This window comes from Argiope bruennichi, chromosome X2 (assembly GCF_947563725.1).
Source record: "Argiope bruennichi chromosome X2, qqArgBrue1.1, whole genome shotgun sequence".
Classification (NCBI taxonomy): Eukaryota; Metazoa; Arthropoda; class Arachnida; order Araneae; family Araneidae; genus Argiope; species Argiope bruennichi.
This window is the reverse complement of record NC_079163.1, coordinates 111,382,974-111,446,237: the sequence shown is the minus strand read 5'-3', so window position 1 is coordinate 111,446,237 and position 63,264 is coordinate 111,382,974. Positions and strand designations below refer to the sequence as shown.

The 63,264-nt window shown below is 31.2% G+C and overlaps 1 protein-coding gene across 1 annotated transcript; it reads right to left on the bottom strand.

Annotated features, from left to right (window-relative positions):
- Positions 1–12,380: 12,380 nt before the first annotated feature.
- LOC129959846 (T-box transcription factor TBX22-like) lies at positions 12,381–58,537 on the bottom strand. The gene is made up of 8 exons (XM_056072740.1): positions 58,432–58,537; positions 47,271–47,409; positions 44,927–45,043; positions 42,431–42,590; positions 38,871–39,032; positions 36,501–36,562; positions 15,276–15,385; positions 12,381–12,926 (listed from the first exon to the last, which is right to left on the bottom strand). The coding sequence occupies exons 1-8, from the start codon at positions 58,535–58,537 to the stop codon at positions 12,517–12,519; spliced, it is 1,266 nt and encodes a 421-aa protein (XP_055928715.1). The 3' UTR covers positions 12,381–12,516.
- Between the last annotated feature and the right edge of the window lie 4,727 nt (positions 58,538–63,264).

The following is a 63,264-nucleotide window of genomic DNA, read 5'->3' as shown; positions in this document are numbered from 1 at the left end:
TTCTGAAAAATTTGAATTAAATATATATATCATTTCTTTAAATTGTTTACTTTAGTTCTATATTTTACCAATAGATGGCACCAGAAATAAACGGAATATATCCAAAGTCAAGCCACAAGCAATTAAAAAGGATTTGTATGGAATTTGTATGGAAAGGATTTGTATGGAAGTCACGGTTACTCCCATGAAGTGGAACGGCGATTTCACACTTTCCAGTGAAGTCACGGCTTCGATAAATTTCGGTGATATGCAATTCAATGATATGATAATTCCAATAACCGGTCAGTTCACTTTTCAATCCATTCACAGATTTCTCCTTTTCTGTTTTGTTCGAGAGCTTCCATTGGACAGATCGTATCGATTGTTACTTTCCAGTGAAGTCATCACTTCGGTAAATGTAAATGATATTGTATCGATTGTTACTTTCTATCGTGATCCAAAACCTGTAATCGAAATATCACCAGTAAGATCGTATCAAGGGTTTGAATCACACCCCTCTTTAAAAAGTATTGATCACTGGTATTTGTGACTTTATGATATTGGCTACGTAATAACCGCTCTTAAATATTCGTCATCCCTAATGAGAACCTTCGTTTCTTGGAATTGTCGTGGCACTCAGTTCAAACGTCCTGACAGCAAGACAACTTTCAACAAATTTCATTCAGTCTGTTCTTGTGTTCAAGAATTTTTCTTGACACCAAACACCAATCTTAAATTACCCTGTTGTAATTGCATTCGGAAAAATGCAGACACAGGATCTCACAGTTCAGGAGGAGTCAGTATCTTCACTCCAAACCTTTATCCGAGGACACCTCTTACTTTACATATATCTCTTCAGCAGCGTTTCTCAACCTTTCAGTATTTGCGGCCCAGTTTTCAATCATAATTTTCATCGCGCCCCCGCTTATAATAAAATGTATACAACAATAATGTATACTGAGTATTTTGGATTCTGTTTTAAAATTATTTTTAACTAACTGCCAAAACAAGACTAAAAGCGAAACAACGTTGGCGAGAAACCACATCTTGCATTTTGGACAAGCGGGGGGTGAACAGATGAAGTGAGTGAAAGCGGGAAAATTTTAAATATTATATTTGAAATGAAAGCCAAGCAGAGATATAACGTTAAAAGAATATGAAAGTAGAAAATTACAATAGTTAATGAAAGTTAACCTAGACGGGGTGAGCTAAATTTAGAAACTGGGAATACATTTTTTTGAATAATAAAAGAAATAAAACAAAAGCATAACTAAACAAAAGAAAAAAAATTATGTTTGTGGAAGGGAATCCACACAACCAAGCATGCGCAGAGTAAATGTTTTCTCATAGAAAGAAGGATATTGTTCGATAACGCAAGTTTCAATTTCAGCCAGTCTCATTCGATTCGATCCTTTTATCGCTAGCGAATCTATAATGAATGTGTATGTTATATATGTTTTCGTATTAATTGCAATTCACCATATTAAATATTCACGGCAGTAGATTTATGCAGACTCATTGATAAATTTTTAAGTGGAATTTAGCAAGCATCGGACAATAGTCAAGCATCAACAAGTACACTGACGAGCGTAGTTCCGAAAGTAAAATCAAGAAAACATTCTCAAGAATACTTAAATTTTGGGTTTACCAGTACTGAAGTAAATGAAGAAGAAGGGCCCCTGCTTATCATTTGCTCAAAAATGTTGACCGCAGACAGCATGAAACCTAATAAACGAAAACGACATTTGGAAACACTTCATAGTGAGTACGTCAACAAACCCACAGAATTCTTCGAATAAAAATTAAAATCATATAAAAAGCAAAAATTATTTTTAAAGAAACTTTGTGAATAAAAAAGCTTTAATTGCATCTTACAAAGTTCATATAAAATTACCAGATGTAAAAAACCTCACACCATTGGTGAAGAGCTTATTTTGTCAGCAGCAATTGAGATTGTAGAAACTATGTTTGGAGATAATTTTTCAAAACAATTGCAGTCCATACCTCTTTCAAATGATACTGTTGCTCGTCGAATTGGCGATATAGCCGAAGATGTACAGCACCAGCTTATCACGAAGTTGCGTGACAAATTGTTTTCAGTACAGCTTGACTAAGCAACAGATAGTAATAAAGATGTTCATTTAATTGCTTATGTTCGAATTTATGATAATATGTCAGTAGTAGAAGAACTACTTTTCTGCAAACCAATAGAACTCAAAACAACAGCGCTCACATTATTTGCTATTTCAAATGATTTTATGAACGAGGCAAACATAGAATGGAAGAATTGCGTCGGAATATGCCCCGATGGTGCTTCTTCAATGTCCGGAAGATTCCAAGGTATGCAAGCACTTGTAAAACAAAACTCGCCTCAGTGCACACATTGCATGATCCACAGAGAAGCTTTGGCTTCGAAAGCAATGAGTCCTGGTCTGAATATTGTGTTAACTACAGTTGTAACCGTAGTAAATTATATGAAAAGGAGACCCCTGAAATCGAGAATCTTTTCCGCACTTTGTAAAGACATGGGTTCAGTACATTAAGCGTTACTATTTTATTGCAAGGCAAGATAGTCATCACGTGGGAAATTTTTGCAACGTGTTTATGAATAAAGAGAAGAAATCGCCATTTCATAGAAGAAGAAAACAGACCGGGGGCCGAGAATTTTCGCGATGGTTTATTTGTGATGAAATTGAGGTACTTGGTCGACATATTCGAGAAATTAAATAACTTGAATCTTCAACTCCAAGGAGCAAATACACATATGTTGGATACGAGTGATAAAGTTAATGCTTTTTGTAGAAAATAAGAATTGTGGAGCAAAAATTTAAAGCAAAAAACCTAACAATGTTTGCAAATGTGGATGATTGTACTAAAACTTACAAGGCTGAAGCAGAAAATGTAAAAGTTGTTTTTGTAACCATTGAAAATCTTTTAGCCATGCTGGAAAAGAATTTAAAAAAGCATTTCCTTGCTGACGTCAAACTGAGAGCAAGTTACGAGTGGGTTAGGGATCCATTTCATAAGACTCCTGAAGGACTCGCAATTGATGAGGAAGAAAAAATCATAGACTTAATGACAAGTGGCGACACTAAAAGAGAATTTGGTAATAAATCACTATTTGAATTTTGGGCAGGAGGAAGGATGATTTTTTTGCACTAAAAACAAGGGCATTTCATATTCTATTATCATTTTCAACATCCTACCTTTGTGAAACTGGATTTTCTGCTGTGGCTTCTTTGAAGACAAAATATAGAAACAGGACTGAGAGTGGCTATTTCTAATATCAAGCCTTCCTTCGAAAAACTTTGCTCTGCAAGACAGGCCCAAGAAAGTTACTAATAATTATTAAATTTGTTTTTAATTTAGTATGTTTTGATTAAGTAAGTTGTTTTACTTTAACCTTCTGACTCCCAATGCGGCCGAGACGGCTGCATTGGGAGTCAGAAGGTAGAAAGAGATCCACAGAACGGCCGAGTGGCCGAAATGCCACCTGTTATTTTCTTCCCCCTTTCTCAGCAGGGTCGTAAAATGGTGAGGGGCGATTTTGTCTTTTTAACAGGGGTTGCTTCCGTTCCCGCTGTCACTGCTGATTGTTGTCTCCAGAAAGTGTTTGAGGGTAGATGCTTAATTTACAGTACGCTTTCTGCTCGCCAGCAACTAAAATCTCTTGCTAAAATGCCGGGATATCGGAAAGTTGTAACTCAAGAAGAAATTAATAAAATACTGTTTGAAGATACGGATGAATCTGATTTAGATATAAGTGATGAGGAAGATGCTGGATTTGACACTTCAAACTCTTTTCAAGAAGAAAATATTTCTGCTTTGTTAGAAAATGATTCTGATTAGACGATATTGAAGTTTCTGAAAATGATAGCTCGAGACAGATAATTGAATGGAACTCAAATCTGATTGAAAATAAAAATATTTCCATTCCGAAATTTGACCAGCTCTCAGGCCCAATCCATAATTTACCGACGGGTTCATCAGCTTTACAATATTTAAAATTGTATTTGACTGATGAAATCTGTGAAAAAATGCGATTGAATACAAATAAGTATGCGGAATTCTGTGCAAAGCAGCGAGGATATGAAGACAAATCTTGGTATCCAATCGCAAGCATAAAAGAAATTTGGGCATTTTTTACAGTCTTGTTCGTAATGAGTTTAGTGAAGATGCCGAGATTAACGGATTACTGGTCGAAAACAGCTACCCTTGGAAATGAGAGGGTGAAAAGTATGATGGGGAAGCACAGGTTTCTAAAAATTAAACACTATTTTCATATATCGGATAGGGAATCAGAAGTAAAGAAGAATGAAAGTAGTTTCACTTTTTCTCAGACAGTAGAGCCACTGCAAAAGTATCTCCAGGAAAAGTTTACGGAACTTTTTAAGCCAACAGCAGAAGTTTCAATAGATGAAGCGCTTGTGAAATTTAAAGTTCGTTTAGGAATCATTCAATACATGCCTCTGAAACCAGCAAAACGAGGAATAAAAAGATGGATGCTGTGCACTTCACACTTCGGATATACCTTGAATTTTGAAATGTATTGCGGAAAATCCGACAACACTCCGAGAACAAAGAATGGTTTGGGATACGACATAGTTATGCACCTTACAAAAGGGTTAGAGAATAAAAACCATACCATATATTTCGACTGCTTTTTCTTAAGTGTAAATTTATTGCTGGATTTACATAAAATTGGAATTTTCGCTTGTGGAACTGTAATGCCTAATAGAAAAAATTTACCCTCAGAAATGAAAAAATTAAAATTAAAAGAAATCCATACAATTTCCACATTTCAATGCAAAGATACTCCAAATTTGCTGTGTACCAGTTGGTTAGATAAAAAACAAATTTCTATCATTTCAACCAATTCGAAAAATGAAATTTTCTAGGTGTATAGGAGAAAAGGAGCAGAAAAATTGTCAGTTCAATGCCCAGTTGTTTTCGCACAATATAACAGAAACATGGGAAGTGTGGATTTAGCCGATCAACGCAAAAAATATTTTTCTGTTGCGAGAAAATCATCGAAATGGTGGTGGTACATATTTTCGTTTCTCCTCGATACAACTGTTAACAACGCTTTTATTTCAATGAAGGCAACGAATTCTCCTCCAACAAAACGAATTTATCAACTTTATGATTTCAAGTTAGAACTCATTGAAGAACTTGGAAAGGAAGGATGCCGCAAAAGGGCTCATTCTGATTTTAATTGCACGGAAGAACACAGCCACAAGAAAAGAAAAATTGATAACCGTAAGAGAACTTGTGTACGTTGCAGAAAGTTAGGTTTGAAAACTGTTGCAGGACGTTCAATTGAAAGTTCGTGGGAATGTACAATCTGTAAGATCTGCTTATGTCAGAACTGTTTTGTTGATAATTAGTATCATTTTTATAATATATAAAATATAACTAATCAAAAATTTTTGTGAAAAGTTTCAACTAATTTTCATTTTATAAATGTAAAAAAATAATATGTAACAATTTAGTACCTTAATAAAAATCATATTGAAAATGCAACGTATTTTAAAAATGATTTTCGAACACTTTTCTCAGGAAGGTTAATTACAACAGCCAATTAGAGCTTTCTAAAATATAAATACAATAATGTACTCCGTTCTATATAGTGTTCATATTAGATATCTGTCTTTATTTGTCGGGCCAATAGCTGCCGTTCTCTTTTTTTAGTATTAAGTGATAAACGTTCAAATTAAGCAACAGTCCTATTCAGCAGTAGAAATGAATTTTTCATGAAATAAAATTAATCACAGCAAAATGACCCATGCTACACTTCACGGTTTTATTTGTTAGAAACAGGATCTTATGATTGGAATAGGTCTTATTCTCGTACAAAGTAAGGGGATAACTGGTGATAGCGTAACAAATATAATCCATTATAGTCCTTGATTATTTGGATTTAAACATATGTTTACGATTTTGTAGTTTCTTCAGGGGATTAAGGACTTCAGCCATTTGAACAAAAAAAAGTATTTAAAAAATGGAATGCATGCACTATGTCTTGTAATTATACAAAGTAAAACTCCAAGCTTGTAATTTTTTTTTTCATTTTTGAAATCCTGTGAGTGTAACACAAAAACTAGAAAAAACTTAATTTTTAAAAAATAATTAATAAATACCAAATTTTTTAAATTACAACTTTTAGCATTGTGGCAAAAATTATTTACTTTAAAGCAAAATATTGGAAAGTATGCAAAAATAATAAATTAAAAAAATAAGTGAATTAAAATGCTTATTATTTCAGAAAACTGTGTTTAAAATAGTATTAATTATTTTTCGAGGCTCAATCTTCTCCCTACCAGTTCTTGAAGCAGTTTTCATTATAAAATAACAAATTAAATTTTCCTTCCTTAAACAATTTTGCAGATCGTTTGGAAATTGGCTGATATTATATCTTTTGTGTAGTGCTTAAATCAAAGATCATAATTAAAAAAAATGATAGCAAACGTTCTCTTTGGTTAGAAATTCGGAGTTTGATTGCTGTATTCATAAAATAGGACATTTTTTCTGTAGTATACATATTTTGGTATTTAACAGCTATTGTGGGTAGGCAGAGTCGTTTCCAAGGAAAAGGAGAGGTTTTGATTTGGGATAGCCTTGGCATTATACCTGCAAAATTTTAAATGGTATAAATAAACCAGAAAAATATTTTTTTCCATAAAATATTATTTGCCCTGTGTTACTTACTATTCTATCTTTTTAAATCATTACATTTTATTCAATTTTGAAAATTTCTTTGTTAATGAAGTTATTTCTTAGATATGGATCTACATATATCTTAATAAATTTTCAACACTAGAACATTATTCTCTTTATATTTTAATAAATAAATGCAATCAATTGCTGTGTAAATTTACTAATTTAAAATTTTGCAAATTTATAAATTTTTTTTTTAAATTTATAAGAATTTTTAAATATTTACATTGAGTTATTTATATCAATAACTCTTAAAATGAAAAGAAAGTGGGAGAGGGAACTCCTGAATGATTAAATTTTCTGTTTCAGCAATGATTTTAATGAATGTGCAAATATACTATTTCAACATTATGCTTCAACATCAAATGCGTCTTTCCGTGATTAGTAAATTGTAATCAAACACAGCGGTAAAAAAAGAAAACGGAACGTCTTGAAAATCTTTAAGTGAAATTATAAAGTATTATTAAATTTTGTATACAACCCCTTATTCTTTAGCAGTAATTTGACTACAGGAATAGGGCGATGCGAGTACTCTCCCCACGCTGCAAATGAACTCTTGACCGCAAGAAGGGGGAGGGAAAAGCTCGACTTCTATCTTGTATACTTTCGGCCGGTTTGGATTTTAGAAGAACTGCGTTTCAAAGAGCAAAGGAATTCAGAGGGTTAATAAGTTATTAAATATGTCGAAATGTATTTTGTTTTCTATGTGTATGTGTGCTTTCCTTTCAGTCAGTTAATCAATTTTTTAAAATAATATTTTTACTTGGATATTCTCGCGCCCCCCTCTAGTGTGTTCGTGTCCCCCTAGAGGGGCGCGCCCCACAGGTTGAGAATCGCTGCTCTACAGGATGTTGCAGTGCAAGTTCACAGACGAACATTGGTCAGTCTGTAGTGCATAATTACCGCCTCATGATTTCATTAATCAACAACAACTTGACAACTTAGTGGACCAGCTTTCTAAACCATTTATTATACTAGGCGATTTCAGCGGACATAGTACCTGGTGGGGTTCGGGAAGTACAAAGTCTAGTGGGTGACAGATCGAGCAATTTATTTCAAATAACTATCTCTGCCTTCTCAATGATGACGAGAAGACTTACATCCATGAACCCGCACGCAGCTTCCATAGTATTGATTTGGTCATATATTCTCCTGAACTGTTGTTCACTTTTGCAGTAATTAAAAATCTATATAATGGTGATCACTACTCTATTATGATATCACGTGCTGATAGTGGCCGTGCACTCCTTGTCCTCCACGTTTTCTATTCCAGTGGGCAGACTGGGATGCTTTCATGCAATTGGCAGAGATCATCGAGACCATGGTCAATACTTACGACATCACGAAAGCAGTTTAACATGTCGTTAAGTATAATAAGCGCCGCAAATGCCATCATTCCAAAGAGTTCCCCACGTCTGAGAAAATTTCACAGACCGTTGTGGAATGAAGATTGTCTCAATAGTTATAAGAACCAGAAAAAACACTGGAACATTTTTAGGAGGTACCCAACGACAGAAAATCTTGTCGCTTTTAAGAAAACCAAAGCCTTAACTCGACGTATTTGCTATCGTAGTCAGAGGGAATCTTGGATCAATTTTGTATCCTCAATCGCATACACTAAACTTTTGTGGAAAAATATAAAAGTCTCAGATGGGATTTATTGCGAATCTTCCATTCCTCTTTAAAAAACAGGAAACTTGGTCCATTCTTCCCCATTAGATGTAGCTAATTTTATAGGTCATGCATTCGCACAAGTTTCCGCAATTGATTCTTATAGTCCTGAGTTTCTGGCAATTAAGAATCCCTCGGAACGGTTGCCTTTGCATTTTAATGACCGTAGTGCATTTGCATACAACTGTTAATTTAGGATGTTTGAATTAGAAACGGTACTGTCTCAAGCTCACGATTCAAGCCCTGGACCGGATGGAATAACTTATAGCACGCTTCGTGCAACTTCCCTATCCATTTTGTTGCTGCTATTTAACAGGATCTGGACTGAACAGAAGTATCCTAACCAATGGAGTGAAGCCACTGTAATTCCATTCCTAAAACACTGGAAAGATTCATCCAGCCCTATGCGCTACAGACCATTTGCTCTTACCAACTGTCTTTGCAAGACCTTTGAATGCATGGTTAATGCTCGTCTAATCTACGAATTGGAGAAACGAGGTTGCATCTCCCAGTTGCAAAGTGGTTTCCTCAAAAGATGATCGACTTTTGATAATCTCATTTTGCTGGAAACCCAAATTCGCAACGCATTTATTAGGAGGAACAATCTTATTTCCATATTCTTCGATATTGAGAAAGCATATGACCGTTCATGACTTTACAGCGTACTTTCAATACTTTTTAAATTGGATTTTAAGGGAAACCTGTTCATGTTTTTAACTAACTTTTTATCCTATCGAACATTTCAAATTCGCGTTGATAATTTTTATTCAAATTCTTTTACGAAATATGCCAATTCCAATTGTGACTGAAGTACGATTTTTAAACTCACTTTCCTACCACATATCTTAAAGTTGCGGAAGAAGTGAGAGAAAAATTTGAATATCTTAAAAGTACTCTCCAAAATATCTTGGGATGTCGATCGAATCACTCTTCTTCATATTTACCAAGCGATCATTCTTTCACGCATAGTTTATGGCTGTGTCGTGTATGGGTCTGCCCGCCCTTCAGTTTTGCGGCACCTTGATAGTGTTCACCACTCTGCTCTCAGGATCTGCTGTGGTGCTTTTCAAACTTTTCTAGTTGAAAGTTTACATATTATTAGTCATCAGTTACCACTTTGTTTGCGGCGTCAAAAATTATCTACTTTGTTTTATTTTCATGCACAATCTGTCCCAAACCATTCCATTTATTGCATTGTTTTTCCTGTAAACCTTCGAAGAATCTACGACGCCCGACTTTATCATTCTATTTCTTTTTGTGAGATAGTCAAAAATTCCTTGCGTGACTCAGACCTTTATAATGTTACCATTACATCTCTTGATTTCTTTCCCTTCTCCCCCTGCGATACCCCACAGTTTTCCTTTCTGGATCCCTTCACAGATTTCAATAAATATGTAAGTGCTCCTGCTGTTTTCCTACTGCTTTTTCATCATCATCGCTGTCAATATTCTTCCTTTAAGCCAGCTTTTACAGATGGCTCGAAATCATATAGACATGTTGGCTGTGTCATAGTTACCCCATCTGATATACTAAGCTATTGTTAGAATAATTTCTGTTCTGTTTTTATTGCTGAGTTAGTGTCAAATTTCTATGCTGCTCAAGCAATATCGCCTTCTACTCAGCGTAATTTTATCATTTACACTGACAGTATGAGTACTTTCGAAACTCTTGCTCCTTTCTACAATCGGATGCACCATTCGCTATCCAAATTTTGTTTACCTTGCAACTATTGCGAAATAGGGGCTTTAGTATTCATTTCTGATGGGTTCCGAGTCATGTGGATATTTTGGGCAACGGAAGGCCAGATTTTGCAGCTAAATCTGCATCATCTTTCCTGTCACAATCATCCCCATATTGTGACGCCAAGAGATCATTTGTTTGTCGACTCTTTACTACTTGACAGGAATCATGGAATCTGCATATCAACAATAAATTATATCCAATTAAGCTCACAACTGGTTTGTGCCCTGTTCACCCTACACGAGAGGTTGATGTCAGATTGACTCACCTCCGCATAGGTCACACTCATTTCACTCACCGTCATCTATTTTCTGGTGATAGAGCCCCAATTTGTCCCACATACCTCGTGAATTTTAGTGTGAACCATATTTTTGATGAATGTCCTTCTTTTAGTTCTCATCGTCATCATTTCATTTTAATTCAACATCTCTTAACTTGAAAGATTTGACTGGTGAGAAACACCATCTAAATATTTTTAACTTTTTAAAGTCAATTGGTTTTTTTTATGAATATCTAACACCTGTTATCATTATTCTTGGTTCATATTTGTCTCTTTTTAAAATTAACAGTTCCATGTGTACTCTAGTGTATTAAAATATCAGCCTTATCGTTTTTAATTTAAACTTTTTCCCTAACATTTTATTTGAATTCAACGAACGTCATCTGACCTCGGTTCAAAATTACGAGGTACGTCCCAAAATAGCCCTAGTGTTGCTTTAAAATGGGACGTTAATATAAATAAACCAAAAAACTCTAATTCAACAAAAGCTTGGTGTAGTTTAGCCAAGAATGGCTCTTTCTCCAGTAAAACACACAAAACCAACCAACTGGACAATAAAAGTCAATTCGAATAATCCCGATAATTTTCAAAATTCTGCATTTATATTAATTAATTTGTTATGAAGTATTTCCTTAATTGTTTATACAAAAGTTATTCAAAATAAACAGACATTTTTTTTGGACATTCTGTTTAAAAACATTTGAAAAATAAATATTAAATGGCACGATGCAAAAATATATTCTTATGCAAATAATATTTGCCACTGATCTTGAGTTTTATTTACAAAATTCTTAGACATACGCTTCCTGAAAAACATCGTATATAGTTTAATAAGATAGGTCAAGTAGTCAACATCGTCTGGATTTCTGTAATTGTCCTCTAAATTAAGAAGATGAAAAGCTATATTTCTTTAATATTTCCTAAAATGGTATAAGCTAGACTGACCAATACTGTTTCTAGCTGAACAAATACATTAATGACCATATTCCATCAACAGAGCACTAGTAAAACAAAAATTTCGATTCGCCCTATTTGACTCAAAGTGAATCATGCAGAGAATCTACTGTCATATAACGCATGAAGGGGATCCTCTTTTGAAGCCACTTATTCGGTCTCTTATTGAATGGCAATAAGCTGAAAGCCGACAAATTTCTTAATCATATTCTGAACATAATTATTGAAGATTTTTTAAATGAGGGCCATTGGTAATACTTTCATGTGTATAATTTGAAATAGATGAATCTCTAGATCATTACTGCAGCAATGAAATATTGGTTAAAGCAGGAATTTCTGAAAAAGAGAAGTCGAATACATTCCTAGATCACATATTGGGCCTCTATGAAACTTTAATTATTGGGTGATGCAAAATTTAAAAAAGCAAAATTATTTGTATCACGTCTTTTTATCGCAAAACAGATTCGTGCCGCAGCGTTAAAAACACTTATTATGATATCACAAAACCTGAACTTGATTGAATGCAAATAACTGCTCTCAAATATCTTTTTACATGGGCAAAACTGGAAAATATTTTCATCAAGCATTCCATCTAAAGGTGCTATTTCTGACAGAATTTGCATTCTTTTTCTGTAAATCTCTGTTGCTCTGGTGAATGCTTTTAAAAAAATATAATCGACAGACACCGATTTTCCTTGAGAGCTAGTGATAAGTGATTTAAGTCAGTACTTTTGTCTTTCTGTATCTCTAAGATTTAGACAATGTTGAAATTTTGTAAATCACCTTTTGCAATGGAAAACCTATTTTATTAACTAGAGGTTTTAATAAAAGGGCACACATTCTGCGCAACTTTGCAATGGAACGTATTGATCTAAGATCAATATTTAAGGAATTGAAGGCAAAATGAACGATATTCTAGTATTATGTATATCCTCATTTTATTTGGAATTCTATTCTGTAATTTTTTGCAAATGCAAACTAAGCAGTTACTTATTTTTCACTGTGAAATTATTTTTAAAAATAAATAAAAGAGACAGTATAAATTGAACTTTTTATTCATATAAATGCAAAAAAACAAAAACCCATCATTTTTAAAATGCGATAGATATATAAACATTTTTAACTGTACAAGGCTGCTTTTTTAAAATAAATGGTTGATAGAATCGTCAAGAAAATTAATTTTGATGATTATTTTGTGCCGATACATTTCTGACTATGTCAACAGATAGAGGCAGAAAGTTTTTATTTGTAATTGGCATTTCGACAGATGATCTGTATTGATTGACAATAGAATCTGCCCAAAACGATAAGGAAGGTCTTAGCCAAGAACTTTTTTCTTTCCATGGCACCATGTATAAATTCTTGAAATATGAATCTGTTCCCAATTCTTGGTAAACATTTCTAGAATCTGTGCATACAATATAAGGAACATTGAAAAAATCCTTTTCAGGACATGCTTTTGAATATCCTTCAGTCCAGCCGTACGTTCCGAATGCTTGTTCTAAATAAGATGAATAGACAGATGAAAAACTGTGCAGTTTTTTATTTGTTAATGCATTCATATCGCTGTTTAAAGCATTATTACCTAAAAACAAAACAAAAAAATTAGCTATTATTACTTATGAGCTGAAATGCTTTTGTTCAGTTTTAGAAACTAAAATGATTGACCATTTGTATTTGACTAATTTCTCTATGGTATCTAATTAGTACTCATTTTATGTGAAATGTAATTAAAAGCCCCGTAATCGATATCCAGTTACTAGCAACAAAGTATTATTAGTATTTAATTATTTAAAACAATGTATGTGAGAAGGTTTACATCAGATATTCTGATATTCATAGGGAAATTCATAGGATTCTGCAAAATTATATATAAGACATAATTCTTGAATACACATGATGAATAACTAAACTCATTCAAATAAATTACACTATACAATTCAGCAGTTGAGAGAGGTTCGAATGATGATAAGATTACTTAAGGCAATATTTAAATCGTTTTTTTATGATATGATGCAAGTCATTTGAAGCTATGTTTAAATTTCATCAGTGTATTCCTTTCTTCGTGTATAGAAACTGAATTGCTTTCAATTATTTTATACAGTTTGACGGGCAATGTATTACAGTCTTGCATATAGAAAGCAATTGAGAGAACAAATAGATTTCATAAAAAAAGGAAAATTATTCGAAGTTTGAGCAAAACAGAAACAAAATCATTTTTTTTCTTCTGATTTCTAAGGAGAAAATAACAGTTAGAATTTTTAAAAACATCAGTTTAATTTATTTATTACAGGTGTAATCTAACATAAGTTGTCTGAGAAAGGCCTTGAGAGAAGCAGAGATCCCTGATCGTTTCGTTTCCGAAATTTTATATACAAATCATTGAACCCCCCGTGGGGCACCTCGTAATTGAGGATGAGAAGCTTTCGGTATGGTCGTTGGTTCTCGCCACCCTGGAGAGTACACTAAAAGGTGGGGGGGGGGGGCTCCTCCCTTCGAAGACAGAACGTACTTCCTTAGAGAAGGGTTGTACCGTGGCCGGTTATTGCCCTTAGGACTCAACCATAGTTCCCGCCAGTGTTGCTATAGCGGCGGTCCGGTCATTCAGTTTTTTATCCGTGTGCTTTCGAGGCGGTTTGGAGAGTCAGTGATATGATATGACTATACAAATCATCGGAGGAAAATATATTTCTTAAAAGTATTTATATAAAGAAAAACGTACAATTCAAAGAATTTTGAATAAACTGACTACCAATTTCAAGAATAAAGTTTAACTATTGTTAATGAGGTTTCCCCATTTTAATATACTATAATAATGAGTTTTTAATTATCACTATATATATACATTAAATATTGCCCATTGGCATTATACAGTTAAATTTCAAGTGCAATATCTTATTTTAGATATAATTCGTATCTTTGCGCAGGATTTAACGGAATTCTTTTTTTATAAACATCCTTTCCCCATTAAATGAGGGTAGACTTTTTATCACGGCATTTCTTTTGTTGATTCTATTCGATTGTCTTGAGAGGGAAGTATCTCAGATATGAGGATTAGAAATGGCTTGACTCGGCCGATGATGGGATATATATCCTTCCAATGGTTCTGTGCATATCCAATGTTATAATGGAGGCTATTTTTCGCAGATTACCCTACCCTCATCATTATTTGCGCTGACCGGTCTTTCAATAGACATTTTCACAGCAACTACATAAGCATCCATAGGACAGGGACTACTTTATGTAATGCAGATAAAATATTGTAGACAGAAAAGCGAAAGAGAGAGGAAACAATTGCTATGGACAGAATCAAAAATTTCAATACGATGATTGATACATTTTATGGCAGTTAAAGTATAGCAATCTTGAGACATGCTTGGCAAAATATTGTAGACAGATATGCAAACTGGGTAGAAAAAGTTACTATGGACTGGTTGCCAATTATTCGTTTGTATAATAAATTTTAAAATTTGCAGATATATTTTTATTACAATATTAGGTGCTAGTATATTTATAACGAAAAAGGTGAATTCACATTATCGAGTTAAAATAAATTTATTTGTATTTGTGTGCTTGCGTGTTTCGAAATTTTTTAAAAATAATTTCATTAATATTCTTTTAAATTTTTGTATAACTATAATTTATTGAAATAGATGAATAGTTTTTGAAACAATTTCATGTGCAGGGTATGTTTGTGGGGATTTTTTAATTTAAAAAATTCAACTTTTTATTTAAAAATCGAACACTACACAAAAACAAGTGCAAATTTCTAAAATAAAAATGTCAGGTAAATTTTCTTAATGATACGATAAATATCCAAAGAAGAGATTTCTCAGTATATCCTGTTTTCAATTTTCAGTGGTATTACAATATTTTTACACTTCAAACATATTAAATTGATTATTTCGGAAGAAAAAGAAAAATATTTGGTTACCTGATATGTACTTTCTTTTCTGACAGTTTGTGTATTCTGCTTCATTCTGAGACTGGATGCTATCTAATATATTCTGATTATTGAGAAAACTGGGTCCTAATTTTCTTTGACTGAAAAAGAAAAAAAGATTTTTTTTTTAATTCAGTGGTAAAAAAATATATAATCACAAAATATTTCGCATTGTCTGTTTTCTATAAAAAAAATACAAGTATAGATTTACAGTACGCAGTGCGAAGATTTTTATAAACGCGTCATAACAATTTTATAACTATTCATCCTACAGGATGTCTACAAAGTACAAACTTTAAATGATGGTTTGTCAAACCATGAAAAAGCGTTACAGAAGTTACACCCGAAAATCCGACGGGCATCTGCCACAGATCGTTTTTCGATAACTCGTTGAAAGTTTTGGATAGGGTAAATTCAGAGAAAGATATTGTTGAGAAAGAATACTTCGTTATAATAATACAGAACTGGTGGACATACAGGGTGGCTGAAAGGAAAACTTCCGAACCAAATGTTATCAAACTTAATAATAATTTAAAGGAGGTCAAGGGAATTTCTTTTCTGCTAAAAAAGGTTCAAAAACTCACCACCAGGGGTGAAATGGCGTTGTATGTAATATTGTTAAACAAAATAAGACATGAAGACACCGGTTTAAAATGTGTTTAATCGTTTCTGAAACGTGTTACAAAGCATGTTCAGTGTGTGTTATCTCAAAAGCACTGTTTGTGGAGATAATCTAAACAATTTGGCGGAACTAAAAGATGCGATACATCGACATGTGCGTAACATTCCTCCTGATACGCTAAGAGCTACTAGTGAGAATGCAGTAATGGATTTAACCCTTTCTAGGGCCGTGAGAAGTATGCTTCCCACCAAATTTATCAATCTTTGTATGAAATTATGCAGGTTGGCGTAAGTTCTGACAAACTTTTTTAGAAAGACAGAAACTTAAATGCTTCAGTTCTTTATCTCACACAAAATGATGTGTCTTGATTTGTTACTGAATTATTAATTAACCAAATTAATTAATTAATCAAATTAAATTTATCTAATAAGCTAAATGGATCCCTTTTCTTATTCTAATTTTAAGTCTAAAAATATTTTAGCATAATATGACTGGAAAAAAATGGCCCTTTAAAGGGTTAACTTGCTGTCAGAAAATGGATGTGTTGCTTGTTCAATGTGGATGCCACATTGTACAAACTTTGTAACACATTTCAGAAACGATTAAACACAATTTTAAACCGATGTCTTCCTGTCCTATTTTGTTTAACAATATTTCATACAGCGCCATTTCTTCCCTGGTGGTGAGTGTTTGAACTTTTTTTTTTTTGGTGGAAAAGAAATTCCCATGACTCCCTTAAACTATTTCTAAGTTTGATAACATTTGGTTCAATAGTTTTCCTTTTATGACCATTTCAAACTGGAACTTTAATTATAACCACCCTGTACTTTATAAGAATGATAATGAATCATCATATTTGAAGCTCTTATACATGCGATACATTTAGATTTCGAAAAATCGCATTTATAATTCAAGAACCAAAAGTAAATATTTCTTGGCATTCATGCCAAATTCGATGGAATTTGAGAATACATGTACCGACGTTGCAAAGCCTACATTACTGCAGATGTATAAAAAAAAAAAATTGCGAGTGTATCTCGTCAAATAATTGTGGTTTTCCTCACGTCACTGAAATGATTGCGCTCAAATACATTGTCATGTTTAAGGATACTAACTACTTCCTTTGTTTGTGTATCTTTCATGTTGATGTGGTTGATCTGGTACTACGTTTCCAGATTCCATGTAAAACGTACAGAATCCAGAAAATTCCATGCAATTTCTATGCAAAAACTGAGCTTCAGGCTTTAATAGGCCACCATTCAAAGTTAGTACAAGTTGTTTTGAAACAATTTGTGCAAAACAACTTAGTTATTTCTGCAAGAGAGAGCAAAACGATCGGATGATGCGATATATGTTTTTTCGTTGCAGTCAATGAGAAAGGAAGGGAAACGAAATAAGCAATAGCAAATAAAGGTTATTCTCTTCAAAAATGCTTGCGCCTTTAATTGATAAATATGATCCTCATTTTTATATTACGTGATGCTTATCAAAACATTTTATTGATGTAAATCACTAGTATAGGTAAGCAACATGTGTTTTCAAATTGTTACATGCGATATGTGATTGTTGTTTGTCACAAAATGCTGGGTCGCTGCAATTGTTCCAGCTCCTAAACTAAAAATCCATATTTTTAATGCGTGTGGTTTATGGCATAAAACGTTTAGATATTAGAGAAAGTCTATTTCTTGCCAAAACTAAATATTAAACAATTTCTTAATATATGTATACAGGATGATCAAGAAATAACAGGAGGTGTTCGGAGCCCTGTAGCGTGTTATGTACTAAACGAAATATAACAAAATTTGGTCACCATACACATTAAGGTAAGCGGTTTCGATTTATCAAAAAAAAAAAAAAAACCGCCGGTAATAAAAATTCTGGCTCTGCGATCGAAAACTTAATTATGTAATTTGCATGTACAGGCACTTTGTGACACGATATAGAGGATAAAATGAAGGGTTGCTGGAATTAAAGACATTGTGCAAGAATTCGTCCGTAGATGACGTTGTCACTACGTGAAAGTGCCTTATTAATCAAGCTGTTTTATCAGCGGGATGAAAATGCCAGTGCTGCTTTTCATGAATACCGGTGGTTAAAACAGTTACGTAGAGGACCGATGACCATAACTAACTTACGAAGAATGGTAGAAAGATTTGAAATAACAGGAATTCTTGGTGTGCAACCAGGCCGAGGACTATTTCTGGTTATGGAGCTGCTTGAAAGCTTGAAAGGTATTGTGTATCAAGGGCATGTCCCTGACACTCCTACTTTAAAGGAACAAATAACGTTACATGTCAGACGAATAAATGCCCATATTCTGCGAGCCACCGTCGAAAACCTCGTGTACCACATGCAGTTAATTACTGGAACATCAGGCTAGGGATCACCTTGAGTCAAATTTGTAAGTTGCTATAATAAACGTTTTTCATTGGTGTTTGGTGTGTTGTTATTTATTGTTTCCATTGGTAATTATGTATTCTTTTTTCTCACATTATGCGCTTGCAGTGCCAGGATTTCCCCTATCGGCGTTTTTTGGTACTAATTTTTTTCTTCTTGATAAATGGAAACCGCATATTTTAATATGTATGGTGGCCAAATTTTGTTATATTTCGTCCAGTACATAACACATTACAGGATTCCAAACACCTCCTGTTATTTCTTGATCACCCTGTATAAGAAAGGAAAGAAAGAAAAATAAAATGGGAGTGGTCTCCCCGAAACTTTCTTTCATACTCTGAAATAAAATTGCTTTCTCCCTCTCGCCGCATAGAAATTGTGGATTCTGGACAAAGCTGTGAAAGACAAGAGTGTTTAGCTTTTTATTTTTAGAGTTCCATGAGCGTTTTGTGCTTCGTTGCATATTGAAGGAAACCAAGTATGCATTTCAGACGCCTTTTTTCAATCAATTGGAATCAAATAATTGACACAGAAATACAGTTCTAGTAAGAAGACCACATATTAAATTTTGCTTATCTAAGTTTTTGTGTTTTTGAGTTATTGCAATTACATGCGCGCTAATATCGAGAAAGACAGGCTGCCAGCTCTATGACAGATTTGTTTCAAACTTTGATATAGATCTAAACTTTATATGTTAAAATGTTAAACGAATTTTATAAACTTAGCATTTTAAGCTTTGTATTTATGGAATTCATTTGCGCTCAGACAGGCAGACAGATAAACTTAATGTGAATGGATTTCATTCAAAATTTGCAGAAATCTAAAATTATGGTGTAAAATTCGCACACCAAGTTGCATGCATCTATGTCAAAGCGTTTTTGAGCTATCGTGATCATAAATATACATAATTCCAAAAATGTATTTCTCGGACTCAAGGTGGTTTGAAACGTAGAGATTCATTGAAATCTTAAGGTCAAATTCTTTGAAAATTACAATATTTTATTTTTTTTTTCATTTACGGAAAGTGAAAAAGAAACTAATAATAACTAATAGTAAATTCTTCTTACTAGTATTTAGTTTATAAAAATATTGATAAAATAGAGTTGGAACATGCTTTAAAATAATTTGCATGACCTCGTATTATGAAGGGAACACTTTAAAAAAATTAGTATTTTATACGTATCGAATTCTAATGGTTAATGGTAAAATCATTTTAAACAAGTCATTTAATTAAATTATCCAACTGATCCAAAATCTATTATCTTTTAATCTAAAATTAATATTATTAATTATTTATGAAATATTTTTTATTTCATATTGAGGATAATGCTTGCATTCTATATTTATCCTTTCTAGGTTATTTAATTATATGCATTTAAAAACAATTCTACGGGGCTTCAAATGCTTTAAAAGCAAATCAATTGAAATTACGTGACCAATGGTACAGAGAGGCATAAAATTATCTAATTATTAATATAATAATTAATTATATATTAATTTCTATTTTTATGTAAAAACTTGGGGAATTTACCAAGAAAATTTGTATTAGTTTATAAGGAAAAAAAGAAAAGCTTCGTTTCTAAATTAATTTTAGCGAAAGTTCTTTTTGTATCTGGTTTCATTAAGAATTCCTCTCTCAATCAGCGTTTACATCGTTCAAGCGTCACTAAGCTAATCAATCAATTCAATTAATTTTCAAAACATTGCTTTAATGTACTGACAGCAACTACTTGTCGTATAAAATGAAATTAACTGCAGGTTTTTATAAAAACCTGCAGTGGCTTTGAGAGGGAGCAATAAGGGACCTCTAGCTGTCTTACAGGTACTTCAAAGGCATATATATATATATATATATATATATATATATATATATATATATAGTGACGAACGCCTGATGACGAGCGCCATCTGCTGGCCAACAGGTGTTCATGCTTGTTAGACGGAGCCAGACGAGACGGGTCTCTGAACGAAAGACGCGACGTATTCGACGAAATCTATTTAATGTTCAATTCTTTTATGTTAACGTAATTGTCCCTAAATGTAATTAAATTTTGCGTTCTAAAATAGTAGTGATCCTCCTTGAGTCATAAGTGTTTACCTTTCGTTATTTGAGAAACAAATAATTAGGGCTAACATTGCAAAAGAAAACTGGATTTCTTATTTACTCGGGTTATTACCATTGGATATAGTCAATTTAATTGCTCGCGAACCTGATCCATCAGCTAATGACTATGATTTCATAAAAAAACTGTTGCTTAAAAGATTTAAATTAACTTCCGAACAACTCAGGCAGAAGTTCTTTACTCACAAACGAGATTCTTCTTCTTCATGGCGGGATTTTGGTTTTGAACTGAATAACTTTTTTGAGGAATGGATAAATTGTTTAGAAATAACCGATTTTGAAGATTTAAAGCAGCTAATGGTCGTTGACCAGTTAAAGAGTAAAATACTAAATGACGTACGCGACCATTTTCTCGACGATTTGCCCAAAATAAAGAAAGTAGAAGATTTGGTTAATAAACTGGACGAATATGAAGCTGCACGAAGTCACCTTAAAAAGGAAACAAACAGAAATTGGTGTGTTTCCGAAAACAAAAGTAAATTTGACATCGCGAAAGAAGCTAAAAATTCCCCATTGCCGTTCGTTCGTGCTCAAAAGAATTATGCTGATGATAATTACTATAACAAGAGTAATAATAAATGTTTTAATTGCAATGAGGCTGGCCATAAATCAATTAATTGCAAGTTTAAAAACAAAGGATTGAAATGTCTTCAATGTGGTAGCTTTGGTCACAAAGCCAGTATCTGCCCGCAAAGAGATTTTAAAGTGCCTCTCTGTAATAAAGTGCATATTCGTAATTCTCCAAAAACTGTAAATAAGCTTAGTAAAAATGTTGAAATAAATGGTGTAAATTGTGATGCACTAATTGATACTGGAAGTGATATTACTATGATTAATTATGATTTTTATTTGAAAATTGGTAAACCTAATTTAACGACTGATAATGTGAAATTAGCTGGTATAAGTGGAGATAGCATTACTCCTCTACGTTTTTTTTATTGTGATCTATTAATTGATGAATATGTAATATCAACTAATGTGTATGTGTTAGAAATAATGCCGAACGAAATAATCATCGGCATGGATGTATTAAATAATATAAGCTTTTCATTCCAAGAAAAACAAATTATCATTCATGGAAAAAAAGTCCAAATAAATTACACCCGGCTGGTGAGAAACGAGGTCAAGGCCGCATCACTACGTTCCTCGGAGCTGAAAAGAGACAGTCAGGCATCTATTTTTGCTGAGACTTGCAATAAAATAAATGCACATCCTCTCCCATACTTCATTCATTTAGCGGATTCGATAAACTATGATGAAATCGACATGAGTCATGTAAAAAAACCCTTGAGACAGGAAATAAATCGTCTATTAAATAAGTATTCGCCAAACAAAACAAAAAGTACGGAGTTGCAAATGAAAATAATAGTGAGCAATGATATTCCGATTAGTCATAACCCTCGAAGGCTACCTTTTAAAGAACAAAAATTCGTTGAAACTCAGATTGATAAATGGTTACAGGAAGGGATAATAAAACCCAGTTGTTCAAATTATTCTTCACCTGTGGTTTTATGCAAGAAGAAGGATAATAGTTATAGGTTATGCATTGATTATCGTAAGCTAAATAAAAAGATGATTAAAGATCGGTACCCTTTACCCCTCATAGAAGATTTGCTCGACAAACTTGAGCAATCAAAAATATTTACTACTTTGGACTTGAAAAACGGATTTTTTCATGTAGACGTAGAGAAAGATAGCACAAAATTTACGTCTTTTGTAACACATCATGGCCAGTGGGAATTTCTTAAAGTACCATTTGGACTTTCCAATAGTCCGAGTGTATTTCAGCGTTATATTTATGTGATATTCAGGAATTTGATGCTAGACGGAACTGTATTGATTTATATGGATGACATTATTATACCATCCAAAACCGAGGAAGAAGGGCTAGAAAAATTACAACGTGTTCTACAGGTTGCATCAGAGTACGGTTTGGAGTTTAATTTTAAGAAGTGTCAGTTTTTAAAACCACAAATAGAATTTTTAGGCTATAGAATCCAAAACGGAACTATACAGCCCTCTGTATCTAAAACGGTAGCTGTACAAAAATTTCCACAACCACAAACTGTTAAACAAGTTCAAAGCTTTTTAGGCCTTACTAGTTATTTTCGGAAATTCATACCCCACTATTCAAAAATCGCAAAACCGCTTAGTGATCTACTAAGAAAAGACATTGCATTTAAGTTTGAATCTGAACAAAAGGAAGCTTTTCAAAAACTTAAAGATATTTTAACTCGGGAGCAAATTTTGCATCTCTATCACAACAAGAAAAATCTCCACAACTCCACAACAAGACAAATATAGTAGCTATGAGTTAGAAGTTTTGGCTGTAATCGGAGCGTCGAAAAAATTTAGACATTATTTACTGGGTTCTAAATTTAAAATTGTGACTGATTGTTCCGCTTTTCAACAAACTATGAGTAAAAGAGATCTTACACCAAAAGTTGCAAGATGGGCTTTACAGTTAGAGGAATTTGATTACCAAATTGTTCACAGACCAGGAAAACAAATGGCACACGTAGATTCTCTTAGTCGAAATGCAGTACTTGTTGTTACTCGTTCATATAGTGAAGTGACCACTAAAATAGCCAATGCTCAAAATCAGGACAAATTCCTTAAAAAATTAAAAGCTTTGATAGATAAGCAAGAAGACGGTGAACACATTGTGAGAAATGGAGTTTTATACAAATACGATAATGGTAGTCCCAGAAGCATTACAAAGAGAAATTATTCGAGAAATTCACAATAAAGGACATTACGCTGTGGCTAAGACGGAAGAAATTTTAAAGCAAGAATTTTACATACCAAAGTTGAGGTCAAAAATAGAAAGTGTGGTTGCCAATTGCATGGTATTCTTTGTAATAAGAAACGTGGGAAAGGTGAAGGTTTCCTTACCCTCCCCCAAATAGAAAATTTGCCTTTAAGTACATATCACATCGATTTCATTGGCCCTATGCCTTCTACAAATAAGAACTATCAGCATATTTTTTCAATAGTCGACGCTTTTACAAAATTTGTCTGGTTGTATCCGGTTAAATCAACATCTACTCAGGATGCAATAACTAAACTTAAGCTTCAACAATCTACTTTTGGAAATCCGACAAGAATAATAACAGACAGGGGTTCAGCTTTTACCTCAAAAGAATTTGAAACATACTGTCAGGATGAAAATATTGAACATTTCAAAATTGGCACTGGAATTCCTCGCGGAAATGGGCAAACTGAAATAATGCATAAAATGTTAATACCCATTTTATCAAAACTCTCGATAACAGACCCTACCAAATGGTATAAACATGTTGCATCAGTGCAGAAAATAATCAATAGTACTGTTTCGAGGAGTACAAAGTTTACCCCGTTTGAGCTTTTAACTGGAGTAAAATTAAAAGATACAACTGATTTACATTTAAAGGAAATATTGGAAGAAGAATACACAAAAGCAATGATGGAAGATCGAAATAATCTGAGAGAAGAAGCAAGGGAAAACATTTTGAAGATGCAAGAAAAGAATCGCAAAAGTTTCAACAAACGAAGAAAAGTGGCGCGCATCTACAAACTTGGTGAATTAGTGTCCGTACAACGGACGCAGTTTGGAACTGGACTCAAACTAAGACCAAAGTTTCATGGACCGTATTAGATTGTCAATGTTAAACCTAAGGATCGGTATGACGTTAAAAAAGTTGGATGTCATGACGGACCAAATACAACTTCCACAGCAGCTGATTTCATGAAAGCATGGTCTTCAGACTTAAAAAAAAATGTTTATTTTTTTTATCCAGATACTGTTTTCTTTTTTTTTTATTCTTTCAGATTTTTCTACTTTGATTTAACTTTCGAGGACGAAAGAGACGTCAGGATCGCCGAACGTAGTGACGAACGCCTGATGACGAGCGCCATCTGCTGGCCAACAGGTGTTCATGCTTGTTAGACGGAGCCAGACGAGACGGGTCTGAACGAAAGTCTAGACGTGTGAGACGAGACGGGTCTCTGAACGAAAGACGCGACTTATTCGACGAAATCTATTTAATGTTCAATTCTTTTTTGTTAATGTAATTGTCCCTAAATGGAATTAAATGTGCGTTCTAAAATAGTAGTGATCCTTGAGTCCTACATATTACATATATATATATATATATATATATATATATATATATATATAAGTAACCAATCTAAAGTAAGAAATATAAATAAAATAAAAATAGAACTATCCTTGCATATTAGATCACTCAATAGATGGCGCTGGGAGACGACAATCATTATTTACCTTTAATACGTTAGCTTTGTGTTTTTAAAAAGCGGGAAGCACAATAGATAGCTTAAAATTTCCTTGCCTGCTGTTGGTATGTACTTTCCTTTTTGTTTTCTTTAGTGGTTCAGGTGCTTTAGTGTTTATTGTTATTTTGTTATTGTATTTTTACTTATTACTGCTTATTTTCTTGTAATTTGTTGTTTTGTATTGTCCTTTCTGTTAAAATGGTATATCTCTTAGGCCTAATTTCAGGGGATTTTCGGGTCACGAGGAATCCTTATTAGACTTTTTGTCTGCACTCCCTCACAGAAAAAATCCATTTTTTTGAAACCCTGCCTGAGGGTGACCCTTGAAAAAGTCTTCAGGCCGGATACTTTTTTTATTTGGTTTATTTGATTTTCCTATTAACTTGATTTTAATATTTTTGTATATTATATATATATACATATATATATAATGCTTTTATTTCACTGGAATTTTCAAATGTTAATTGTATAGATTCTTCACTACAAGTCTAAAAGAAGAGAACATATCACTATTGTTCTACTCTCATTGTCGTATATAGAAGGGAATCACATAAGCTGTTCAGATTTCTTCCCACTGACCGAACAGACTAAAAATTAAAAACTAAAATTGTGGTGTATAAACCACATAACGAATTTCATTTACTTATCTGGTGGAATTTTTATTTTTACTTTGTCGTATATGAAGTATAGAGAAAGTATTGTAATCGTCAACAAATTCGAACTCGAGATTTTGATGAATCTCCGTGTTTCGGATCGCTTTAAGTTCAAAAACACATTTTTGGAATTATGTCTGTTTTTGTTTTTTTTGTTTTTTTTTGTAAACAAAATAACTAGAAAATTATTTCAGCTAGATGGATGAAAATTGGTATATTGACTTTGGACCAAATCTGTAGATTTTTATCAAATTTTGAAAGAAATCCAATCTCAAGAAATCAGTTTGTCTGACTTCAAGTTCTGGCAATACAAATGAACTCGATAACTACAAAACGTAAAGAACTAGATCAGCGTTTCTCAACCTTTCAGTATTCGCGGCCCAGTTTTCAATCATAATTTTCATCGCTCCCCCCACACCCGCTTACAATAAAATGTATACAACAATAATGTATATTGAGTATTTTGGATTCTGTTTTTAAATTATTTTTAACTAACTGCCAAAACAAGAGTAAAAGTGAGCCAACGTTGGCGAGAAACCACATTTGCATTTTGCCATGCGGGCGGTGCCATGAAAGCGTAGAAAATTTAAATATTATATTTGAAATGAAAGCCAAACAGGGGAGTAACGTTAAAAGAATATGAAAGTAGAAAAATTCGTTAATGAAAGTTAACTTAGACGGGGTGAGCTAAATTTAGAAACTGGGAATACATTTTTTTCGAATAATAAATAATAAAAGAAAAGAAAAAAAAAAACAGAAGCATGACTAAACAAAAGAGAAAAAAAAGTAATGTTTGTGTAAGGGAATCCACACGACCGACGCCGCCTCGAGCATGCGCAGTGCAAATACTTTCTCATATGAATAAAGAAAATGTTCGATAACGCAAGTTTCAATTCCAGCCAGTCTCATTCGAGTCGATCCTTCAACTGCTATCGAATCTATCGTGAATGTGTATGTTATATATGCTTTCGTGTTAATTGCAATTCACAATATTAAATATTCACGGCAGCAGATTTATGCCAAATCATGGATAAATTTTTTAGCGGAAGTAAGCTAACATTAGACGACAATCAAGCATCAACAAGTACACTTAATACTTAAATTTGGGATATACCAGTACTGAAGTAAATGAAGAAGAAAGGCCCCTGTGCATCATTTGCTCAAAAATGTTGGCAGCAGACAGCATGAAACCTAATAAACTTAAACGACATTTGGAAACGTTTCATAGTGAGTACGTCAACAAACCCAGAGAATTCTTCGAATTAAAATTAAAATCATATAAAAAGCAAAAATCATTTTTTAAAGAAATGATTTTCAATCTTTCGAAAAACACACACACGTCCAAAATACAATATTCAAACAACATATTCTCGCTAAAGATATATATTTAGTAACTATTGTTTGTTAATGCCATGTAAGGTCATTGTAACCTTACCCAAGGTCCACAATTTTATGCGGGGAAAGGTAGATAAGACCTTTATTGGAGAGAATATTAGAAAGTTTCAGACAAACCAGTCTCCTAGGTTTAATTATTGCATTCACAGATATAGAAATGGACAGAACGACAGACAGTCTACCAGTTAATAGTTGGTTCAAAATTAAATACTGATCAACTATTTTCTTGATAAAATCAGATGCCGAGTTGCACCAATCTAGCTCATTGCGTTTTTTAGCTATCATGTCGATGAACAGATGGACCTCCCGTGGACGTATTTCATTCAAAACTTGATGAGATAGGTGTTAAGCTCACAACTGAATTCGTTCATCGCTTTTGGAGTATGTTCGCAGACAGACAGATATAATTCCAAAGATGTTTTGTGAACTCAAAGATGTCAAAATTATGAAAATTCATAAAATTTTTGAAGTCGTATCTTTTTTTATTTATTCTTTTCAAAACTTTCTTTTTTTTATAACCTGGAAAAACATATAGAAATTGTCACTTCAGAAATAAATTAAAACGTTATCTACAATAGCCTTCAAATGTTAAGGTACAGCACGTTTTTCTAAACTTACCATTAAAAATACGGAAGTAACGTTAAAATTCACGGTTTATATGCATAATGCATAAAGAATTTCAAGAAAACTTGTACAAAAATAATATCTACCACTTTTATTTTAAAGATTTGAATATTTATATAGCAATAGGAGATAATATGCAAAAATCTAACCTTTGTGATTTCGTGTGTAAGTTTTGTGCATGATTGTTGATTTTAAATTGTTATGGCAGTTTCGTTGATAATATCCAGGTGAGTCTAGCAATGTCTAGGAGAAGTCGTTTGTCCAATTCATAAAGGTAGAGGTTGGTCGGATGGATAGAAATGGGGTTGTCACAGTCTGATCATCTCAATGTGTCTTGTAGTGTGATCAAACGACTATGCCGTCAGTTTTAGTCCGAGGATTCAGAGGCTAGAATACATGTTTTAAGCCGACCACGAGTTACGACATCTGCTGGAGACCGTTATTTAGCTCTTACGGCCCGAAGCTGGAGAAAAACTACAATGTCTCAGCTCATGGCAGATCATTTTATGGCAACAGAGACAAGAATCTCCACTACTACAGTGCGAAGAGGCCTTCACAATATAAGCTTGTATGCATGAGGAGCAGTTGTGTGTCTTCCCTTGAAGCCAGGTCACAGAGTTAGCTGCCCGTTTAAATGAACAAGAGTGGACCACTCAGCAATGGGCTTCAGTACTCTTCATAGACGAATCTAGGTTCACACGGGATAGAGATTCAGGTCGTCAGATGACTTGGAGGAGCAATGCACTAAAGAAAACAATCCAATATTATTGAAAGCCACATTACAGAGATGATGGAAGAATGATTTGGGCAGATATTTCTCTCGGTGGTCACACTGGCCTGCATGTATTCCATGGAGGAACATTGAACGATGTGAGATATCGAGTCGAATTCCTTGATCCATATGCCCGCCTTATACCGCTGTTAATGGTAATGATTTTAATCTGATGGATGACAATGCAAGACAGCATCGAGCTCGGCTTATAGAGGACTTTTTTGAAGGTCACAGTATGGAGCAAATGGAGTAGCCGTCTCTTTCCTCAGATCTGAATCCGGTAGAGCATATTTGAGACTACTTTGGGAGACAGGTTGCTGTTTTAAGTCATTCTCTAAGGTCGTTATATGAGATAGAACAAGTATTACTCCATGCTTGTCTTCGTTTCCTTTTTCGGTTTTCGACAACTTAATTCTCAACACGGAAAGTTAATACCGCCAATGCATTGAAGCTAAAGGTGGCCATATTCCTTATTAGAACCCATTTTTGTAATGTTTTCGCGACATTTTTCACATAAAAGTGTAATGTACTGTTTCCTTTAAAAATGGAGTTCTGTGGCAATCGTTCATTTCTTTCTTTCTTTTTTTTTTTTTTTTTGTAAATCATGCCTGTGTTATACTTAAAAAAATTTCTATGCTGCATTCATTAAAGAACTATATAGTGCACATTTCCTCTAAAGTTCTTGTTTCCATGTTCATTTATGCATACTCAAATTAGACATAACAGATAGATTATATCTTAACTTTTAAAGGCCAGGGAATATATGCTCAAAAGGATTTGGAAGACCAAAGAATTATTTCGCAACCATAGCGGCTCACACAATTAGGCCATTTTTTTTTTTTTTTTTCATTTAAAAGTTCATGACGTTTAAATACGTTGTCAATGGTTGTTTGCCTTATTCATCCTCCATTTTCAAAAGAAACCTCAAAAACACTACTTCAATGAACATTATTTATGAGAAAAAACCTTGATAGACCTCCCCATCCCCAGCCACTGTACCGATTTCGTCAATTTTTATTTCATTCGAAGCTTATTACGTCATTAATTGTGGCCTGTCCCCACCATACTTCATTTTCTAGAAATCGCAAAATAAAACTTTGTCAAACACTCTCCCACTAACACCAAAAGCTAGAACGATTTCGTAGAGGTATTGCGACAAGGGGGCAAGGGGATATAGATATTCCGGGTGTCAGTCTTAGGCAGCGCCATGGGGACATAACATTAGCGCGTTTCTACCAGTTTCTAAATATCACGGAAGGACAAAAAACAAAAACAAACAAACAAAAAAAAAACTATTTTCCGGGCGTCATTTACCCTCGACTAGCCACTGCAATTTCGTCACTTTTATGTGCATAAATAACCAATTAGAATGCTCCATGTTCATTGATAATGTATAATTTAAAATAAAACTCTTTTTTTGTGATAAGATTAATTCCTCAAAGTTGTGATAGACTTGCCTAATATGATGGACAAACTGCTGATAATAGGAAGAGGCTAATTAGTGTTTCGAAATTATAAGATAACTTTGTGCCACCCTGTATTATCACAATTAAAGTTCAAAATCGCTTACTAAGTGATATATATTGTAAATTATGCATATCTAATGACTTTCTTTCGGTCGAAGTCTTGAAAGAAAATGAATCGAAAGTATTCAGATACGATGTAAAGGAATAATATAATTTAGAGATAACAAAGCGATTCCGATTGTGCCCCCTCAAGAAAAAAATGAGATGTGCTTTGGCAATTTCATTTCATAGTAGCAGGTGTGGTGATAAAATACACATTAACTCAAGTGCTTTTCTTTTGAAATCGATGCAAGTGATGTCATTTTCACTGCGGCGTTTATTTATCAGTTGATAAAAAAAAAAAAAAAAAAGATGAAAAAGGAGGGTTTCCAAACTTTTTGAGAAAGAAAATATCCGATTTCGAAACAAATACCATATCTTCACACTTTTTCCTCTATCAATTTCTCTCTATCTATCTAAATACTACGATTACAACGACACATCTTAAAATGCTATGTTACTTATACCAATGCATTATAAATGGGAATGTTATGTTATTCGCTTAATCAAAGAATTCCTTTAGGAACTCCTTATTAATTAACACTTATTTATTATATATTCACTGATTGTTTTTTATTAATATATTACTCTGAAGCAACACAAGGGTTACCATGAAAGAATCGTATAAGTACTTCCTTCAAATAAACATCTATAATCGTCGTTAAAGAATTCGACTTCGAAATTTTAATAATTTTTCCCTTTCAGACCTCTCTAAATAATAATAATAAAAAATATTTTTGTGGTTACCTCTATCTATATGCGAGCACATTAATTACAAAAAAAAAAAAAACCGAGATGGGTGAATTAAACTTGGTATGCTACTACAACCACTCCTACATTGTGAATGAAATTTGATAAAATCGGTCGCATGAAACTTGGTTATTTGTCCGTCTATGAAAATGTGAAACAAGATAACTAAAAACTCATTGAGGCAAATGGGATGAAATTCGATATATGATTTTAATCACTAGAATAAATTTTATACAAGTATCAAATTATTTATCAACTTCTTCCGTGAATTTTGTTGTTACTAATCATATTCATCCAGAATGCGTTTTTGTATTTATATAAATAGTATGGTCAGGATTACTGAATTCTGCTCATTATCCACCATCTGTCTAGTAGAATCATAAATATATCCAATGCAAGGGTGTAGAACTGTTATCTGCCAAACAATATAAAAGTTAAACTAAAATCTAGTTCAGATAGATTGTTGTTATAATTCAGAAGTGATACTGGAGGAATGTCATTAAAAGAGTATCGAAAAAAATGAAAAATAGTTTAACATCTTTGATTAATTTGTTTACACAAATGTAATTTTAAGTACCACTCTCATTTTTTATTTCTTTCATTCTGATTTAGAATTTATTCATTGAAAAACTGCGGTTCGAGAGTACCTTTTATATCAAGCCTTAATTCAACAAATAAAATAAAATATGACTGTATAAATATCTCACATCCTTCTAAACAATCAAATACGTGGCGTCATGATTATAAATTTTTACAACTATTTTACTAAACTCTCTTTAATTTCTAGTTATGTTTCATAAATTTTACGTACCATTCTCGGGCATTTTTCTATGTTATGCCGCCTAATCCATCACATTTGTTTGAATACGACATTGCTCAAATTACATTTTCTTGTAATTCGAATATCATGTCTTTTTTTACAAGTTTTAGGAATCTGCTTAAACTGAAATAATAAAAAAATACATGCAAAGAAACAAGACTTTCTATTTTTTATTTACTGTTTAAGAATAAATCAAAGAATTTACTCTTTTCGTTCAGCCGAATATTGGATAATTAAGCCTTCAGGAAATAGGAATTTTCATAATATAACAACATAATCAATGGCAAGTCGAACTGACAATACAGAAAAGCAGCCATATTATGGGTAAGTGACTTAATATGTTTTCCTTCGTATCTTAATTCTACAGCAAAAATTCAATGAAACTGAACATCATACATTTTAAATACATGATTTCTCTATAGCAATTATTTATGCTTCAGACTTCATTCTATTCAAGCGTAACAATCCCTTTTAATTACATTAGAATGGCGACACTTCAAGACGTACTCCAATATATTTTATATTTTTAATTTACTTTATCTACACCAAAAGGCAACTTTTCCACGCTGTTAAAAATTAAAAATCAAAAGTTTATTTTTTCATTCCACTTTACTGCTTAAGCAGTTCATTAGTTTCGGTTCTAACTGGAAATCGCCTTTCTAAGCCATTAAAACTTCACGAACTTGCTTTTTCGTCCTCTTTTTGCTTCATGTTCTTAGCGGCGAAGCTGCGCTGCATTTCTCTTCAATGGTTATAGTTCGGGCTCGATGACAATAATATTGAAAATCATAGTAAAATTTAATCACTAATTTATATATAATCAGTATTGAAAATTCCATAATGAAGACTCATTATTCGTACAACTGAAGAATTAAAAAAATATTTTTATTTTTTTTATTTTGAATTTTCTTTTTGGATTTGAACCGAGGATTCCGGGTTGTTGAGGCAAAAGAGTTTTTTTTTTTTCTTTCAGGTACTAATCAAAGAAAACTATGCAAAAGTCAATCTCCAAAACCTGAATTTCTTGGAATTTTCGGGTCACGAGAGGTCAATATTTTTGGACGAAAGTCAGACCCCTCACAGAAAAAATCCCTGGTTTGAATCCCTGCCTGAGGGTGACCTTTGAGAAAGTCTTCAGACCCGATTCATCATTTCTTTCTTTTTTATTCTTTTTGCTTTAACCTTAATATTTATTTCTAATTTGGTAAAGTTCATCTGTGGTTTAGTTGTAGCAGCATTAGCGCTCTCTAAATACAAAGTATATTTTATTAGTTTGGTTCAGGAAAAAATCAATGTTTAATTAAATTTCATAATGATTGCTTTTTTTATTGATAATTTCTTATAGCTGACTGTGTAACAGTGGTGTAAAGATCGGCATAAAGATGGGTATCGAGCCTCGGGCACCAGTCTGAAAGAGCACCGGGGGAACAAAAAGTTTGTGCCCCATTTAAAAAACATGCCGCATTTTAAAAAGAGATATCATGAAGGGGCGAAAAAGTAATGCCATGTCCTAAAGGCCACTTACCCATTTTACGCCGCTGCGGTGTGATGAACTGATATGCCAGGTTTGAAGAGCACCAATTTGACAAAATCAAAATTCGTATTCGTTTCGTGGCTTATGACCGCCGGTTCCAAAAAACAAAACAAACAAACAAAAAAACTTTGCTATTTTTTTCAGACTTTTACTTTTGAAGTAGATTTCTTCCAGGTATTTAAATTGCTTTACCGGGTAGTGTAAATGTTAAAGAAAAATGAGTGAATAATAGATTGAATGTTCTACGTGAAGTGGAAGTTCCATTCCTGACAACTAAAATGAAGTAATAGTTTCAAATAATTTTAATGTATGTTTCCGAGTTTTTGGTATTTCATTTTTTTATTCAGTCGTTTCTGTTTTTCTGAAGGTTAATATCCAGATTTTACTCAACAAATTTAGAGATAGAATGATTATAAATTATTTCAAACTAAAAGCATTAAATAGTTTAAATGCAATATTATATGGAAGAGATTTTTTTTTTTTTTTTTTTGAAAACAGACGAAAGAGTGAACTTTTCGGATAAATAGGCAGTAAAATATTTTTCATATTTTCAAATATATTCAAGTAATATCAATTCGTTCACATGAACAGAAATCAAGACGCCATAGTCTCTATGGCAATTCGGTACACGCCGAATAATTAGGAATGTTCGTGTAAATGAAGCTAGATAATTAATAAAGAAATGTGGAAATAAAATTGTTTAAAGATCCCTGCAGAACACGATTATGCACTCACAAAATCATAACTACATTTCATATGCACATTTTAAATTGAAAAAAAATGCACACTTTTACAAAATTCGTTCCGAATTATTCCAGCCGAACCCTACTTATATCCTTTTCTCCTAAAAATAATAATGTTGCTGCTTAAAGCAAAATGTTAGAATTATCGTTATGATTTAAATTTAAATAACATCGCAAGAAGGTTACGTAAAGTTCTATAAATTCACTTAATAATATTCAGGATGAACTGTATATTTCCAAATTAATCTTTTATAATTCAGATGTCTCAGATTCAAATTTTTAACAGACATTATTAATCCAAAATTAAATCAGTAAATACATTGTGCTGAGATATTCACTATATTTAAATTTATTCGCATTTTGATAAATTTGAACATAGTGAACTCAGCGCGGAGTCATCCTTCAGCTGCTATTAATCTGCTATTAAAAGATAGTAAGATATAGATAATTTTAAAAAATTTGATTCTTTCAACAAAATTATTATTCTTCAAAAATTAAACTATCTAGTTTGGACACAGAATATTTAATATTCACCCGCTACAATCGAATAAATGCAAGAGAAAAAAAATACTCAATAAAAAGTAAATAAACATTCATTTTGAGCAGTTATTTGGAAAATTTAATAATTCAATAGTTTAAAAAGTAAAACAACTTTTTGCCTTCATTTTTTCTAATCTTAGAGAGATTTACAGAAACACTTGCAATGCACTTGAAACGAAAAATTGAGAGCATTAGATTGAAAAAAAGAGCATTAAGATTTTATCCATGATCAGAGCATTTTAACACAGCCGTAACTAATATATTGCATTTTATGCAAAAATCCAAAGAACGAAAAAGAAAGAAAAATTTCAAGAAAACTTGTGAAATCTATCTATACATGAAATGTAAGAATTCCGAAGAATTTTGGGAAATTCCAAGTACTCGAAATAGCAAAAAAGTAAGAAATACGGGAAAATTCAGAACATTTATCTAAAATTTTTATTTTATTTATCTAAAATTTTAACTTCAGAAATGTTCATCTTGAAATGCCTTTTTCTTATAATTTTGTCTGATTTGAGAAATATCAGCAGGTACTTTTGAACTCTCTTCAGATTATTGTGTAAATGGCCGTGTTATTGACATACATATTACACTCATATTTTCAAGACGATAAATTCTCTTCCTCCGCCAAAGGAATCATACAATGAGTGAACAAATACATTATCATATTCCTTTCAATCTGTTCACTTCACTTTATTCTTAACAGCATCTTGTCTTCGTAGGGTCGAACCACAAACTTAACTTGCATTTCTCCTGTACATTTCTCTATCACACTGCGTCTGTTAAACCTAATAAAACGAAAACACTTTTCCTATTTCCTCAAAAGTTGGGTACAATATAAAGATAAGTGGTACAAGAAATTCAAATCAGTGACGTAGTATAAAGTGCGAAAAAATGGTATAGCTGCCTTGGACGTCAATTTTGAAGAACCATCACAAAGACAAATTAAAACGTGTTTTTTCTCCTTTTAAAATCAAATATGACTAGAGAGTGTGAATAGTATATTATGTCTTTCAAACCATATAACCCTGATACGTCTCTGCCCCCGACATTATTTTGTAGTATCGGAAATAACTACGTCTTAACCTTGATACGCCGCATTCACTTCGTTGTCTAACAACTGCTTTTTATCCCTGAAATGCAAATGTCCAAACTGTCGTTTTGGAAACAACTTCGATTCTTAAAACCCCGAGTTACAAATACGCTTACAATAAACGGTAAAACACTTGGATATAGCATTTCATCGTCTCCCGGGGGTGATATGTTGATCTTAAAGTAGCACTTTTTTTAGAAATGGAAATAAAATATTATTGTTTTAAAATAGTGTTTGTGAATCCTTAACTGCTATATAGTGAAGGAGGCTACCATTAAGTTACCCATTAAATGTCTTTCTGATTTTTCAAAGTAAAGACATTTTAATTATTAATCTACTAATGTGAAGTTAACTGTTTTAATATGTTTGATAAAAGATGATTGATCGAACGCAATTTGGATATACCCGAAAGCTTAAAAGAATTGTTTTTGCATTCGGACTTGAGTTTTGGCTCAAAAAAACTTTCTCAAGCCCATGCTTGGATGAAAATTTAAATCAGATTTTAAAAACTAATTAATCAGATTTTAAGAGCTAATTAAGTCAAAAAAGTTTAGAGGGTAATTAAAATGATCTTTATAATTTCATTACTTATACTGAAGAATCTGACAAAAAGCTTCATGCAAAAATTTTCTTGACCCCTTAGATTACACTATGGAGCCCCATTTCTGAGATTTGATTCTATATTTGACAACACATTGGTATAAGACGGAATTGGAAGAAAAAAAGAAAGAAAATTTTTATCATCAGTGTTCATTCACATTAAGTAAGTGCTAGAAAGAAATATGTAAATGGTCGGTGATCAACCTTTAAACAGAGAGGGGTTATCTGGATTGGCAAGAAGACTTCACGCATCCATCTGATGTTTCCGTAGCTATAAATTTGTGTATCACCCGTGAAATTGCGACTGAGATAAAAAAGAGGCTGGCGCCAGACCTATCTTAAGAAGTGCAACAAGCCTATCCATGTATTTATCAGACATTTGGCACCTTCGAGTGTTGCTCTTGTTCGCTGATTAATCGTTTGTTTGTTTTCTTACCTATTTTCCCAGATGGCGCCGACTTTCTCTCAAGATGCGGGAGTCTGGCATGCAAACGCATCTTAACGTTTCATAAAGCCGATTTTGACTGATGTTAATCTATTCTATTTGATAAATAATTCTTAGAGAAACACTTGATTGCACTTTTTTGTAGTGAATATCACGGTTTAACTGAATAAAGTTAGCAAATCAATTTAACTTAGAATGATTTCAGTAAAAAACAGGTTGAATGAAATAAAATATTGAAAAATGTCAAAATTTCAGTAATTACTTACCTACTAGTCACTTCACGGAATCCTTTTGCAAATGGATTGCAGGCTATTTTCAAGTATGTGATCTATAAAATGAATAGAAATCGAAAGAAAAAAAATCAAGAAATTAATTCAAAAAGGAGAATACTTTGAATAAAAATCATTTCAAAAGAGACAAATTTACGTGTTAAGAGCTCTAAATTATTTCTAGCTTTTAAGCAAGATATAAAAAATTGGGGGGGAAAAGGGAACATGAAAATAGTTTCTAAATATATCTTTCAGGAAAACAGAAAAGAGTATAATTATTTCTTTTTACCACTAGGTTAGTGTTGATGCCAGTTTGCTGGGATACGATGCGAGTTTACCATGTTTAACTTTACAATACTGTAAAGCAGAGTAACTTAAAGTATTCATGTTTGTAATGCTTTTAAAATCCAAAAAATCTTATCGATCCTATTTTCGGAATCACATTTTTTTCCCACTCTCCTTTATTTACATTATATAGTAAATATAGGAATAGGATACTCACTTATGAAGCTTTGATTAATAATAAATGAAATAATTTAATTTAAAACAGCTGCTAATATGCTTGAATGAAAGATGTTTATCATTTTATTATTTTTATTTTATTTATTAATTTTTGCTGATTCCTCAGAATCATAAAAGAACACATTTTTATAATGAGCGTGATCTCAACAATAGACTATGCCCCCCCCCAATCGGGGTCTGGGCCACTAGGTAAAAAATTCCTGTTCTTAAATGCTTTTCTGGAGGACTACGTTAGCGGAACACGAGGAGGAAGAACACGGAGACCTCACTATATTCATGTCATTCTCAGCAAAACAATTCTTTTGGACATCTTTAATTTTCTAAAAGGCGCTTGTTAAAAAAAATTAAATTCGCAAGCATTAATACTTTCCATCAATTAATCTAAACAATTTAAGCTTTGGAATAGATCTTTTGATATCTCTATCGTAAACGAGGGTGGCTGGGGACCTAGCTGAAATTCGGTGCAAGTTACTGACAAGCGTGACCTCCGCTCTTTGGAAGAACTTACCATAGTCTATTTGTTTGACAATGTTAAAAATCTTTTGCTCGAAAATAAAGAGCAAATTATTTTTCCTTATCCCTAAGGAAAATACTGGGTCGGGTCCCTGGGATTTTGTGCCTCCTGCTCTTCTTTTTCGAATCTGTTTTCAGTTTTAAGTTATATAATTTCCAACATTCTTATTCCTTTCAATACCTCATTTTCATATAATTTCTTAAATACAAAGTGAAAATGTGGAGCTATGGTAGTTTGGAGGAAAGATTTCAGTTTCACTACAAAAGGGTTATGGTATGAAACTTGATTACACCAGATATGCATCTACATATGTGAATCTGAGGCCTGTTAAATCTGATCATAGATTAACATACTTCCATTGCATAGACTGGAGAGAATTGTCCTCTTTGTCTGGAGAGAGGTGTACTGGCTCAGAATCGGCCTCGTTGTTTGACTATGGTTCAAAATTACAAGACCAGTCTCAAAATCAACCTCCTGTTTCTTGAAAAATGAATGTTAATATGACTAAAACTGAACTAAATAGTACAAGTGCTTATGAAAAAGGTAGGGTTTCCAAGGCAAATTCTCTCAATTGGGTTTTAATTGCTATGGGTTCATAATAAGTCTCATGAAAGGTTCACACTATTAATATACTTGTCGGAAAATTATTTCAAGATATTAATATTTTTGACTGAAAAATTTTGCGTAAGAGTTTGAAGAAACATATCAAATTAAGTTTTTCTTGGAAATATGGGCAGAATATCTGCAGTTTTCTGTGATTATGGCTGTAAGAATCAACACCGAAGTTGTAAAAATTTTTCTTTGGTGCTTTCATATTTTTGATTACTATTTTTTAATTGAAAGAATCGCTCTGGATTTCATTTTTAGCATTCTTGTTTTCTTTTAAAATGAAATAATGGCATATTTTTGGGAATATTTATCAAAATTTTTCAAAACAATATTCAAGATAAAATTATAGTATTTACGAGCTTGTTACCTAAATTTATACTTGTTTGTTTGTTTCCTCATGGCACTTGCCACTGACAAGCCCGCTGTTACGAAGACAGCGATTTAAGCCTGAGGGAAACGTCTCTTATTTTTTATAGCAGCGCCAACTAGGGCCAAGAGTACGACTTCGCTACTCACGCATCACTCATTCGCTTGCACAACCCCTTTTTACAGGAGGGCACATTCACACATCTCACAGATACAACAACAGAAGAACAACCATGCCCAAACCGGGACTCGAACCCGGGACGCCCAGATCACGGGAAAGACGCGCTACCCTTATGCCAGGACGCCGGCTAAATTTATACTAAAATAGAAGTGATATAATCTAAAAATTACTATACCTGTTGATTTTGATACGCTGTCACCGTGAAAAACTGTGTTTCTGGAAAAGTAAATGTCAAAGAATCAGAAAGACTAATTTTTGGATAGGGATCTGTGTTCCCTTCAGTCATTTTTTGGATATGAATTCTTGGCTGATATTTATGCATCGATAAGAGAGAAATCTGCAAAGGAATATTTTTTCGGTGTCAAAGGATTAATTCAAATGTTTCGTTGAAAGACATTCTGATATATTTCATCATAGTAGAAAAATTCTTTTGAATTAGTGGAAATACTCGTCTCAAAATAATCAAATTACTCTACAAGTAATATTAGTAAAATAATTTAATTATATTCAATAATTTTGCCGAGTTATTTTAATGTTAATACCAATCAAGTAGCAAGGATTTATAATCTCGAAGTCACTGAGAAGTTTCCAAGTAAACTAAAATTATAGAATGGCAAAAAATTTTTAACAATACATTTAAAAATTATAATTCAAAATTGTTAAAAATTACTCGGAACATTTTCAAACATGAAAAGGTCTTTCTCTGCCAGAAAGTAATTTGATATTGATTATTTGAAAATAAACAATTAATAATTTGCTCTTTATTAATGCTGTCTAATTTTCTCTTTAATGATGCTCATTTTTTGCCACTGTACTTCTATATAAACCAGAATTATTACCCTTCATTAATGAGCGCTTAGGGAACTAATTGCTCTGTGGGTAAACGAATCATAGTTTCTTCACTCGGATAATATTCTGTCCGAGAATTCTGTGACTGTCAAGGCGTTTTGATCAAACAAGGGATCCTCGTCTGAGAACACTCATCCCCTGTCACCATATCTCTCCTTTCAAGGAATCAACCTGAAGCGTTTTGTTCAGTGAAATAAGATGTAACGTTAGAAAAGTAGGATTTATTGAAGGCTATTATCAAAATAGTATTAAAACTTAAAAATAAAAATATTTAAAACATCACTTCAGGCATTAACTCACAATTTGATGCATGTAATTATGCAATGCTATTATAGAAGAGCAAATAAATAGCAATTCACTTTATTGAAAAGGTATTTAAATACGTAGTATTATTTACAGATAATGACTAAAAATTACTGAGTTTTTACGCAATAAAAGAAAAACCACCCTCGGTTTCAGATTTAAATGGTTATTAATTTTCTTGCCTCGGTTAACGCAAAATTCTCGTCTCAAATATTCGATGCAAATTAGTACCGACATTATTATAGTGTCGCATGTAAATAGTAATACGTTTTATTGCAAATGTATTTCAATTAATTTACATGCATTGTAATTAAACAACATAATAACAGCAAGGGAATAAAAAAAGCAATTTTAAAAGCAAAATGTAAAAAAAAAAATCATCAGGTTAGAAAGCTGATTCCTTAGCACAAATGTTAACATTTTAAAAGGAGCTAACAAAATGAGAATAGTTCTAACCTCTTCAAATCAAATTGAAAATAATTTAAAGTTCCAAATCTGGAACACCCGACCATTAGATCTATATAAACGGCTCAATCCATGCAAAATATCTGCAAGTAGGCTCTGAAATACTGGAAATGCATTGATAATGTTCATAATAATTTTCAGTCATCCATTACTGCTTTTGGCCCTGTTTTCTTTAAACTGCTCTAATCTTGGCACAGTAAGCTAATTTTTAAGCCATTAGTGAAGAGCATATATTACAAATTGGAAAAATATTTTAAATGACAAAAAAAAAAAAAAAAAATTCATACTTTATACGGTTGGGTAAATAAAGATATTTCTGAAGAAAATGCATGATTAAATTTTTATATAATACTGTTATCCGATTCTATTAGTCAGATTTAATGAGATATTCTTATCACACTAAAATTTTGAACAAAAAGAAATCCATTCTTGTTTGTCTACAAATAATTAAGCGACTTGGGAATATTTGAACATCACTATTATAGACCATTTCAATGGTCACCTTGACAAAGATATGCCAACCAATTCCTGGCGGATTCTCAAAGTATCTGTGAATGATCTAAAATAATGCAATTCAAATCTTTATAACTGTGTTAGTTTTCGAAACAAAAAAGCAGATTTTTATTTTTTTATTTAAACTATGATGTTCCAAGATTATCGCTAATAGGACCAGAGAACTGCATAAAAAAATTAGACTTCGTTGGTTTTTAAGCACTACATTTATTGACTTAAACAACATAAAATAACAATTCTTTGCGTCATTTGAAGCAATTTTCCAATAGGAAGCATATGACTATCTTAAAAGGTTTAGAAATTAACTGCCGGACCGCGATTAGAGCAGACGTGTATCTAATCATTGCTGTTAAAAAAGCTGTCTCGTTCTTTGAAAAAGTATTAAATCTCAGGAGACTTATTAAAGATTACAAAATTTAGCTGAAATAAAAAAAAAATCACAATTCTCTTAGCTATCATAAGTATTTTTCCTAATTGGTACTCATCCTCATCAGACATTGTTCAAAATAATGAAACCTGTCCAAAACAGTGCTTATCTTTAACTGATTGGGTTAATTACTTCCAGTTGGGAATAATTAGCACTTCTAAGGGAATGCAGCCTATTTCTGGCTCAGGTCAGTGGTGTGAGTAGAATGGGGCAGGCAATACACGAGCACGAGCATTATTATAAGAGATTCGAAACCGTTAAAAAAAAAAATTTATCCTTTTTTTTTTCCCTTTACTTAGCTGAAATCTTGTTTTTCTTCTTACCCGAGTTTAAAAGATTTTATTATCTTTTTTTTTTTTAAAAGAAATAAATGATTTTTTTATATATATATTGTGACCTAGGGTTCTGGTAAGATTTTTTTTCTAGAGCATTTTTTTTTTTTCGATTCAGTTCTGTGCAGATAGATTATACAAAAGTTAAGACAATAAAAACTCTGGTTTCATTTTTAAAAAATTATAAAAATGAATGTATGAAATAAACTTGCAGTCATGTGAAATAAATTATCTGTTATTTTAAATTTTATATTTGAAATAAATTTGCACATGAGTAATATTTTTTTTTAATTCTATATAAATTTGAAAATGCGAAAAGAAGGGAAAAAAATATCTTGCGGGGCAAGTTTATTGAAAAGCAGTTAGAGTAACTAATATTTTTTCAAAATGGGTCCCGAGCCACTTAAGGTCGGTTCTGGTCCGAAATTATCCCGCGAATTCTTTCAGAACTGGTCATCTATATAAATAAACCAAACCTTAATTTATACGATAAGTATTAAAAATAATATTTTATTTTTACTTAAAACCTTAAAGCATCAAATATACTTCTATCTTATTTCAACTTTAAAATTATAGCGTGAGATCTTCTTCATTATTAGTACAGAAAAATTAACTATTAAAGATATATTTAGTAAGATGAAATAATATTTATGATGACCTTTTTACACTAAATATTAAAAAAAAAAAAAGAACCGCAAGTTTTCATACATATTCTTGTTAAAAGGTATTTCTTGTTTTAATTTTAATTTAAAAATGATCAGTCATCATATAAAAATAAATGTCTTTCTAGTCTTCAACAGTCAAAGTAAACTTTCAAGGTAGTAATTTAACGAAAAAAAAATGTACCTGTCCTTTCGATTTCGGCTCCTTTGCATTGGTAAGTTTCAGTTTATCAAACGTAACTGCATGGGACATCCAGTATTTACCTGATGAAGGGCTATCCGGATGTATATAAGTTGAGTTAGGGTGAGAGCTGTCGCCAGAACCAGCTACAATCCACCTAGAACTGATATATGCCTTATATGTATCTCAACATAATCAATATAATTGAAGCAAACAATATAAACTCTGCTCTTTAATGCCTTAAACTATGTGACTACGTTCGGAATGAATTTTCTGAAAAACGTTATGAAATATTTAGATTTGTGAATTTTTGAAAATATAGATTGACCTATGAAAATAATATATCAGCTAAAAGTCAAAAATGTTTTAAAAGTTGAAAGATTTATTTTTTGCTAAAATGTAAAAGACTTTAATAAGTAGAAAGACATAAATCAAAATCCAAAGTTTGTGAAATAAGTAGCTAAATATTTTGTGTGTAATTTTTAAGAAATTTTAATTTTTTAACTAAGAAATAAGCTATATTTTTAACTGAGGTTGAGATGAGAAATAACATGAAACTTTCTTTTACATTATGAAACCTTAAAACAATTGTAAAGTCTTTCTGAATTAGCAGATTGATTATTCTATAATTTAGAAACTATATTACAAAAACTATATTACCATATATTGTTATATTACATTCGAGCAAAAAGTTCAAATAAAAAAAACATATTTGAAAAAAAAAAAAAAAAAATTCTTAATTTAGTGTTTGTGCGCGTGTGTAAACATATTTAAGCAGATGAGTGACCGAGAAGAAACTTTTGGAATTTTTAACTTTGGTTTATTTTTATCACGTGAAGCATATTATATACAAGAAGCGATGATGAAACTGATGTCCGTTTACATCGCGATACAAGAGCAGCAGAGCAAAAGAGACCAAAAAATTTGCCCTTCAATGTGTTTTACTAAGAGAGTTTGATAGACATTCCTTTTACACGTGTCGATCTGGATTGGGAAATTTAGGTATCATTAAAAGAATGTTGAAAGCATTAAGGATTTTTATCCCTTCACTCAGAGCGTGAAAACCTGCTGAATTTACAGTTTTCCTGAGCGCGTGTTAAAAGTAATTAAATAAAAAGTGGAATTGGGTCAAGAAATAAGAGACTATTTTAGAATGAAGTCAATATGGACCAAATTAAGATAAAAATTGGGTAATAAACTAGGATTTAAATTATATTAAGAGATATCATTACACACATATATATTCTAATATATGAGGCTTTTCGTAAGATGAGTACAAAAATTTAGAATTTGAGGAAACAGCATTTAAAGCTGAAAAAAATGTACAAACATAAAAATGAATGTGACCTCTAAACCTCCAAAAGAATGAACTTAGAAAAAAATTAAAATGATTTTGTAGAGAAACTTATGCAGAAATCAATGAAATTGAATAAAAATTATGCGATATTTTTGTCAAAATCGACTTTTCATTGTAGTCGACTTCCTTAACATAAAAAGCTGTATATAATTATTGAAGTAAATGTTATTTAAATCAATATATATATATATAACCAACAAAAAAAATAAAATAAGGCACTGCAAATAAAAATTGTTGATTGTCCAAATATCGCTAGCTTTTCTTAATGTAATGCCACTCAGATAAGGAAAATATGTTATCCGTTGTAATAATGATTATATCAAGCATGAATATGGGAAGTCTAGTGAAAGCTTACGATATCCGAGTCGTTTAATTAATTCAATTGATGAATAGAGCTCCACTTAGTATACCCACCGGGAAATTTTCGATCCGCAATAATTTTCTACTCAAATATTTTTCTCTCTCCTTGGGAGCCAAAATCACCAAAAGATGGGTCAGGTGCAAGAAGTGCGCAGTTTATTTATCTTATGATGCGTGGTGGCCAGCCATTGACATTTATCCAAATTCATCTAAGTAAAACAAGTCTATCTTGAAGAGGGATTAAATTTTAGTATGCGCGATTTTACTTGAAGACAATTACAAATTTATTGTTACAGCAAGCTAGAAATAACTAAGCTACGCGATTTGAAATTGAAAACTTTAGGTGGATGTCTCCGAAAGGTCAAGATTATGGAATAAAATTATTTTATCTGACCACCAGTGCTGTTGTTCTAGAATGGTTTAAACTTAAAATTGAAATTGAAATTTCTGAGGAAAAAAATATGTGTAAATATCTTATCAGTGTCTCCCAGTAGTAAATAAATAAATTATTATTGAAAAGGAAAAAAGTTGAGCATGAGAATTACAGAATGCAAAAGAGAGGAAGGGAAACTAAATGCAAGGCAGCTGATGAAAAATTGATTTTTTTCGTTTTGTTATTCGCGACATGTTAAGCATGTCAGCATATGAAATAAAATAATGCTTTTGACTTTTATTCGATCTTAATAATTCTTTGTTGAGAAAAATTCAAAGTTCCGTGGCAAACGGCACACATCAATTAAACTTGCACACATTTCTTGTTACTAATTTTTTATGATACTAACCTATGATAAAGATACCTATAACGCAGTTGATCAACAGGGACGATATCAATCCACATAATGTAGTCACTTTCTGGATCCAAACCGCTTACAAGGACTTTCAACGTGGGAAATATTCTTCTACAAAAAATAAATAAGTAAATAAAATAGAAAAGAAACTTAATCACGGTTTACAAATTTAATTCAAAAGCGAATGGAATTTTCATCCATGTTTATCTGAATTAAGTAATTAAAGTTTATTCTATTTCCTTTTCATTTATCCCCATATGTTGTGTTAGTTGTCTTCTTCGAACAGTGCAAGAATCCCATTTCAATTATTACATATATTTTGACGGCAGACGCTTTGCTTAAAAATATCTCCCGAATTTATATAGAAATTTAAAAAAATGTTCGAGGTTGAATGGTAAAGAATTTCATTATCAAAACGCTTATGTTGATAGCTAACACAACACTAAAACTAGTTTTTTATATTATTGAAAGGATTGTATCTATAAAACAGTGTTGCTATTCTTATACAAAAACATCATGCATACAGATATTTTGCATGAACTATTTCATCCGGAAATGTTGTTGTTTCTAATGGCACTTGTCATAGACAAGCCCACTGACGAATTAAGCCAAGGGTGCGTCTCTTGTTTTTCAGTAGCGCCATCTAGGGCCAAGAGTACGTCTTAGCTACACACACGTCACAACCCTTAAATTAACGTCCGGAAATGTTATCCATCGAAACGATGTTGACGCTTAGGGCAAATAAATGAACTATTTTACCATTTTTTAGCCATTTCCAGCCCGATGATGCCATTTTTTTTTGTCACTTTTTCATCTCATTTTATTTGCCTTTCTGCTTTCAATTTGGGTTTATATTGTACTTAATTTATCCTAGATGGAAATATGACTTGGATATAAGTAAGTAGGGCACAGATTATATTATGTATATTTATTCACTATAATTATTTCAATAATTAATCTCAATTTAAAAATTCCTTCTGAGCAGGCCACTCCAAGTAGAAATATGAAGAACTCCCTATAAATAAACAGGTTCTCGTTGCTTAGCAACGCGTGGACTTGCATTCATTTTCGCTGTGATGCAAAATGACATGAACGCTATAGCATTCAAACTTATGAGTTACATTATCATTCATTCAGTTTGATCTTTATGTTTTAAAATTAGCAAGCACTTTAATGTAAAGACTAACACATTCACTGGTTATCTTCATGTTGTTTTGTCTTTTCTTTCTATTCTTCAAGAATGTGTTAACAGTCCCTTCGTTAATGGCAGGGCGCACTTTCTTGTGAAAGCCCCATTTATGAGATGTTGGTAATGAGGTTTGTTTTGTATGATTTTTGGCATCCGTGCAAGTTATGACTGTCTTATCATTCCGTATTTTCGTATACATTCGATCTGGAAGGAATTATTATTTAGATCTGGAGCACACATGCGATTTGTATCGGAGAAGTCATTAATGAAAAAATGTCAAAGTAGTGATTAGCAGCCTGCAGTTAATTTAGTACAAATGGGTAGAGGATATATGCCTCCCGCGGCGCAGAAGCGTCGAGCAAATCATTAGACACACTTGAACAGCATTTTCAGCGGAAATGAAATCAAAGGAAATGCCTAACTACTATCAGTGTACCATTTTGGGTCTATAATGACATGTCCGACTGATATCAATTGTATCCTTATGGCTTCCCACAAGAATTACTATACGTTATTCAGAATTCCGAGACTAGCACTTTCAGATAATTCAATTCAGCCAAGAATGGTACGCAGTAAAATATGCTGATTCAGGAATTCTTCGTTAGGCTTAGTCCTTGATTTCTGTTCCGTCAAATGTTTAGTCTTCCATCTCGCCCCTATTTTGGCGAAATGGCCTGGAGCCTGCTCAAAGACACGGGGAGTTTCCGATCTGAGAACTGACTGCCATTTTGTTGTCTGAGACTAGCAGTATAAACAGCAATGTATAAATACCGTTTTGTCTTATAGGTGTTCATATAGAAAGTATTTTTAAATTATAAAACGGAAAAACAAAGTGTTACAAATAAACGCTAGTATATCGTAAATTAATTTGCTAGGTTGAATATTACGAGAAAAATTTAGTATCAGAATTAAATGAGAAGTCTTTTTTTTTTTTTTTACAAAATTTTTGCAGTAAAAAAATAAAACAAATTAGATGGAATTTTTTAAAGCTCGCACCTCAGCAATTCATGTCGATAGATAAAGTTGATTTGTGTTACTTATGTAACGGGTTAAAAAATTTGTATTTTCAGAAGAATGCGAATATAATAACAAAAAACAATGACAAATGCACTTGTTATAACAAAATTATTCATTTTTGATAGAGCTTACCTTCCACTTTTTGTAATTATCATCTCATTTTGTAATTCATGAAACTGGGACCAGAGTTCACTTCCAACTAATTCCATTTCAATTTTATTTCCTTTTACTTTTTTTTTCATCTCATTTTGTTTGTTACTTTCTAAAAAACCTGTATAGAGGGAAACGTGTATCAAAAACAAAAGTAGCATTTTGATATTTCACAAAGATGCCAATTTTTAAACTTCTAGACTTGAAGGTGTAACTGAGAATGCAATAATAAATAAAATTCATTCATTCTTAGACATCAGAAGGAAATCAATTATTCAACTTTTATGCTGCAAGGTGAAATAATTTTATTTCTTAACCTTAAATTAGTAGGTCATTTAAATATGTATAAATATGTATCAATAAATATGTATCATTTAAATATGTATCAAAAGTAAGAAAATTCATGTTTTGAGATTACCAAATATGTAAATAAATAATGGATGGGAACGATTATCTATCGCAGATAACGGCCAAATTATTTCTTCTTTTTAAAATACTCGCTGTATCCAATGAGTGCAAGCTTGCAGACTTTCCCTATTATAAGTAATTATGAAAAAATTTCAAACAAATCCGGTATACCTATAAATTACAGATACTTCTTTAAAGCTTGAATAAAAAACGAAAATGCATAATTATGAGACATTTTGTTTTATTCTTGTGTATTGAATTTTTCTTAACATAAAGAAAATTCAACGATTTTACAAAAAAAATATCAATTATACTTACATATAAATAATTCTTCACAATTAAAACAATTATAAGATATATATATTTAAATACCTCATTTGTTTGATTAAATGCTTTGAAAAATAAGCTCATAAGAAATATAACTGATTAACACTTTGATCTTATAGTATTTGTACGAATAATCCCTCTGAAGAAAATTTCTTTTGGGTTCCATACTTTCAGATTTAATTATTATTGAAGAACCGCGCACTATTTGAATTTATTTCTCTCTTATATTTTCCAATTGAAAATACTCCGGTTATTTTTAAAGAATTTTATTAATATTTTTTTTGCATTAAATCATGTTACTTTTTCATTTTTATTTTGATTAATAACTTTGTTTAATTTCTAAACGTCCCTATTACTATTTAGTGCTGACACAGAAGCGCATAATCACAAAAAAAGTGCATTATAGTTAAGAACATAATTTACCGAATTACCGGTAAAGACAATATAGAATTACCAAAACAAATTCTGGTTCAGATTCAAAATTTATTAATTAATCGGTTTGCCAATCAGTAGCACTGCAATACTTAGTAGTACCCTTCAATAATTTAATACAAATGAATCGAACAAGATGTTAAAATATTACTACTGAATTTCCCTCCTTAATGAAATTATTTCAACCAATAATAGAAATTGTATATGCGGATGGAATTACACTACGTTATTACTGTATTACGTTAAGAAAAATTTGAAGCATTTGTTACGCTGATCATTATTAAAAAAAAAAAAAAAAGATAATTTCCCAATATATCAATTATTTTCGGTATTTTCATATTCGAATCATAAAAGAGCAAATGTAGACATATTTTGGCCAGTGAAGAAACGTATGATGCATAGAACTTAGTTAAATGCGTATAGCATAGTTAAAATGAATAATACTAACATAATTTTTTTCCAAAATAAATTTTCAGTTAAAAATTCATACAATGTCAGAAGAAGTAGATAAAAAATAAAAAGAACAAACATCCTGTATTAACCGAAACAATCTGGATATTTTAGACTTTTTTTTTTTATCAAGTTCCAAAAAGTCCCGTATTTGTCTTGCAGTTCACTAAAATAACTCGTAGCGTATCAGTTTTTCTTTGCTTTAAGCAAATAGCTCATACTATTTTTAAAAAGACTAATTTAATTTAATTTTTGAAACTTACTTTTTGAAGAATTCTTCTTCTCAATTTTTATAGCGCATAGAATATAATTTTATATTTTAATCGATAATTCCAGTTCCATTGAATCAGGCCTTTGAATATTACTAAACTCCATGAATGACTTCATTCTATCATTAATATCAATAATAAAATGACCGGGCGACTTGGATTAGGTACGGGAGTCCTGGCTTGCGCCCTGCCTCTTTGATATTTAAAGAAACCTGTGCTGAAGTTCAATGAATATGATTTTTCACTTTTTATGAAGAGTCTTTTTAAATTGCAAAATACAAAGATCTTATCATTACTTGGTACTCATCGGGCAACTGTGTATAAGTTTTATACAATAGTCCATTGTGCATATTTCTATGCATTTATGTTTTATTCTATATATTGCGAATAGTTTATTTCCCTAAGTTTATATATTCGAAACACTCAACATTCCATTCAAAACTGCACATTTCTTAATACTCACAAATCAATTATATATATGCACAATACAAAAGTTCATCATCCGTGCTTCTGTATTTTATTATTGTTCATTTTTTATTTTTTATCATTGTTCATTTTTTAAATTTTTAAATTTTAAACTCTCAGCATCCCATTGAAACATACATATACCTCAGAATACATCAGATTACTCTATATGTAACAGTAGTCCAATGTGAGTACATCTGTGTATTAATGTTTCATTGGGATTTTGTTCATTTCCTAAATTTATAAATTTTAAACACTCGACATCCTATTGAAAGTTGTACAGTCGTCAACAAAAATAATGGTGTACCTCTGAAATTTGCTATTTATGCTATTTATTATCGCATATTCACAAAACAGGTATCGGTGGAAATAACTGAAGAGAACATGATTGTTAGATATATTGATTAACTGGATTAATTAACATAGTTAATTAACCACTCGGATTTTTTCATTACGCCTACCAATTTCTTTTTCTAATCGATTGACTGTCATGAAAAAATAGCCACCAAATATGTCTGCAAGCGTCTGATGAAAATTTCAAGAATTATAAAGTTTTGAAAAATAACGCATCCAGTATTAAATGAATCATTAAAACTTTCGACAATATCTCTGAAATTATAGAATATATCTCAATTTTTTTATTTATTTAAAGAACGTAATTTTGATACATAAATGGATGAAAAAAATTAAAATTTAAAGATATTTTTTACAAATTTTACAAGTGTTAAAAAAATGAGTTGTAATATAGTAAAATTTTTACATGACAGCAAACCTAGAATAGTAAAATACAGAAATTCCAGAAGTTACTTGGATATCTGTAATAATGTTTGAAATATTTCGAACCAACTGCAAGATTCTGGCTATCAATTGAAACAGCCTTGCCACGCCTATTTGCTGAAGAGCTTTATATTATTTCTAATTTTTTCCTATCGATCTAATCTTCCTGATACACGAGTTCTAAATACCATTATAAAATTGCCATTAGATAATTTGCAGATCAGATTATTCTTATATAAAGAATTTAACGAATCATTAATATTATTTGATGAATCATTTATATTTTATTGTCTGTCTTTCTGAGATTTAATGATCAATGCCTAGAGGTGCAAGTAATTCATACTTATGAATTTTTAAATAAAATTTAAGCATCATTCCTACAGTTTAAATACTTAAGATTTCTTTGGACATGAGGATTTGAAATAAGGACAATAAAAACTGCCTTATTTATAAGTAATTCGTTAAATAATATTAATGATTCGTTTTCATATTTTCTGTTTTTCATATTGAAAAGCATTTTTTGCCGATGAAAGAATCTTGTATTTATTTAAGATATTCTGTTGGTTGCAATTATTATCTTATCGACGCTTTAAACATGAATTTATATTTTTCCTAAAATATGTAAATTAACATAATATAGCTCAAAGAAATTAAATCATTGAATTTAAGTTAGATACTAATCAATCAGTTTTCACAAAGATTGAAGTAAATATCTTCACTTTTTCAGACACAGAACCTGTGCTTCGGACTGAATCACATTTATAGATAGTTTATTTTAGAAATTCGGTATATAAATTCAAAACGTGGCGTCGATAAAAGCCGATATTTTATAAAGATAATTGTCCTCTTTTGTGACGGGAATGTGAATTTCTTTTCCTTCGAATATATTTAATTTTACATCCTTCTTGAGCATGATTTGGTCATCTGTTCTAATTAAATATCACATTTTTATACTGCTAAATTGCTAAAGGTTTATTATTTTACAGTAATAAACATTTATTATTTTACGTTAATTTGATAATGTGTGATTAGCTATAGTAGTGCCAATGTTATTCTCATTCAAACTAGACAATAAATTACTTGTTCTCATCACATAACCTTATCACACGAAGATAAAATAAAATTTAAAAAGAACGAAAGTTATATAACCTTAGCAAAAAGGCATGTTTTAAAAATCCATTAGCATAGTCGTCGTTTGTATTTTATACAATCCTGCTAATTGCATTCTCACACTTCTTTCTATGGTTTTTGGTGTCCGTAATAGGATTCGAAGGGAAAGCTTCACTATCGCAAAATTCAAATGCAAATTAATGGTCACTTAATGCTTTTATTTATTGCTTTTTTACTGTAATTACTTTCATGGTTGTGTCGGTGTTGCAGAGGAATACTGTAACTTAAATATTCAAAATGGTTATTGTTGTTTTAGTTACTTTATAATAATAAAAACGCGTTTTTTGGACATTAATTGAATTAATCGAAAATTCAACACATGACTATAGCTTTAGACCCAAAACTACAATTTATATATATAGCTTGGTGAATCCTTGAGTAATCTCACTTCAACACTCAGGGATAGATAAAGAGCTGTCAAGCATTTGATAGAGCTGGTCCAAATTTTGATACATAACTTTAAGTCTGATTATTAAAACTTATACCAAATTTCATCTATCTAGCAATATTTGAGCTATCGTATTCCCATGCACGTGGTCGGATAGACAAACATAATAACTTCTCTTATGTTAATTTAATCAAAACCTAATACACTTCTATATTTGTGGTTATTGACCACATACGAAATTTCGTTGCTCTAACTAGATCCATTTTTTTTTTTTTTTTTTTTTTTTTGAGTTTACAGGCGAACAAAATTTCAAATAAGTATTTATTGTTATTATCTCAAGAAGGTCAAATATATGAAGTTTCAGTAAATTTACGGACTCAAATTATTAGACGATTACAGTGATTTGTCTTGTATACTTTGTATACAAGAAAATAAAAATTCAATTCTAGTAAAATAAAGGAGGAAATGTTGATTCGGATGATGAATTGCTTCATAACCATAAATATAACCTGTATGCAGTTATTTTAATCAAATGACATTAGTTGAAATCTCTTCTGTGAATCAACCTTTGTTTCCACGATTTAAAATCCTAAACTTACTTTTACTCTATTAATCTGATTAAAATAATCTTGAAATCTGTTTGAAACCAAAGTAGAATATCTTTGTTTCAGAAAAGTACTTCTTTGCTAAATGAATTTCCTATATGATTAACAATTGCTTCAACATGAAAATAAAATTTCCACCTTTATATAAAGGCTGATAAATTCATTTGCTTAAAATGCCATTGTACGAATGAGTTTTTACCAACGAAGCAAAATTTCACTTAAAAATTTTTGATGCAACGTATTTCATTCACATTAAAAAAATTAGTTGACCACAGTACATTGCTCTTGCATTGATCAGTAACATCTGCCTTCTGCATGCAAGCACGATATAAAAGTCCATTAACCATGCTTCTATGCATTTATGCTTTATAGTTTGCAATGTTATTTTGTCATTCCTAATTCTCAACTCTGACATCCTACCGAAAGATCATTTGCAACGGAAATGTTATCGATATCATCTCGAACCAGCAGCCTTCCAAGGTTAAATGCTAAGGGGTTATTTGTAAGCTGGAAAAATAACGGATATGCTACTTATGACAGAGTTAATTAAATTAATTATGTTGATGTATTGACATAGCACTTTAGCATTTCAACGAAATAGTGTGACTGATGACCACTTCCTTTCTCTTTTGGATTTACAAACCTCCAGAAGTCAACCAATTTATCTTCGTGGGTGTTCGTCAGCCCACACGCGCACAATGCGAAGACTAAGAAGGAAAAGGAACTGCTTGTGTATTATCTTAAAGAATAATATAGTAATTGGCAGCTCAAGTTTGACTGTAGCTGTAAGGCCACGATCTGCCACGTCGGCAATAGATAATGAAATTAATATGTAAATTTTACTGCTGTAGAAAGTGCTGCATGAAATTAAATTTTCATTTTGGAAATAAAACTCTAATATATAGATTGCTGGAGTTTTAAAATAAATTCGGTTCAAACATATCAGTTATTTTTAAATGCATTAGGACTATTTAACAAGGCGTAATGGCATATAGTGATCCCTAGATATATCCCCTTATTTTCAAATTCAGCTGTCACCCTTTTTTTACAGTATAAAAGCTCTTTAGGAGTGGAGAGAGCTGAGTTAAGACGGACTTTTTGAATAAGAAATTAAAATCTGATATTTTACTTTTCCAATAAAGAAGATTGAGTGACCCTTCGTTGACGATGCCAATATATGAATTTTTCTAGAAAAAATGAGGGTTATATACAAACGACATCTTGAGGGCTCTACAATAAATTGGCAGAATAACATGAAAACTTATGAAGAAATGACTAAAAGTTATTCCATATGAACAACAAAAGTTGAAAGGTAGCATTATGAGATTCATTCATATTACGCATTTTCCACTGACCTATTATGGCCCTTACACCTAATTGAATAGGCTGGGTCAGTGTGAGTGTTAAATACATTTTTTTAAAAATTCATGTTACATAATTCATGTTGTGTCCCACACAATTCACATATTGAAAGCATTGCGTATGTTGAATTTGATGCTTAGTATTGCATTACAGTACAACATAAGACTAGGTACGGCATAGTAGAAATACGCGCACTGACATACTGACATAACTACAATCTATTTATATGGATTTAAAGGATTATCTTGACTGTGACATAACTATAATCTATTTATATGGATTTAAAGGATTATCTTTACTTTCAGCATGAATTTTACTATTAATTCAACTGGATGTGAAAGACAAATAAACATTTGTCTTTCAAATCTAAGTGTGATAGGGCAGAAATTTATAAATTTTGTGATAGACAAGTTTTTGCATCCAGTTTCACTTAGGATGATTCAAACTATTAGTGCGTTAGTATTAAATTCGCTATTAAACTTCATCATACATTTTACCGTCCAACCAAAAAGTCAGATTTTTGAGATTTTCCATCATATATTTCAATTAAATAATGAAATTTCTATAAGAATTTGCATGGCATTTTCCTTAGTTAAAAGAAATTAGTGTTTTTCAAAATTGAAAATAAGACAATTTACTTAGAAATAAACATTAGAATAATGTGCAAATATCACATCGCTATTGCTCATCTTTTCAAAGAAATTCTAGTGACGGACATGTGCATTGTCTGTTTTATGTTATAAATTAGGCACACTAAATTTAGTATTCCCATTTAAATTTAGTTTTTAAAATTAACATATTATTTTGGCTCTTCAAGAAATTTACTGGTATTTTTGTAGTATTCTAAAACTAGAAATGCATCGCTAATTGCATTTTTTTGTGTTAATTGAAGAAATAATATGAAAAATTATAAAAATAAATTTTGCTGAAGTAATGATATTAAAACCTTTATTGCGTTTTATTACCGAGTGATCACTCTTTATAGTAAGAAATGATGTAAATATTGTTTTGAAAATTTTGTTTGGTTTTTAAAAGTTGCTACTCTTTACGTTTAGATTACTTTATGAACTTTTCAGTGTCTCAAATATCCTATAAAAACGGGAATTTAGGTGAATAAATAACTAAGAGCTTCTCTTCCTTCTCAAATAATTTGAACTTAAAATTCTCTTTCTTTCGATCACCTTCGCTGTCACTTAGTCTTTTTAAGTCTAAGTGACTTAAGTCTAAGTCATTTAGTGTTACTTAGTCTTCATTGCTAATGAACTTATCCATCGCATATGAAAATAATACAATAAGAAAAGAGAATAAAATCAACCACAAAATGATTAGAAATTTCTTATATTAACTGCGCGAGGGAGTTAACAGCTTAAAATAATATTTCAAGGGCTTCTGACATTCGTTAGGGTCACGCTGAGTGAGTAATAAGGTCACAGCTTGCAGTCATCGGGCTCTAGATTCGAAACCTGTCTCCACAGAGGAACCGCCATGTAAGTAAACCTAGCGTCAATTCTGGGTAAACGGGGCTAAATGATTTGGATAAAAAAAAGACTCATAAAGCATGATACTGAGTTAACTAAATATATAATTTAGAGCCAAAGGTCAGCAAATTATGAAAAACTAATAAAATTAATGAATACATTTTAATACAAACATGTTTTTAAGCACATTTATTATAACACGATTTTAAGTTCTTTAAACGGAGAAAAAATAAGACTACAAAGTATTTGATAATTTTTGAGCTGAGTTGGTCTTTTCTTAATTTTTGAAAATATTTTATTATTAGAAATTAGAAACAACTGCTAAACTCTTCAGATTTTATAGCATTTACTTTTAAAATACAGTAATTAAGAAATACGTTAGTTTCAATTAATTAAGTTTTATTATCTAAACACTTTCATTTTAATTGTTTTGTCTCATGTCTGTGAGGGTTTTGGAAATCGATTTTCCTTTCGAATCCTGATGTGCCAGAAGATTAAAATATTGTGCATCTGGGTTTTCTCAATCATAATACGCTATTTTAATATTTTCAGAACTTTATTAACAGTTAATCATGAATTAAGTTAAACTATTTTGTATTTCTTACCAGTGACACTATTTTTTAATGAATTTGAATAACAATAGAATTTAATATCAATAAGAAATTAAGATTATAGTATACTAAATAGCAGAATTTTTTCTAATTGTTTGTTCCAAAACTTCTTAATTAAATTCATTCTTTTGGTATTTATTATCGTATCTACCCCATTAAAATATGCATAATTTAAACATTTGATTTTTAAAAAGCATTATATAATGAAATTTCAAATTGACAAATTCATTAGTGAAGTGCCGATAATTTGCGCTTGGCCATATGATTTTCAACCCACCAAACAAATTTGGCTGCAAAATTTGAAATCAATGCACTAATATTTTTTCCATATAGGGTTCTCCATAATGGATGCCAAAGGTATTTAGGCACTTCGTTGCCACACCACTGGATAAATTTCATACATAATAAAATTGAAAATATAAATGTAATTCGAATCAAAGCCATCTATACATATATTTATGAATACTTCACAAAAATCATTGTTTTAATATGTGCATTTTTAACAGATTTATAATGAACATTTTAAAACTGCAGGATAGTTATCTAAGCTGCCAAGAATAGAAGTGGGGAAACCGTAAGAGCAAAAATGGACGGATCGATACAATTTATTAAAAAACTCAACAAAGATACCTAAAACATCATTTTAAACATTCTTTATGTTAATACGTCTTAAGAAACTGAGTCTAATTACATTTCTGGGCTATATTTTGCTACAACGCTAATATTTCTAATAGTTATAAAATTTCTATAGCATTATTTTAAAATGTGGGGAAGGCTGGATAGAATTTCTAAGCGTGTCGTAGATTGTCTAGAATATCTATTAAGATACCGTCATTATCTTTGAAATATTTAATTCTGGATATATACAGACATATATTAATGATTTCAACAACATAAAAAGTTCAATTAAATGTATATCTCTTTTTTATATGATATTGAAAGATTAGAAGACTAAAATCTTCTACTGATTATTACAACATTTTTATATCGCTGTAAGATTTATTTATATCGTATTGTCATAAAATTTGTTCGATGTAAAAATAAAATTGAAATTTTTCAAATCATTTGCGTAAACAGAGAGAATTTAATGAACATAATTTGATAGTTAAATTATAAACTTATTCCCAGCAACAAATTCTTCTTGTATATTAAGAATCTTTGAATTTCTTAAAATACAGTAAAAAGTTAATTTTGACATATCTTGAAATTAAACATTCATTATATTTTAATAATGATTTATTTATATTTTTTTTATTTACTTGAAAAAAAACTCTAAACAAAAGTATACAATTTTAAAAAAAAAACATTTTTAGTTCATTTCTTTCGGGAAGAATACCATAATGCTAATCGTTCAATAATCCTGGAGGTGAGGGGATGCAGGATTTCTGGATCACCTATCTCGAATGTATTTCATATAAAACTATTATTATTTATTTAAAAAATTTCAATTTAATACTATGTATATACACATTTTAAAACGTCTCTGAATTTAATGCCCAACTTTTCAGTCTGTTTTATTTAAATGTTATATACGTTCAGACAGTTATTTCTATAACTGATTAAAATCATCATAAACTATTGATTGCATGTTAATTTTAATCGTTAAGTTTGAGATATGAATTTTGTACACTTTGAAATTTTAATCTGAAAAGTTTTCCTGCATAATATATGCATTTTACTGTTGTGATTAATAACAATTTTCATCAAATAAATTTATCTCATTTATCTTATTGCGCTTCTTGATTATTGAAAAAACGACCTCGAAAAGTTTTTATTATTTTTTCTTTGAAAATTGACATTACCATAATAAGCATATAGATCGTTCTTATTTGTGAAAAATAAGTACGAAGACATGAAGATGAGAAAAGAATATTTTCGAGCTATATTTCCAAAAGTAACAGATAGTTTAAATCAAGAGATGAAAGTTTTACAATTAACGTTTTACATGATAAACAGATCTAAGAGTGACCGTGTTTCGTTGCAGATTTTTACATTTTATAAAAAATAATCATTTTAATTAGTGAAATTAAACTACCTAGAAATAGATAGAAACTTTCTTGCTAAGAGATGGTGCCTTAAAATCTTAAACAAATTTCTCTTTAATCAAAAAAATTATATAATTACAAGCAGTAAATCAGCTATTGATGTCATTATATTGGTATTACTCTATGAAATAAGTACAATAGAATAAAACCTTTTTTTTTACTGAAAATTTGAATGCATAAAAAAACTGCAAAATTCGCCTTACAATAATTCAATATTTGAAAGAGAAAATTATAAGAAAAAGAATATTGAATTAGAAATACAATAATGTTCATCATTTTTTTTACTCCGATTATTACTCTTTTGTTTAAGAATTTTAAATGGTGGTAAAATAAGTATTAATGAATTTTAATCATACCTGACGATGACTGGACCGAAGTTTCGTCTTTTAACCCCAATAGAGCTTCTACGGAGAAGGCCACAGCTCGTTCACTTAGTACAGTCGAGTTCTCGTCCTGATTCATGGTAATGAAGTCATAAAGTTTCTAACTCAAATAACTGTATAATCTCCCTCCTTCATCACTTACTGATAATATAAGTGAAGGTGATAGGTGGATGCACACTCTTTGCTCGACGAAGCATCCAATAGCATACGCCGATTTGCTATACCACGTTCACATTAATCAGCAATTACGTTTTACTAGCGAGTTAGTTTCGGTTTTCTACAAATTTGTACTACGTCGCTGTCTGAACAAAACAAAGTTGCCATATTCAATTTTTCTCTGTTAAATTAAGAAGAAGAAAAAATTGTTCACCGCTTTAAAGTTCCTTATTTAACATTAACTTTATTTTTAGTATCAGCAAGCCTTTTTTCCCCCCAAGATTTTCAGAATTGTTTTTTAAATTAATTCTACCATATTTTTTTAAAAAAACATTTCATACAAACCGACTTTGGTGACCAATTTGTACGCCAGGATTAATGATTGTAAACTAAATATTTTGTGTAACCTGACCTTAATGGCTTTCTCAGAAAATATTTTTAAATTTCAAATTTTGAAAATAATACATATAACACACACACACACACACACACACACAAATCTAAAATAACACATATAAGTCATGTTATTTTAGAAGCCTTATACCTTCTAGAGCTTGTGGTATGCATTTTTCTAATTTTCTGTTTATATCTTTATACATCTAATTATATCACAAAATAAATAAATAAATAAATGCGTTTGAAAATGGAAGAACTTTAAAATTTTCATCGGTGCTTAGTTGTGATATTAAACCTTAATTATAAGAATAAAAAAAAAATGCACAAACTTTATTAAAAGCATACATTGAATTGAAACTTACTCAAAGTGAAAAAAGAAGCTGAATCTGTGTATCTTAATCCTCGACAATGCAAAAAAAAAAAAAAAAGTCTGGAATATTAGTAGCAACAATGAAAACGATTTGAATTTCATTTCAGTAATGAAATATATTGTTCTAAAATATTACTGAAAGTATTATCGAAATATTGTATAAAAATTTATTCCATAAATATTTAAATATTCAAAAAAATATGAGTATTTTTAGTAAATAAATTTTAAATGCAAATTTGTGAAATGTAATACATTTTTCTTTTCACAATTTCAAAGCCAGGTATGTAAGACAACTTGAATAAAAATTCCAATAGAATATCATTAAAAACATATCAAAATAATAGCGGCTTTGCAGTGAATTAAATTTTATTTGTTCTCTAAGACGCGCTGAAAGAGGAGAGGTGTTCTACAAACTGTTATTTTTTAAACCTGATTGTTTAAACAGTTATACTTTTTTTTTAATAAAACTTTAGAAATGTATTAAGTACCTTAACATAAAAATAAATTGCAGTAAGTTAGACATCATAAATAACAAAAAACATGATCAATATTATTTGCACAACCATTACACTTCTAACGTAGAGTAACTTTATTCCCTATATAATTAAAATCTTTGTTTTTTACGTTAAAATGCTAAATGAACAATGTTTTATAATGCATTAAACGCAAAAACGGCATGACAGTCCTCTAAGTAATTTGAAAGAGCATACAAAAATAAAACTAGTGTGAGCATTCTTATGGTTAGATAGACAATTTTTTAAGATTTCCCAACATTCTCGATTTCGACACTTACTACATTTACCAATTTTAGCACACAATTCCTAAAATTTACTCTTTATAACAGTTTGTAACAAATGCTAATTTTATCTCCTAATAAAGTGTAATGATTCAACTATATTATGGCAACCAAACAAATATTTATGGATAATATATATCGCTCCAAATTTTGTTAAAAAGAAGTCTAGTTTCTTCAGATCCTTACAAAAATTTAAATCTGTTAATCATCATTGAAAAATTGTCTAAAAGATCAAAATGTTTTCTGATTGTGTAAATTGCGTCCACAGTTTGAAATATTATTCTGTTAGCATAATTTGCCAGTAATTCAAATGTTTCTAAAATCTGTATAAACTATGATTTCTATAAAAGGCGCCCAAGTGAAAAAAAATTAATGAATCCATTTTCATCTCATAACTATACAAATATTAATTAAAAAATGAATTTGATTTTGAAATATATTTTATTTCAATTTTGAAGAATAAAATAAAATCAATATTATCAATAAAATTTCGAATACATATCGTCACGTACACTGCTAAAAGTGTATAATCCTGTATATCAGTATCTAATCAGTATAAAATGTATACTACACTTACACTGAATACGCCCATTTTTTCCTGCTATATTGTACCAACATTGTATATTAAGTCATTTTCCTTTTTCTACGGCTTAACTACTTTTAACAATATAGCGATGATAAATATATAACATTATAACAAAATAATGAAAAAAGTAAGGTGAAATTTAAGTCTAAACATTTTTTTGTATAAAATTAAACCTGAAAACACGCAAAACAAATAAAAGATGATTTTAAAAATTTAAAGCTTGGAAAGAATTTAAATGGGAAACCTAAGGAAATATATTTCCCTGATATATTTTGGTCTCAATCATTTTTTTTTTTTTTTTTTCGTTATACAACAATGCTGGGCTGTCAAAAAAAAATATTCGTGAACAGAATCTAAGAAATAACTATCTTCATTTTTTTATGTAGAGCACCATGAAGAAGTTTCAGCAGTTGTCATATTTTGAATTGAAATCAGATTAAATTCATTATACCAAAAAATATTTTAAACATTCGAGAAAAGTTGGCTAAGGAACAACCTTTGTAAATTTTTATTTTCTTTTTAGTAAATTGCGAAGAATGAATAATAGAATGCATATACAACCAGCAATTTATTTCGGGTTTATAAAAATTTTAACTCCATTGCTAATTTAAATGAAATCTTTTTCATATAAAATTAGATAATATAGTAGTAAAGCCATAATCCAACTAAATTAGTAGAACAATTTAAAGTAAACATTTTTTTTTTCCAAAATGTCAATTTACGTCCTTTTTTCTTTAAGAGTAAATTTAACAGCAGTTCCTTCTCCTTCTCTTTAAAATAAAAGAGAGATTATCTGTGAAAACGGTCTGCTTCCCAATCTCGATGCAGGAAGTGAAAATGAGTTTCCGATAGTAATCAATTATCGGAATGTCAAAAAGCCGTTAACTTTACAACCAACAGCACACTCCTACTTGGGTGGCCAGTTGTTGACAAAATGCCCCCACTGAACCTCAAATCAAAGATGAAATATTGTAAAAATAAAAACGCGATGTTTATTTTAAGTGTAAGGAAAGAACTCAACTTCATTGATGTAAGAATAATATTGAACGCTTCTCCTGCTTTCTTGTATATAAAGAATAAAAAATTTTTTTTTTTTTTTTTTAAAAAAAGGTGTTAAAATCCTCAAAAATTCGATCTCGAGATTTTGATGGATCTCCATATTTTCAAAGTCTTCGCGCCTGAAAAACGCATTATTTTTTTTTAATTATGTCTGTCAGTTCGTGAACATTATAACTCGAAAATGGAATGAACCAGAAAAGTCTGTTTGGCTATCCATCCGTCCATCATTGTGTGCATCAGAACACAACACATCAAAAAAGCTGTTAATTAGAGAAATCAAAATTGGCATATGATTTTTATCTCTAGAATTATAGATCCAAATTTGGAGAAAATTCCTCCTTGAGTTGAGTGTTTATCTGACTATTAAATCGTGTGTATGTGAAAGAGATAACTCAGAAACAGGACTAATTTCATAATATTTATTTTTACTCCGAAATTGAAGACCTATGTTAAATTTGAACTTAATAGGTCAAAGAGAAGAGGTTCAAAATGTGCACTCAGGTTTATTATTATTATTACTATGCGTCGGAGTTAAATGTAAATCCAGTGGTGCGTAATAGGAGTAAGTCTGCCTTAGGCATCTATCTTAGGGAGGTGAGATGCAAGCAAATCATTGGCGTATTTATGTCATCTTTACGCACTTTTATTTAACTTGATTTGTTTCATATTTGTAAAGATAGAATTTTGCTATAGATTTTCCATTCACTCCCTGGTGTACTAATGATTCGAAATTTCGTGCTCGTATGTATTTTCATTGATAGTATACTATTTAAATACTTCCAGAGCTTATAATAGAATTGTAAGTGAGTTATAAATTAATCGTTAACACAATAGTGAGTCAAACAACAATGAGTTTGAAAAACAAGAGATCTGGAGATCAAGAATTTGAAAAAATTAAAGTAAAAAATATTGCTGTTTAGTATGCACTGCGTACTTATAAAAATATTTTTTTAATATCCTTTTTTATTAAATTTATTTAAAGCCAGATATGGCAAGAGCATAAAAAATAGAATGAAATGTAATAAAATAACGCGGAAACTAAACGTGTTGATTGCTGATCACGACTATAGGCAAAAAAATCTTATTATGACCCCGAAACCACTTACGGGTATTATTATTGTTATTTACCGAATCTTGGCAGACAGACTAGTCATTTTTTTGCTAGAAATCAATGTATTTTGGATGGGAAACGTACTGCTTTTAAGTAAGTGCAAACATATTTGAGGTTTTAATGTACATTGTATAATTTCTGGTTTATTTTGATATTATCGACAAGGGAGTTTTGACAGATGGAAATCGAATAGTGTTATTTAATGCGTGAAAATTAGTAGGTGCTAATAATAGAGTAAAATAATGCACCAACAAGGCAGATTAGTGCCTTATTATCATTAAAAAGATAAATCAATTTGAAAGGAACGGCTTCTTATAAAAGACTGTAAATGT

Excerpts from the sequence above, each read along its gene's own strand:
- LOC129959846 (XM_056072740.1), bottom strand. The coding sequence starts at position 58,537 with ATGAATCAGGACGAGAACTCGACTGTACTAAGTGAACGAGCTGTGGCC. Across the intron at positions 42,591-44,926 it reads TATAGGTATCTTTATCATAG|TTCTAGGTGGATTGTAGCTG; the intron begins GTTAGTATCATA and ends GGCATATATCAG. Across the intron at positions 36,563-38,870 it reads CAGCGTATCAAAATCAACAG|ATCACATACTTGAAAATAGC; the intron begins GTATAGTAATTT and ends TTCATTTTATAG.